At 44.6% G+C, this 70,482-nt stretch overlaps 4 protein-coding genes across 4 annotated transcripts; 2 read left to right on the forward strand and 2 right to left on the reverse strand.

Annotated features, from left to right (window-relative positions):
- The first annotated feature begins 28,976 nt into the window (after nt 1-28,976).
- On the forward strand, nt 28,977-37,338 carry SRSF9 (serine and arginine rich splicing factor 9). The gene is made up of 4 exons (XM_043979432.1): nt 28,977-29,266; nt 34,450-34,601; nt 35,750-35,922; nt 36,832-37,338. Exons 1-4 carry the CDS (start codon nt 29,004-29,006, stop codon nt 36,973-36,975), a joined length of 732 nt encoding a protein of 243 aa, XP_043835367.1. The 5' UTR covers nt 28,977-29,003; the 3' UTR covers nt 36,976-37,338.
- A 698-nt stretch (nt 37,339-38,036) lies between these two features.
- GATC (glutamyl-tRNA amidotransferase subunit C) lies at nt 38,037-40,382 on the reverse strand. The gene is made up of 3 exons (XM_043969842.1): nt 39,958-40,382; nt 39,337-39,440; nt 38,037-38,384 (listed from the first exon to the last, which is right to left on the reverse strand). The coding sequence occupies exons 1-3, from the start codon at nt 40,296-40,298 to the stop codon at nt 38,332-38,334; spliced, it is 498 nt and encodes a 165-aa protein (XP_043825777.1). The 5' UTR covers nt 40,299-40,382; the 3' UTR covers nt 38,037-38,331.
- TRIAP1 (TP53 regulated inhibitor of apoptosis 1) lies at nt 40,310-42,334 on the forward strand. The gene is made up of 2 exons (XM_043969866.1): nt 40,310-40,583; nt 41,441-42,334. The coding sequence occupies exons 1-2, from the start codon at nt 40,437-40,439 to the stop codon at nt 41,522-41,524; spliced, it is 231 nt and encodes a 76-aa protein (XP_043825801.1). The 5' UTR covers nt 40,310-40,436; the 3' UTR covers nt 41,525-42,334.
- Nucleotides 42,335-43,110: 776 nt separating this feature from the next.
- LOC122730649 (cytochrome c oxidase subunit 6A1, mitochondrial) lies at nt 43,111-46,279 on the reverse strand. The gene is given in 5 exon segments (XM_043969853.1): nt 43,111-43,392; nt 45,849-45,927; nt 45,929-45,986; nt 46,157-46,217; nt 46,220-46,279. Coding segments are annotated over 5 exon segments (327 nt in total). The 5' UTR covers nt 46,265-46,279; the 3' UTR covers nt 43,111-43,308.
- Nucleotides 46,280-70,482: the final 24,203 nt, after the last annotated feature.

The raw sequence follows: 70,482 nt of genomic DNA on the forward strand, positions 1-70,482 counted from the left end.
TGGGGAAACATTGGGAGGGGATAACTTGCTTGTGGGAAGGTCATAAGTCCATCAAAAGTCTGGAAATGACAAAGACCTTCAGCCCCAGGCAATTCATTTGTCTGGGAAAGAGGGGACTGGGTGGGGAATCAGTTCTCAGTAAATTTTGTAGTTCTCAACTGCAATACTGTTGTACTATAAGAAATGATGAGCTGGCAGATATCAGAGAAACCTGGAAAGACTTACATGAACTGATGCTGAGTGAAATGAGCAGAAGCAGGAGAACATTGTACACAGTAGCCGCAACATTGTGTGATAATTAGCTGTGATATACTTGGCTTTTCTCAGCAATACGATGATCTAAGACAATGCCAAAAAACTCATGATGGGAAATGCTTTCTACATCCAGAAAAAGAGCTATGGAATGAGAATAAACTATGGAATAAACATACTATTTTCACTTTGTGTGTGTGTGTGTCTTTTTCCTTTCATTCTATGTCTCCTTTCACAACATGACTAATGTGGAATTTTTTTAAAGGAAAAAAAAGAAAAAGGAATTCACTAAGCTCTAACTGAAATAGAGCATTTCTGTCCATTACAAATGTAGGAAACAAAACATGCTAAGAAGAGGTCCATAGGCCTGCAATTTGGCCTGCAAAGTTGCAGGCCATTTAATTTCCATTCTAGCTTCATTTCTACCCTTGATTTTTTTTTTAAATCAAGAGCAACATGGCTTAGCATTTAGCATAAAACCTGGCCCATAGTAGGCATTTTAATAAGTGCTTCTCAACTGACTGACCAGCTGAAATCCTGCCTCTGACACTTACTTACTTATTGGGTGGCAGTAATTAAATCATTTCCCATCTCTGAACCTCAGTTTCCTCATCAGGAAAATGGGAATAATAATACCCATAGTATCTAGACATCTGTGAATAGATAATGTCTGTGAAATGCTTTGCAAATCTTACCACAAACACAGCCAGTTATTATTATTCACAAATGCCTGCTATTATTATTATTATTATTATTATTCATGGTGACTCAGTTTCCAACTAGAAATGTCTCTTTTCAGAAAGCCTCAGCTCCCCCCAGGGTAAAGGAGATCAGGGAACTAGTTATTCCACTTCAGTCAGTGGGAGTAGAAGACTAAGAATCCCATTCTTAGCACTAAAGAGGCTACAAACCTAAGGCTTAAGACTGGATATAAGAATATTGCTTCTCCAAGGAACAGAATTCCAAGGGGGTCAAAAACACTCCCAAGAGATCAACTTCTTAGCAAGGTTGTAATTCTGTACTGTTAAAAGGAGAGGAGTCTGTGTGTGTGTGTGTGTGTGTGTGTGTGTGTGTGTGTGTGTGTGTGTGTGTGTGATGTCCTTGGTTCTAGATCCCATTTTGTATTTTGTATCATACTGAATCCACAATCCCTTTTGGGAAAATAAAATGAAATCGCCAACACAGCCTCCCACTGGCATTTTTAGACTTAATATCTTGGACATTCCAAGATCATAGACATGAATCTAGAAGGAACCTTAGAGGTTGTGAGAAAATGGGTAGTTGTCTCTCAATGGGGATATAACAGTCAGTCATACTCCCCCTGACCTGTTTGTAGGACAAAGGTCTCAGATCCCCTTCTCCCCCTCTGGCTAACAAAATCACATGGTTCAAGGAGTCCAGGTAGAGTCCAGGAGCTAGTTTATCTTAGGTGTGGCACTCAGCCCCTGTGGGCAGCCACTGTTGCTCAAGAGGTATCATTATCAATGTCAATGGGAATTCCAGATCTTCTGACCTTTCGAAATTCAGAAGGTCATCATCTGATCAATGGAGTGAGGAAAAAAGGATAGAGAAACCCAATACACCTCCCCACCTCTCTCCAAGAGCAATTCTCTCTTAAGAGTCTGTGAGAAATGGATAATTGTCTCCTCTCAATGTGGATATAACAGTCAGTCTTACTCCCCTGACCTGTTTGTAGGACAAAGGTCTCAGATCCCCTCCTCCCCCTCAGGTTAGCAAGGTCGCATGGTTCAAGGAGCCCTGGTCTCAATTAGGTCCTCTCCAGAGTTCTGTCCATATAAGGAAGTATAAGGTCCACTCCCGAGTTATGCCCATACAAGGAAGAGGGGTGGGAATACTGCGTTCTGATTAGCTAATTTTTGCACGTAGATTGTAACCCCGACCAGTGATGAAAAAGGGGAAGGTCCATTCGCATTAGGGACTAGGGTATAAAACAGGGCCTACGAGCCCCCTTTCGGGGCACCCACTAGTTGCACACTAGGGTGGCTCCTTCTCATGAGAAGAAAATAAAGCCTTTGTCACCTTGCTGCTGAGTTCCTGGGAATTATTGAGAAGAGGATGGATCTTTCCCTCACAATTGGAGGTTCCACCGAGATGTAAGGAGCTGCAGGGCCCTCCGGGTTCCAGCACTCCCAGCGCCCTTCACCAGTGATGGTCGGAGCCGAAGCCCGGAGGGGGCCACCCCCAACTCCTGAGTTCAAGGAACTCAGCAGAGACATCGCAAACGCAGGGTGGAGCAGGCTCACCAAGGGGGTAAGAATTTATCAAAACAGGGATTGCCGTGGGGAGGAAGGAAAAGCCAGCGCTCTGGTTTGTTAGGCTCATGGTTGGGAGTCACTGCTATAGGTCTTTTGCAGGGGTATTGGGTGAATTTGAAAGCTTACCTCCCAGGATTGTGAGGATAGAGCAAAATGTTATCTGGGTTTAGTATAATGTTTTCTTTGGGCGGGAAAGCCAGGAAAGAGGTCCCTGAATTTCATCTCATAAGAAGAGAGCATGGTATGGAGGCATGGCTAGGTCTGATGGGGTCATCATCTGACTGTAGGGATATCTTGTTGGGGGAGGGCCATCCTCCACTGGTGGTGGCTGAGGGAATTTGGGTGAGGGGCAGCTCCAGATCCCTCAGGTCATCTCACTCCCCCCCCCCCGCCCCCCCCCACCACAGGGACAGCAGCCATACCTTATCTTGTCTTCCCTGGGGGTGGAGGAGACTGGAGTGAAGGGTGGTGGTCCTGGAGTTACTCAGTATCTCTTTGAGAGTGTCCAACCTTTAGTTTGGTTTTGTGGGGAGGGGGTTCTTTTTAATTTGCTCCAGGACACTTCTCCAAACTAGGCCCATTAGAAAAACAAAAGGGTTTGCTTGGGAAAGGTGGGGGAGGCCCTTGGGTCCTTCAAGAGTCTAGGATTAACAGAGACCGGTTAGCCCCAGGCAATTCATTTGCTTGGGAAAGGGGAGTGTGAATTCAGTGCCTTTTCTTAGAAAAGAAAAAGTTAAAAAAAAAAAAGTTTGAGAATTCTACTTTAATATCCTGAGAAAACTGATTCCGTGTTTTAATTGGTAAACTATTGACAGATGAAAATTATGGTAATATTTAGCAGTTGTTGCATGCTATTGTAAATTGGTTTTGTGATTTTGCTAAGAGTTAAATACTGTTTGAGTTTATTGGTTAACTGAAAGCCTTCCCTGAAGCTTTTTAGATATTCATTCTTTCATATTAATTGCCTTTCTTCTGAGTTATCAGATCTGAGCAAACAAGGTACCAACTATCCATGGGGAGAGAGGACTCGGTTTCCCCTACACTGTATTCCATGAGGGTTGCCAACTTCAGTTCTTTTATGGTAACCCCCATGATCATCCCAGGTGGCATGATAAACACAATGTTTAATTTGTCCATGGCAACTGGTATCAATGGTATTAGATTCTTTAATTGTCTTATTAAATTAGAAGGGTAAAGATGATCACTTTATGCACTCCTTTGCAGGTGGCTTGGGGAAGTTTTTAACAGCATGGGGCATTCTTGGCATCTCTCACTGGAACAGCTTTTCACTCCTGATGCAGGATTCTGGGGTTCCTGGATTCTCTTTCTTGGTTTTGAGTGTGCCAAGGTGCCAGGCGGTTAAAGTCCATAGGTACCAGTGTGCCAACCAGTGTGCCAGGTGGTTAAAGTCCGTAGGTGCCAGTTGTGCCAAGGTGCCAGGCAGTTAAAGTCCGCAGGTACCAGTGTGCCAGGCGGTTAAAGTCTGTAGGTGCCAGGTGTGCCAACCAGGCCAAGCAGTGTACCAGGCGATTGGAGTCCATAAGCACCAGGTGTGCCAAGCAATGTACCAGGAGATGCCAAGTAGTGTACCAGGCAGGGGTGGTCCCCAAGAATTCAAAGGGTTCATTAAAGATGAGGAATGCCATGTCTAGTGATACAGAAAAGGAAGAAAGTACACCTCCCTAAAATTCCCAAAGACAGCCCTTTGGGAGACAAATTAGAAATCTGGAATAAGTTTGAGAAGTATAGAGGAAAATGCAAGAAGAGAATGATAAAATATTGTTGCCTAATATGGGCTGGGGTTCCCCTCAAGGGATGTTCAGTCCTTTTGCCTAAATTTGGGTCTAATGAAAATCAGGTATACCAAGCCTTAAATGTATATGTGATCCTTATTTGGGAAGGGAAACAGAGTTCCCAATAATAGAAATGAAAAGCATGTTTCTCAGATATTTCTGGCCTCTCTGCCTCTGTTTCTTTACTCTGACAGAAGGGACTTCTGGCCCAGACTCCTCGAATTTCCAGCTCACCAATTTAAGCCTGGAGACTGGGTATTGATAAGAGCCTGGAAGAGCAACAAGTTGGAGCCTGATTGGGAAGGACCGTTCGTGGTGTTACTTTTCACTGACATTGCAGTGAGGACTGAGGAGCAAAACTGGACTCACTACTCTCAAGTAAAAGGGGCATCTTCTCCAGAAGAAAAACCAGAGTCAAAACATGAGCAGTGGACTGTTAATAAGGAATCCGACTGACCGAGGGTGAAGTTTAAAAAGACTTTAATGTATGATATACTAAGCCTGGTACAAAAAAGGGGAAGGGAGGTAACATTTTGGGGTAGTGGGAGCTGCTCAGGCAAACAAGTAGTGGAGGAACAAAAAGGATTTTGGTATATGGGCATCTGAAGGAAGAACTGATCCCATAGGAAGAATAGGAATATCCTTTGAAAATCTCATGGATCCTACATCCCCCTATCTTTTTAAGACTCCAGAAATAACCTCTCTAAGTCCAGAAGGGAAATTAGGAAACCCAACAGGCCAGTGAAGTTAAGGATGTGAGACAGACAGTGGAGACAGAGACTGGGTTTAGAGATTCAAATGCTCTGATGGAATGGGTTATTGCTTTGGGAAGACCAGCTACCCATACTCTAAGTCCAGATTAGCCTGGAGGGGTTTTGGTGTCTCCTTCAATTATACCAGAATGGGTTGGCAAAGGGTGAGAGTTGCAGGGATTTGGAGCTACTCTTCCCTGTGATAAAAAGGATAGTAGAAAAGATCATACCCACTTTTGTTGGAGTCCCAGGAAACCATCCTGCCTGTCTTTCCAGATGGGTGAGAGGTTTTCTGGTCTTAGGTAATATGAGTTGTGTCCAAATATGGGAAGTAACCTCCCCTGAGCCGACCTATGGTGGTATTGTGGTGGAAGATCAACCTTACCCCCTAACTGGGCTGGGACTTGTGGGTTGGTGTGGCTGGCCACCCTCTTTACCATGGCATCTGAGCATTTCTCCAAATCTTGAGTAGATTTTTCTCTCACAGAGTCCTTCACCATTCTCTTTGCCACCATGAGATTCACCGTGGCTGGAATTTGAGATTCTGAACCAGCTTGCTGGTGCTCAAAACTGCCTGATTCTTTCAGCCAATAACAAGATATTTCCTTAATGGTACTTTCTGCTTTCTCTTTCCTTCCTTCCTTCCTTCTTTTCTTCCTGTGAGGGAAAAATCCATCCTCTTCTCAATAATTCTCAGGAACTCAGCAGCGAGGTGACAAAGGCTTTATTTTCTTCTCATGAGAAGGAGGTATTTTCTTCTCATGAGAAGGAGGCACCCTAGTGTGCAGCTAGTGGGTGCCCCAAAAGGGGGCTCACAGGCCCTGTTTTATACCCTAGTCCTTAACGAGAATGGACCTTCCCCTTTTTCATCACTGGTTGGGGTTACAATCTACGTGCAAAAACTAGCTAATCAGAACGCAGTATTCCCACCCCTCTTCCTTGTATGGGCATAACTCAGGAGTGGACCTAATTGAGACCAGGGCTCCTTGAACCATGTGACCTTGCTAATCTGAGGGGGAGGAGGAGATCTGAGACCTTTGTCCTACAAACAGATCAGGGGGAGTATGACTGACTGTTATATCCACATTGAGAGGAGACAACTACCCATTTCTCACACTTCCTTCCTTCCTTCCTTCCTTCCTTCCTTCCTTCCTTCCTTCCTTCCTCCCTCCCTCCCTTCTTTGTATCTTTCTTTTTCTTCCTTCCATCCATAGGATTACATCATTCCATAGCAAAGGATTACAAAGGAAACCAATTACATTTAATGAGAATTATAATTTTTTTTTAAAGTTCCCAGACCCCAAAATTAAGAACCTCAGATTTTAATGGAATGTAAACCCTGTTAGTGCAAGGACCATTTTTCTTTTATCATTGTACCCCCAGCACCCTACCGAGTACACTACACGATAGACTCTTAGTGAATACCTGGTGAATTGGATCTAACCCAGTGCTTCTATTTTAAAGATGGGGATGCCAAGGTCCTAACTTGGGAAAAGAATTTGCTGGTGTCAAAGAGGTAGTCAGCAGAAAAGTCAGGATTTGTACCTAGGTCTCTAGAACTCAGACAGGTAGTGAAGCCAGGATCTGAACCAGGGCAGGTGTCCAGAAACCAAATCCAGTTGACTTTCTTCTTGGCAGCCCCATGGTTGAATCTGTTATGGGAGAAATTGGTGTACGGGGTTTGGGTTAGGGGTTGGGGTTCTTAGGAATTCCTCTTTAAAGAATTACACCCTCTTGCACACAAAAGCAGTTAGAATAAGATGGTAGTTTATTTAGGGGCAAGGGAAAGGAAGGGGGTGGGGAAGGGAAACCATGAAAGAAATCCTTGGACTTCTCATGGGGAGATAGGTATGGAACAAAGCACATGGCTCTGAGGTACCAATCTCCTCCAGCAGGATACTGGTAGGTACTTTTATAGGGGACTGATGGGGGGGAGGGGTGACCATTTGTTTGGTTTTTTTGTTTTTTGTTTTAGTGAGGCAATTGGGGTTAAGTGACTTGCCCAGGGTCACACAGCTAGTAAGTGTTAAGTGTCTGAGGTCAGATTTGAACTCAGGTACTCCTGACTCCAGGGCCAGTGCTCTATCCACTGCGCCACCTAGCTGCCCGAGGGGTGACCATTTGACTGGAAAGTTCCTTTAGTGAGGGAGGACCATCTCCCACTGGTGGTGGCTAGAGGAATTGAATGAGGATTGGCTAAGGATCTCTCAAACCATCTCTATTTTCAGGACACAAAGGCCTCAGCCACACCCAAATTTATCTCCTGGAGGTAAGGGAGATCAGAATGAAGGGTGGAGGTCTAGAAGCTAGCTCAGTCTGATCTGGTTCTGCTTATCTCTCTAGGCTTATCTGTCCTCTGGTTTAGTTTCTCAAGGACAATGTTCCCTGATGTGCCCCAGAGAACTTCTGGGGGACTTTGGGCCCACAACGAATCCATCTCAATGATTCTCTGGGGGGGTCACAGATCACAGAGTCCAGTTTCTGACCTATCCTTCCTGGCCAAAAGCCTTCATGTTGATTGAGGGTTTGCTTGGAGGGCTGAGGCTGGGGGTCCTGGAAAGGGCTTAACTCTTTAAATACCTGGAGATCTGAGGTGCAAAGGTTGTCCTGGCTTCATTCCTTGAAATCCAGCTGAGGTGGCTGGGATCTCCCATCCTTATCACTTGCCAAAAGAATGTCAACTAGGGGCAGCTAGGTGGCACAGTGGATAGAACACCAGCCCTGGAGTCAGGAGTACCTGAGTTCAAATCCGGCCTCAGACACTTGACACTTACTAGTTGTGTGACCCTGGGCAAGTCACTTAACCCCTGTTGCCCCACAAAAAAAAAAAATATATTAAAAAAAGAATGTCAACTAGGATGACCCCTAGGAAATATTCAGGAGGGACCCTGCATTCAAGGAGCACAGGGCAGACAAATCCAGCGCCATTACTGAGGGTGGCATCAGTGGCTGATAACAATTTTTCTGATTGGTGCATCTTATCTCCACCCTCTAATTTTCACTTTCAGGTTTGGGCACTGTCTTTAGCCCCTTTTTATGGTCTGGTAAGACTAAGAATAAGGCTAATTTGATTGAGCCGATCTTTACCACAGTGCCTGACACATACATACTGTGTCGTTTGAAATATATCAGGGGTGCCTATCCCTGTCCTAAGATATTATTGGGGAACTAGACTGGGGTTTCTCATATATTGCTACTTATAAATTAGAGGCTAGGGGCAGCTAGGTGGCACAGTGGATAGAGCACCGGCCCTGGAGTCAGGAGTACCTGAGTTCAAATCTAGCCTCAGACACTTAACACTTACTAGCTGTGTGACCTTAGGCAAGTCACTTGACTCCAATTGCCTCACTAAAAAAAAAAAATTAGAGGCTATAGCACCAGTCTTTGGCATTAAGCATTTATTAAAGCATATTAAATGTTAGTAAAAAGAGAGCGTGTGGCTCAGAAAGTTCAGAAGCCCTACTTTACCTAGGATAGAGAGGAGATGGGGAAGGACCAGGGGCTGCTCCCTCCAGCATCCTAGGTAAAACTCAACCCCCCTCTCTCAGGTAGAGGCAGGTCACTGCACCTTGACCCAAGCTAATTGGCTGGTAACATTCAAGTCCATTGATTGGCATGACTTGAGCAGTGCCCTGATGCTCAGGGTCAGTGAAAGACAGACCCTCTGAGGGCAAAGCTTTCATCTCTATTGTCTCTATTCAGAGTCTGAGCTCCAACTTTACTGACTCTGGACTGACTTTAAAAGAGGTCAGGCAAGGCTCCATTGAGTGGGGATTCTGGGAAGCCTGGGTCCCCCAGAAACCCATTATTTTCCTGCAACAGTACATGGTTGGGGGAAGCTAGGTGGCGCAGTGGATAGAACACCAACCCTGGAGTCAGGAGTACCTGAGTTCAAATCCGCCTTCAGACACTTAACACTTACTAGCTGTGTGACCCTGGGCAAATCACTTAACCCCAATTGCCTCACTAAAAATCAAAAACAAAAACAAACAAACATGTTGGTTTTTTTTCCAGTTTTTTTTTTTCAGGGCAATGAGGGTTAAGTGACTTGCCCAGGATCACACAGCTATTGTCAAGTGTCTGAGGCTGGATTTAAACTCAGGTCCTCCTGAATCCAGGGCCAATGCTTTATCTACTATACCACCTAGCTGTCCTTTAGTGAATGTGATATGGGGAGAAAGCACATGGGTCCTTAGGATTCCTCTGTAAAGAATTACACTCTCCTGCAAGTCCTAGTTAGGAATAAAATAACAGGTTTTTTTTAAGTATTTTATTATTTTCCAGTTACATATAGTTTTCAACATTTGTTTTCACAGGATTTTTAGTTCCAAATTTTTTTTTTCTCCCACCCTTCCTTCCCTCCCTCCCTCCTCCCCAAGACAGAAAGCAGTCTGATATAGGTTGCATATGTACAATCACATCAAACATATTTCTACATTAGTCATCTTGTGAAAGAAGAATCAGAACATAAGGGAAAAACCTCTAAAAAGAAGGGGGAAAAAACCCAGTCCAAAAGTAGAAACAGTATGGTTCAATCTACATTTATAATTCACAGTTCTTTTTTTTCTGGATGTTGAGAACATTTTCTATCATGAGTTCTTTGAAACTGTTTTGGATCATTGCACTGCTGAGAAGAGCCAGGTCTATCCCCATTCTTCATCAGACAATGTTGCTATTATTGTGTACAATGTTCTCCTGGTTCTGCTCCTCTCAGTCAGCATCAGTTCATGTAAGTCCTTCCAGGTTTCTCTGAACTCCTCCTGCTCATCTTTCCTTTTGTTGTTGTTGCTGTTTTTTTGTTTTTTTTTTAGTGAGGCAATTGGGGTTAAGTGACTTGGCCAGGGTCACACAGCTAGTAAGTGTTAAGTGTTTGAGGCTGGATTTGAACTCAGGTACTCCTGACTCCAGGGCCAGTGCTCTATCCACTATGCCACCTAGCTGCCCCTCATCTTTTCTTACAGCACAATAGTATTCCATTACATTCATATGCCACAACTTGTTTAGTCATTTCCCTAATGATGGGCATTCCCTTGATTTCCAATTCTTTGCCACCACAAAGGGAGCTGCTATAAATATTTTTGTACATGTGGGTCCTTTTCCTTTTTCTATGGTCTCTTTGGGATGCAGCCCTAGCAGTGGTACCACTGGGTCAAAGGGTATGAACAGTCTCATAGCCCTTTGGGCATAATTCCAAATTGCTCTCCAGAATAGTTGGATCAGTTCACAGCTCCACCAACAATGCATTAGTGTTCCAGTAATGTAATATTTTAAAAAATATATAGTGTATGCCAGGGAAAAAAAATCTTTTCTCTGTGACTTAGTGGTATTTATTTTATAGTAGACCATGGGTCAAGTCAAAGAAATTGCAAAGAAATGCAAAAACTGTTCTTGCCCTCAAGGAACTTACATTCTAATTGGGAAGAAAACATGCAAACAACTATGGATAACCAAGATAACTGGATGTTATCTCTGAGGGAAGACACTAGCATGTGGTAAAAATTATTGGAGTTTAGCTGACTCATTTGGGAGGGGCCACACCTAGCCCACTCTGAAGTTACTTATGCTACTGAGGTCAGAAGGAGAAACCTCTCCTTAGGCAATTTTTGAAGGACCTCCCCTTTTGGGGGAGAAAGATTGAATGCTGGGGCAGCTAGGTGGCACAGTGGATAGAGCACTGGCCCTGGAGTCAGGAGTACCTGAGTTCAAATCCAGCCTTAGAGACTTAACACTTACTAGCTATGTGTCCCTGGGCAAGTCACTTAACCCCAATTGCCTCACCGCCTCCCCCCCAAAAGAAATGATGAACAGCTGAAGCTGAAGGAATATAAATGTGGAATTGCACATAATTTCACTAATTCTTACTTAATTGAATAAATATCTTGATGACATCTAGAGGCAACTAAAAAAAGAAAAAGAAAAAAAGAAATGATGAACAGGATGGTTTCAGAAAACCCTGGTAAGACCTACATGAACTGACACAAAGTGAAGTGAGAACATTGTACACAGTAACAGCAATATTGTAACAGTGATCAACTCTGAAAGACTTAGTAACTGTGATCAATACAATAGCCCACAACTGTTTCAAAGAATTAATGATGAAAAATGTCATCTACCTCCAGAGGGAGAACTGATAAACTCTGAGTACAGACTGAAGCATATTTTGTTCTCTTAATTTTTCTTGCCTTTTCCCCCTGTAACATGGCTAATGTAGAATATAGGTATCATATTTCCTGCCTTTTGAATGGGTAAGGGAGGAGCAGAAGAGAGAATTTGGAACAGAAAATCATTTTTTTTAATGTTTTTAAAGAGTACTTTCCAAAGACTAAACTGGATTAAGAGTGTCCTGCCGAGACTTGGGCTCTTGTAGTTGGTTGGTACCTGAATACCCAGAGAGGGGAAGGAAATAGGGTGACTCAAGAAAGCCATTTCAACCAGGATGTCTTAGCAAATGGACAGGGTCCCTACATACTGGACTAATGAGAACACCAGACATATGTTGCTGCCTCTTGGCACTAATGAAAAAGTGATGGCAAAAGGATATTATTCCCAGAAGCCCCACACATGTGTTGGTTGTGGGGGAGAGTGAGAAAAAGCAGACCAGATGGAACTTTTAGCTACTGTGTCTTGCATGTGTTAGTTTTGGGGGATGTGCAGATGCCAAATCTCCTGGCTTCCAGTGAGATGAGAGAGAGAGAGAGTTTGGTTAGGTTGAGGTTGTTTTGAGGGTTTTTGGTTTTTTGGTTCAGTTTTGGTTTTGTTTTTTGTTTTTTTGCATCCAGATGATGTGCCAGAAGCAGTGAAATTGTAATTTCACCAATAAATGACGTGCACAGGTTCATTTTTACTTTCTTAAAAAATAATTTTTGCCTGACTAGATCATCTTACACAAGCCCCTAACCATCTTTGAATCTCTGTGGTCTTTTGGACCCTAAACTGTATTTATAATCATGGTGGCACAAAGTGGGAGAAGCTGGAAAATGTTTTGTTGGAACAATTCAGGATGAGGCTTCAGAAATCCTGTGAGATCTGGAAGGAGACTGAGCGACTTCCCGAGAAGTCTTTTCACTTTGTGTTTTTTGTTATTTGTTTTGATATTTTTTTGCTTCAAATGTTCCATATATTCAGCGTTGTGGTGAGTAAAACTATATGTGGTTGCCTTATTTCTGACCCAAGTGTAGGGAAAATTAGCCGGGGTTTATTGTATATTTGTTACTTAGAAATTAGAGGCTACTGCACCAGTTTGGGGGCGTTAAGCATTTATTAAAGCATATTAAGTATTAGTAAAGAGAGTGCACATGGCTCTGAAAGATAGGAAAGCTTAGCTAGGAAATGGAAGAGAGAGAAGAGAGAAAATGCTGTGTCTACTCTTACCAAGTTCCTAGGTCAAAAAGAGAGTGAGTGGGGGCAGCTAGGTGGTGCAGTGGATAGAACACTGGTCCTGGAGTCAGGAGTACCTGAGTTCAAATCCGGCCTCAGACACTTAAACACTTACTAGCTGTGTGACCCTGGGCAAGTCACTTAACCCCAATTGCCTCACTTAAAAAAAAAAGAGAGAGAGAGAGTGAGTGTCTGTGCAAGCTTGCTATGGGCAGGAACAAAGCCCACCCATACACATTTTTCAAAGCTAATTGACTAGCATCACTCAAATCTATTGGTTCACTGGATTTGAGGGTGATTCAGCACAGTCGTGCTGAGGTCAGAGCCCAGAGAACAGATACTCTGGCAGGAACAAGGCTTTCAGGTAGGCTTGGTTTTGAATGAGTTAACTTCTAGACTCTGGGCTGACCTTATGAAAGGTCTGACCTGGATAGAGCACCGGCCCTGGATTCAGGAGGACCTGAGTTCAAATCTAGCCTCAGACACTTGACACTAGCTGTGTGACCCAGGGCAAGTCACTTAACCCCAATTGCTTCACCAAAAAAAAAAAAGAAAGAAAGGGCTGACCTTAAGAAGGGGCAGGCCTGGCTCTCTCAGTGAGGGCCCCTGGGAGTCCCAAAACCCCTATTATTGATAATTTTCTCACAGCATTAAATAAGACTTCTCCTTTCCTCTCTAGGCCTCAGTTTCTCAAAAAAAAAAAAAAAAAGAAAGATTGGTAGATGACATGAGATTTTTGGCTCTAAATCCTAGGATCTCCAGAGTTCTTATTGATGTTTTTGTTTTTTGTTTTTGTGGGGCAATGAGGGTTAAGTGAGTTGCCCAAGGTCACACAGCTAGTAAGTGTCAAGTGTATGAGGCCAGATTTGAACTCAGGTCCTCCTGAATCTAGGGTCAGTGCTTTATCCACTGCACGACTTAGCCACCCCGAGTTCTTACTGATGTATAGGGAGCTAGATGCCAGAGTGGAGAGAGTACCTGGCCTTAAGTCAGAAAGGCTTGAGTTCGAATCATGCCTCAGGAATTTAATAGCTGTGTGACCCTGAGCAGATCATTTGTATTTTCCTACCCTGTAAGATAGGAATGATAATGAGAACATATATAAAGCACTCTTAAAACCTCAAAGCCTATGTAAATGCTAGCTGTTAAAATTATTTTGTACTTTATTCATTTAATTAAGTTCAATTCAAACAACAAGCATTCATTAGAGGGCAGCTAGGTGGTGCAGTAGATAAAGCACCTGCCCTGGATTCAGGAGGACCTGAGTTCAAATGTGACCTCAGACACTTGATACTTACTAGCTGTGTGACCCTGGGCAAGTCACTTAACCCTCATTGCCCCACAAAAACAAAAAACAGAAAAACAAGAATTCACTCAATATCACTATGTAACAGCTATAGTGGATGGAAGGCTGGACATGGGAGTCAGGAAGGCCTGATCTCAAATCCTGCATCAGATCTCTCTCTGCCTCAGTTTCCATATATGTAAAATGGAGATAATAATACTGCTTGCCTCACAGAGGGTATGTCATTTTGAGTTTAAAATGTCTACAAGTTATCTAGTTTGCTATGTCTAAGAGGAGGCTGATGATATAGCTCAGGAAAGAGGTAAGGACTGGACATAGATTTGAGATTTATATGCATGCAAATGTGAGGAAATGGGGAATGGTCTCCTCAATAAGAATATAATAGTCACCATTCAAATTACACTCCTCTGGACCTGTTTGAGGAAAAAGTTCTCCACCCCCCCCACCCCACCCCCAAACAAAGTCCCATGGTTCTGGGAAGCCCTGAACTGGTCTCAATTAGGTCTGCTCTATGTCCATTTAAAGGAGAACTGAAAAATTGTCCCTGTATCACTTCCCCATTGGCTAAGAACCCAAAGAATAATTATGGAAATTAGGGTTAGGAATACTGTGTTCTGGTTAGCTAGTTTTTGCAAGTAGATTGTAACCGTTGAGTAATTGGACCAGTGATGAAAAAGGGGAGGGTCCATTTGTGTTAGGGACTAAGGTTTAAAATGAGGCCTGCAAGCCCCCATTCTTTGCACCCATCAGCTGTACACTGGGTTGCCCATTCTCGTGAGCATGACAATAAATGAGCCTTTGACACATCATCGCCACTGACTTCCAGAGAATTATTGAGTAGGAGCCATTTTCCTCACATAAATAAAATAGAAATAATATATAATTCTATTATTATATACAATATAGAATGATGTATAATATGTAATAATGATATATCTAACATGTAATAATATTGTATATAATAACAATAATAATATATAAGCTTGCACTTATGCCAAGGCTTGCCAAGTCCTTTACAAATATTATCTAATTTTATCCTCACAACAATCCTGAGAGACAGCTACAATTGTTACCCTCACTTTACAGATAAAGAAACTAAGGCAGACCAAGGTCAAGTGACTTGCTTGCCCAGGGTCACACCCTGAGTTTACCACTTCTTTGTCAGGAGTTGGGGAGCATGTTTCATTATAAAGACCAATATTTATTAAAGCACCCTCTCCTGTGTCCAGGAGAGGGCCAAGTACCAAGGAAGGGGTAACAGGATTAAAAGAAAAAACAAGAGGGGGCAGTTAGGTGGCTCAGTGGATAAAACACAGGCCCCAGCTGGATACAGGAGGATCTGAGTTCAAATCCAGCCTCAGACACTTGACACTTACTAGCTGTGTGACTCTGAGCAAGTCACTTAACCCTCACTGCCCCGCAAAAAAAAAAAATTAATTTTAAAAGATCTAAAAAAAGAAAAAGAAAGAGATGATTCTTCAAGGAGTGATTAGTATCAGGATGTTTAAGAAGAAAGAATTGGGATCTATTTATTTAAAATGATGAAATGTGGGGGAAGCTAGATGGCACAGTGGATAGAGCATCGGCCCTGGATTCAGGAGGACCTGAGTTCAAATCTGGCCTCAGACACTTAACACTTACTAGCTGTGTGACCCTGGGCAAGTCACTTAACCCCCATTGCTCTGCCAAAAAAAAAAAAAAGATGAAATGTGAAGCACCCCCCCCCAAAAAAAATACACATACACACACACACACACACATACACAAGTATCAACAGAAGCCTTTATTGGCAAAATACAGAGGCAAGGAAAAGGAAAGGCCTTTGAGCTGGGACCTGGATCTCCTTCCTTGCCAGTCTTCCCCCACTGCTCTTGCCAGTCTGGACCAATCTCTCTGAAGTGACTCATCTTTCCATTGATACCCCTTCTCCCCATCACATCCCCTTTTGCTTTCTGGCTCCTTCAGGGCTGCGAGGTTGGGAGGAGCCCCCGACCAGCCCTGATTAAAACGAGAACACTTTGGTGGGGAGCCAGTGGGAACTGATGTCACAGGGAAATTGAGGGAACCAGATGGACAGGTTTGCAGTGTTTTTCCCTGGACTTAATTCTTTTATTTTTACTGGGTAGTATCCAAGGGGAGAGATCCGGATGGCAAAGGGATTAGAGAACATGTCATATGAGGACTGATCCAAAGAGCTGAGGTTGGAAAAGAGCAGGCTTGGGAACCGGAGTGGGAACTGCAACTGTCTCTAAGTATTGGTGGGTCCCAGAGGCAGAACCAGGTACCATGGTGGGAAGCTGCACAGCAGATTTTGGCTCCATACATGGAAAAACCTTCTAAGTCCTAGAGTTATCCAAAAGTGAGATGGGCTATTCATGGGGTGAGTGGGATCCCCCTCACTGCGGTGTTCGGTGGGCAGCCACTTCCTATGGATTCCTTGCCTAATAGCTTCTGAGATTCCTTCCAGCTCTGAAATTCTGTAATCAATCTCCCCTCAACTATGCAACAAATTACCTTAGCCCATAACTCCTTTATCCGATAAGTATAATCTGCTTTTCCTAGGATACTATTGAGCCCATTTAAAAATCACTGTTGGTTTTATTCATATCACCAGCCATGTTAGGAATTAGACACATGTAATGAGTCCTCATGGTGTCTTTTTTTTTTTGGTGAGGCAATTGGGGTTAAGTGACTTGCCCAGGGTCACACAGCTAGTAAGTGTCAAGTGTCTGAGGCCGGATTTGAACTCAGGTGCTCCTGACTCCAGGGTTGGTGCTTTACTCACTGCCCCACCTAGCTGCCCCCCTCATGGTGTCTTGATTGTAAAATTCTCAAGGTCAAGGGCCAGGTCTTCTTTATAACCCCTCACAGAGTACTGGACAGCATCTACACACAGCTCACTAAATAATAATGCCGACTTCTCTATCTGAACAGGGCAATGCCCACTCACCCATCAGGGCCTCCTCTGTGACTTGTGTTTTTAGCATTGGAAACCACCCGTTTCCTTCTTTGTGCATTTGCCAATAGCCCAGATCTCTGCCCAAATGGGATTTGGGCTCCTATGAACACTGATGACAAGAACTTGGCAACAATCTAACACAACACACCAGGGGTGCCTCTCCCCAGGGATCTTCCATTAGGGGTTGCCATTGCCAATGTCCTAGGAGGAACTAGCCCCACCATTTTCTGCTCTGATTCGTGTCTTGGTGAGCTGAGAAGCTCTGTAGTCGTCCCTCTCCAATATCTCTGTGTGTGTGTGTGTGTGTGGCAATTAGGGTTAAGTGACTTGCCCAGGGTCACACAGCTAGTAATCATTAAGTGTCTGAGGCCAGATTTGAACTCAGGTCCTCCTGAATCCAGGGCTGGTGCTCTATCCACTGTGCCATCGTGCCATCTAGCTGGCCCCCCTCTCCAATATCTTGACTAAATATTCTAAATCACAGAATCTTAAGAATTGGAAAGGGCATTTATTGACCATCTAGTCCAAGAATTCTTCATGGGCCCTCTGACTTTGTCAGGTGATGCCTATGGACCCTCAGAATCATGCTTCAAAATGCATGCCATAAAATCTACCAAGGAAACCAATGTTATTTAAATATTTATCCAACTGAGGGTCTGCTTACCCCTGACTTTGGTGTCATCCTCAATTCACCCTCCACTTAACTCATATATCCTGTCTTTTCTACCTTCACATCTCTCCTTTACATCCCCTTCTCTGCACTCACATAGCCACAATCCTAGCCTGGATTACTGCAATAATTTCCTAAATTGTCTCCCTGCCTCCAGTATTGTCTCATTCCACACCATCATTCACTCAGAGGGATTTTCCTAATGTACAGATTCTGAACAACATCCTCCCTCTACTCAGTAAACTGCTGTGGCTCCCTATTATCTCTCAGACAAAATATAAAATCCTCAGTTTGGTTATTAAAGGTCTTCCCAAATTAGCCCCTTCCTACCTTTCCAGTCTTCTGACACTTTACTCCTCCTCTCCATGAATTTTGTGGTCCACCCACACTTGCCCCCTTGCTCTTCCTCTCACAGGACACTCCAACTCTCAACTCTGAGCATTTTCTCCTGTTGTCCCCCATGTCTGAATTGCTCTTCTTCCTCATGTCTGTCTTCTGCCTTCTCTGGTTTCCAGACCTAGCTCAGCTCTCACCTCCTATAGAAGGGTCTCCTTCTCCCTCTTACATCTCCTCATTTATAGCCTATAGTGGCTAGAATGTCAGCATTTGGGGAGTGGAGGAGGGAGGGGAGGGAGGGAGAAAAATTGGAAATTGGAAATCTTATATAAGCAAATGTTGAAAACTATCTCTACATGTAACCGGAAAATAATAAAATACTTTTATTTTAAAAAAGAAAACAAATGTTAAAAACTATCTTTACACATAAATGGGAAATAATAAAATTCTTTTATAATTTAAAAATAAAAATAAAAGAATGTCAGCATCTTATTGTCTTCTCCATTGGAATGTGAATTCCTTGGAAGTAGGGTTTATTTGCTGTTTGTGGGGGGGGGGGAGTTTGGTTGTTTGTTTGGGGGGGTTTTTGTCCTTTTTTGTAAGTTAGAAGCCATAGCATGGTACCTGGCCCACCATATCAGACAGACTGATTAAAATGGAGAAAACTTGGGGGGAAATAGAGAAAATTAAACCAATTTTCACAGTGAATACTTCCTGTTGCTAGTAATTTTGATACTTTCTTCCCCTCTTAGACTCGGCTTCTCAAGGGCAGGGACTGGCTTTTGGCTTAGCACAGGGCCTCGCACTCAGTGGGTGCTTTCTTAAATGCTTGTTGACTTGACTTACATCAATTTACACTTAGAGGTGAGACTCCATTGGAATGTGAGCATATAATTCCACATTTACTATTTCAGAAGGGAATATATTGCTGGCATCAACTTCTTACAAAGCTCCTACCCTATAGAACCCGAGAATTCCAGAGAACAGGATTTGGTGTGGGATGATCTGCTGAGCTCTTTTTTGGAGACTGCTAGAACCCTGAAGGAATCTGGGTGGTTCACAGTGAGTCACCTGCGGACTCAGAGCAGCCTCCCATCATTACTGTTCCCACCTCTCCCCTGGCTCCAGGGCAAGTCCGAGACCATCTTCACACAAAGCACGGCACCTCTACGGGGTCCTCCCAGTCTTCAGGGAGGAGAAGGATGCAAACGTGATTCCAGTGGAAACAATAGACTGATGCACTCATCTGTGAATCACAGTTCTTTTACCCGGGGCTATGGCCCTTTTCCTGTCTACCATTCATTCATGCCTCCAAACTGGGGGAGAGAATAGAAAGGGGAGCATGAAACAGGGAGTCCCCAGACCTGGGTCTGAATCCCAGCTTTGACACCCACTTGTTGCATAATTCTTGGGCAGGTCAGCCACCCCTCGATAGCCATGCCTCAGTTTCTTCCTCTGTAAACCCAGAAGACTTCTCGGGCATCTCCCTACCTTCCCCGGGAGGCGGTTGTGAAGATGGGATTTTGAAAACCTTCCAGAGCCAGGAAATGCACAGAGGCCATTGAAATCACTGTTATTGTCATTCATTGGTAACATAAGAATAGTACACATTTATACAACCCTTTAAGGTTTGCAAAAACTATAAACCTGCTCCCCTCCTTCCCCCACTCTCTTCCTCCCACTCCGGCTCCCCAAGCTCATCTACTGAAATCTCTTCACCAGAATGACTGGATATTCCCCACCTCCTCAACTCACCCTGGGCTGCTTCTCCCCTGTGCTCGGAGGGCTCCCAACCTTCCTGGTAATTCCATTTTCCACCAGCAGCTCCCCTTGGCTTCCACTCCACAGAATGACATGCCTCCTCTTGGTCCTGTGGCCCCCACTCCCCTTTTTTAGCTCTGTGTTGTCTTCCCCCTATAGATTGTTTTGCTTTTTAAAATTCTTTTTTAAGTGAGGCAATTGGGGTTAAGTGACTTGCTCAGGATCACACAGCTAGTAAGTGTTAAGTGTCTGAGGCTGGATTTGAACTCAGGTCCTCCTGACTCCAGGGCTGGTGCTCTATCCACTGCACCACCTAGCTGCCCCGCCCCCCTTTAGATTGTAAGTCCCTTGCTGGGCCTGTCTCTTTCTTATTTGCAACCCCAGAGTTTAGCACAGTGTTTGGGTTAATAAATGTTTATTGAATCATACTGTATTAGTCTGTTCCCATTTTACAGATGAGGAAACTGATCCACAGAGAGGTTAAGTAGTTTGTCCAGGGTTGCACAGCCAGTAAGTGTTTGAGGTGAGATTTGAATTCAGCTCTTCCTGACTCCAAAGCCACTCATTTCTCTGCTCTGATGAGGCACATGTAGGAAGAGCCCCGGGCTAGGCCCAGTCATTTAGGAGAATGGCAGCAAGGTATAAAGGAAAGAGGGAAAGAGCCCAAGATTGGGGTTTCTATCTGGATTCCTAAGTCCAAGTGTAGTACTTGGAAAGAATGAGCAAAATCAATTTCAGTTGCAAATTCACGACTACAGACTCCAAAAGTGTAAACTGCACGTAACTGGAGAAATGCGGGTAATATTTTATAACAACTGCTTATGGATACACATGGATCGTAAAGGGCAATTTCACAAAGATTTATACACATGTTGCATCCTTCTAAGAGGCCTTCCCTTAGGGGGACCTTCCATTTCAATCGTGTCTGCTTTGAATGTACAGTTAGTAACTTGCATGTTGCTTTCCTCATTAAAATGGAACCTTCTTGAGAACAAGGCCCAGGCTTTGTGTTTTTGCCTTAAATTGTGTCTCCTTTGCTCAGCACAGTTTCTGGCATGCGTTTGTTGTTATTCAGTCTCATCCAATTCTTCATGACCTCATCTGGGGTTTGCTTGGCAGAGATACTAGAGTGCTCTGCCATTTCCTTTTCTAGCTCATTTGGATGTGGGATGGGATTAATTGATCCAATGGATCCTGAGTTGTCCTGATGTGGGATAGAATTTAGGGTCAAATTGATCGTGAGTTGTCCCAAAAGAATTACAAGACTCAGTAACTCAGTTTCCCAAGCTTTATTGCAATACTGTGAGTGACCACAGAGAGAGAACCAGAAAAGTGGAAAGGTATCTCTCAAAAAGTGAAAGAAAAGAGTTATTTATAGAATGGATAAATTGATTATCAGTCTCATTATAATAGTCTCCACTTTAGGGAGGTACAGGGGAGGGCTTATCCTAATTTGGAGTTCCTGGGGTCCTAAGCCAAGCCCCGAGGTGGGTATCTTTTTCTGTGGAGGTGTGTTTTGGGGGTTTACAGGTCATAAGGTGAGTCTGGGGACAAATTTGGCCTTTTCTGCGCATGTATCTTTCTGATTCCTATGCTTAATTTCAAAACATCTTCATTTATCATTTATTCCTAGTTTGAGTCTCTATAGCCTGTCAATTTTGTCATTGTTATAGTCTTAGGCCTTCATGGCCTAGCTCCCTCTGTTCCAGTTATGGGTACTGATCACTGTGGGTAAGAGAATCTAGCATCCTGACTTGTAAGTTATTCATTAACTGGGGTCTGAATCTCTTAGAGCTCATATGTGAATTAGAGCTTGGGTCTTAGGTTTTTCCATTAACCCTTTTTTGCCTCCTACATCAGTCCCAAAAGAATTATAAGACCTAGTGACTCAGTTTCCCAAATTTTATTGCAATACTGTGAATGATCACAGGGAGAGCACTATGGAGGTGTCTCTCTAATAGGGAAAGGAAAGACAGTTATATTTATAGTATGGATAAATTGATTATCAGTCTCATTATAATAATCTCCACCTTTGGGAAGTACAGAGGAGGGCTTATCCTAATTTGGAGTTCCTGGGGGCTTGAGCCAATCCCTAGGCAGGTACCTTTTTCTGTGGAGGTATGTTTTTTGGGTTTACAGCTCATAAGGTGAATCTGGGGACAAATTTGGCCTTTTCTGCAAGTCACCTTTTCATTCTCATGCCTAGTTTCAAAATATTTTCATTTATCGGTTAGAATTTCTATACCCTAGGGGCAGCTAGGTGGCGTAGTAGATAAAGCACTGGCCCTGGATTCAGGAGGACCTGAGTTCAAATCCGGCCTCAGACACTTGACACTTACTAGCTGTGTGACCCTGGGCAAGTCACTTAACCCCCATTGCCCTGCCAAAAAAAAAAAAAAGAATTTCTATACCCTGTCTGTGTATCACTGTTATAGTTAAGGTCTCTATGACCTGCCTCTTTATGTACTTGTTATGGGTGCTGATTAATGTGGGTAAGGAGAACCTAGGCCCTGACTTGTATTAATGAAGACTCAAGTCTTAAGTTATCCATTAACTGGGGTCTGAATCCCTCTTAGAGCTCAGATCTAAATTAGAGCTTGGGTTTTAGGTTTTTCTATTAACCATTTCTTTGCCTCCTACATCAATTTGACAGATGAGGAAACTGAGGCAAACAGGGATAAGTGACTTGCCTACGGTCATACTGCTAGTAAGTGTCTCAGGCTGGATTTGAACTCAGAAAGATGAGTCTTCCTGACTTATGGTGCAGAGATCTATCCACTGCAGCACCACCAGCTGCTGGTAAGTACTTAACAAATCTTTGTTGACTGACTTTTAGTCAAAAGGTTCTTCTTTTCGGGGCAGCTAGGTGGCGCAGTGGATAGAGCACTGGCCCTGGAGTCAGGAGTACCTGAGTTCAAATCTGGCCTCAGACACTTAACACTTACTAGTTGTGTGACCCTGGGCAAGTCACTTAACCCCAATTGCCTCACTAAAAAAAAAAAAAAAAAGGTTCTTCTTTTGATAAGCATTTTTTTTTAATACATAGTTTTCGTTGTTGTTGTTTTGTGAGGCAATATGGGTTAAGTGACTTGCCCAGGGTCACACAGCTAGTAAGTGTCAAGTGTCTGAGGTTAGATTTGAACTCAGGTCCTCCGGAATCCAGGGCCAGTACTTTATCCACTGTGCCACCTAGCTGCCCCTAAAAAGGTTTTTCTAAAAACAAAATCAATTAATGCTGTTAAGGACTATTAAGGGGTCCCCTGAACTTGTCTTTTTGAGTTGTCATATCACCCAGAAACACTGGACTCAGAGTGTACAGGATGCCCTGACTATACAACTAGACCAACCTCCTTTCAGAAAACACAAAAGTGGGTTGGATGTTTTCTCTTGTATCCCTAAGTTTGTTATTGTTTTATTTTTAAATGAAGAATCAATAAAACTGCTATGTTAGCCAACTTCTGGGGACATGCCTGGGCAGCAAGCTGATCTCAGAGATTCTCTGGACGTTAAATAATTAACTAATATCTTTCCGATGATATTGGGTAAACAAGAAATGGCTTCAAATTGCTTTCTTAAGAGCTTACATCCCATAAAAAAAAATAATTAGGTGTAACTTCTTGGCAGTTGGGTCAACAAGTGGGGCCATGGAGGCTGGAGTTCCAAGCTGCAGGCGAATGACTCTACCCATGATGACAGGGCAATTAACCTTGTACCAGCTTGGAGACATATGCAGGATAAGCACCTTCCTTCCACTTTACCATCTGCATATCTAGCGTTGCCCCCTCTGGGCCTCAGTTTCTTCATCTGTAATAATGGACATTTCTATAGGACTGGGTTTGCGAAACGCCTTTTTATACTGTTTCACATCGAGGCTCAGGTATTACCACCCATTTTACAAGGGAGGAAAATTAGGACTCTGAGGAGCTGGGATGGGTATTGACCATAATCACAAACTTAGTGAATGTTAGGAGAGAGTTAAACTAATGTCTTCCGGGCTTTGGGTCCATCATAATCTGCCAGGGGTTCTTAGCCTGGGGTCAGTGAACTTGTTTAAATATTTTTGATAACTGTAATTTCTCTTTTTTTTTTTTTTAGTGAGGTAATTGGGGTTAAGTGACTTGCCCAGGGTCACACAGCTAGTAAGTATTAAGTGTCTGAGGCCAGATTTGAACTCAGGTACTCCTGACTCCAGGGCCGGTGCTCTATCCACTGCGCCACCTAGCTGCCCCCATAACTGTAATTTCAATATGATGGGTTTCTCTGTAACCCGGTGTATTTTATTTCATGCATTAAAAATATCATTCTGGGGGGCAGCTAGGTGGAACAGTGGATTCAGGAGGACCTGAGTTCGAATCCAACCTTAGACACTTGACACTTAATACCTATGTGACCCTGGGCAAGTCACTTAACTCTCATTGCCCTGCAAAAAAACCCCAAAAAAACCCCCAAAACATCATTCTGACAGAGCAGCTATTGGTGCAGTGATAGAGCGCCAAACCAGAAGTCAGGAGGACCTGAGTTCAAATACAGCTTCAGATAGTTGTGTGAACCTGGGCATGTCACTTCACCTCTATCTGCCTGAGTTTCCTCATCTATGAAATTCAGGATAATAATAGAGCCTATCTCCCAGGGTTGTTGTAGGGATCAGATATTTGTAAAGCTCTTTACGGGCCATAAAGGGCTGTATTGTTTTTTATTGGTTTCAGTTGTACCTGACTCTTCCTGATCCGATTTGGGGTTTTCTTGGCAAGATACTGGAGTGGGTTTGCCATTTCCTTCTCCAGCTCATTTTACAGATGAAGAAACTGAGGCAAACAGGGTGAAGTGACTTGCCCAGGGCCACACAGCTAGTGAGTGTTTGAGGGCATATTTGAATGCAGGTCTTCCTGACTCCAAGCTATATAAATGCTAGCTATAATTAGAAGGGGTCCCTAGGCTAGTGGCACAGTGGAAAGAGCACTGGGTCTGGAATCAGGAAGACTTGTGTTCAAATCCAGCCTTTGATACTTACTGGCTGTGTGACCCTGGGCAAATCATTTCACCTGTTTGCCTTGGTTTCCTTATCTGTAAAATGGGGATAATAATAATGATAGCGCTCACCTTACATGGATGTTGTGAGGATCAAATAAGATATTTGTAAAAGTGCTAAGCACAATTCCTGGGACACAGTAAGTGCTCTATAAATGCTTATTCCCCTCCTTTTCCCTTCCCAAAGAACCACTGCTCTATCTGCTCCACTCTGTTTTCTGTATAGGCTAACATTCCCCCTTCAGCTCTGTATAAGGTAATGCAGGCTCTACCATTAACTAGCTCTGTGTGATCTTAAGCATATGTCTGTTTTCTCATCTGTAAAATGGCATAATGATACCTACCCCCATCTGTCTCTCAGGGTTATTCATGAAGATAGATGAAATAATAGAGGTCTAACATTCTGAAAAAAGTTAAAAGCCAGACCTAATTCTAGGGTGGCATCCCCCCACCCACCACCCCAGGGGGGTTGTTACAAAGGACCAAGTCTTTTTATATGCCTGGACTGGGGCCAAGCAGACAGACTTCAGAAGAACAGGCTTCTAAGAGGAGGAAGAGGAGCCGAGTCTGGGAGCCATGGGGATGAGTGTCAGCAGAGACTGGATGTCCCTAGGGCTGACCTCCCACTCTCCTGATGGGTTACAAACCTGGTCCGCTGGTCTAGTGTGGGCCAAAATGAACAAGGCAGCAGGGAGCAGGTGAAGTTCGGTGTGATGCTGCCTAGGAAAGGAAGCAGGAAGATATCTGGATTTGGAGGAAGATGATAAAAGCTTACATCTCTATTCTAACACTTCATATATCTAGGGCCTGGAGTCAGGAAGACTCATTTTCCTGAGTTCAAGTCTGGCCTCAGACACTTGCTAGCTGTGTGACCCTGGGCAAGTCACTTCACCCCTGTTTGCCTCAGTTTCCTCATCTTTACAATGATTTGGAGAAGGAAACAGCAAACCATTCCAATATCTTTGCCAGGAAAACCCCCAATGGGGTCATAAAGAGTCAGGCATGACTGAGAAATGGCTTAACAACAACAAAGGTAATATATGTTATTAAGAATAAGCTCGGGGCAGCTAGGTGGCTCAGTAGATAGAGCACCGGCCTTGGATTCAGGAGGACCTGAGTTCAAATCCGGCCTCAGACACTTAACACTTACAAGCTGTGTGACCCTGGGCAAGTCACTTAACGCCCATTGCCCTGCAAAAAAAAAAAGAGAATAACCTCTCTGAACATTGTACATTGTATGATGATCAACTGTGATAGACTCAACTCTTCTCAGCTGTGCAATGATCCAAGACAATTCCAAAGGACTCATGATAGAAAATGTTCTCCACGTCCAGAAAAAAGAACTGTGGATTCTGAATGCAGATTGAACCTTACTGTTTCTAATTTTGTTTTGTTTTTTTGTTTTTTGAGGTTTTTCCCATGTGTTCTGATTCTTCTTTCACAACATGACTAATGCAGAAATATATTTAATGTGATTGTATCGTAAGGGGCTAAAATTCTAGCTAGTCTGTCTAAAATATCTAATGAATGGTCGCCAATAAATTATAAGCTTTAACAAGAATTTAGACTTTTAAGCATTTATTAAGGAGAATAAGAATTTGGTGAAGAGAGAGAAAGACGCCTAGATGCCTACATCTATCTAACTCAGGGAGCGGGCATTTTAGTTCCACTCTCCAGTAGAGTCCTCAGGAAAGAGAATGAGCCACACCTCCTTCATCCCACAAGCCTCCTGCAAAACTGGGAACATCCCATCCACTCCAACACACATCTCCAAGCTAATTGGCTGGTAGCCTAGATTGACAGCACCCATGAGCAAACATCACTTTCTGACACCAAGGAAAGCCACATGGCTTGCCCTCGGACACCTTCTCCTCATGGCGGACCTTTCCTACAGTAACTCTCCAGCACGTGGCGTCATTCCAAATCGTTACAGTATATATATAACCTATATCAGATTGCTTTCTGTCTTGGGGAGGGGGAAGGGAAGGAGAAAAATTGGAACTAAAAGTCTTATGAAGACAAATATTGAAAACTATCTTTACATGTAACCGGAAAATAATTAATACTTTTATGATTTAAAAAATATAACCCCAACTGCCTCACCAAAAAAAAAAAAGATTTAAAAAATAAAGAATAACTACTCTGAGCCTCAGTTTCCCTATCTGTAATATGGGGATAATAATGCTTGCACTACCCACCTCAAAGGGTTAACATTTTGGAGGTGTTTTGTAAACATTTTGGCGGAGTTTGGACAGGACCTACAATTCCTTTTTAGAAAATGATTTTATTGATATTTTCTGTTGTCACTTCCCGACATTTCTCAATGTATCCCCCACCCCCATCTGAAACCAGAGAGCCAGCTAGCCCTTCAAAAGAAAGAAACAAAGGAGATGTCTTTAGTAATCTCTGGGGCTGAGGGTCATCCTTCTCATTTTAAGGCCTTCCCTTTCAATTGTTTGGCTGTTGTTTTTCCCATGTAGGAGGTGTGGTCATCCATTATATTGTTTTCCTGGTTCTGCTTTCTCCCCATGGCTCTGTTCCTGTAAGTAGCTCCATGCTTCTCTCATATTCATTTCATACAGCACACTAATTTTCCATTACATTCATGTATCACAACTTTTGTAGCCATCACCCAACAAATGGGCTTTGCTTCCAATTTTTTGCTACCACAAAAAGTGCTGCTACAAATATTTTGAGGCTTCTTGGTCACTGATCCTTTTGGAGTGTATGCCTAGCAGCGGAATCTCTGGGTCAAAGAGTATGGCCATTTTTTTGTCACTTTGTTGGCATAATAATTGCTTTCCAGAATAATCAGATCAATCCTCAGCTCCACCAGCGATGTATTAGCATGTTTGTCTTTCTAACACCCTATCTTTGTTGACTATTTCCATCTTTTGTTATGTCTGCCAGTCTCCTAGGGATCCCTTTCAATTTGCCACACTTTCTTGAAGGGAACCATTGCTGCCTCTGTGTGTGTGTGTGTGTGTGTGTGCGTGCGCGCGCGCGCGCGCGCATACGCCCATGATGGGGGTTGGGGAGAGAGGTGTTGGAATTCAAGGGGAAATGATGAGATTTCTACCAGGCCTGAACTCAGTCTGACACCCCCCCCCCCACACACACACACACTTCACAAGCTAAGGCTGGGCCACCAAACACAAGATCTCACTTGCCTGTCTATCCTGCCCTTCCCAGACCTAGGCTTGCAGGATGCTCCCCTCATTTCTCTGCCTGTTGAGATTTTCCTTTTCCTCCAAGGCCCAGCTCAGTTGTTCCTTTCTCCAGGAGGAAGGACACCTTCAAAGTTCTTTGCAGGTCTTAAGGAGCAGACAGGAGTGCTGGCCAGCTTCTTCCTGACTTTTCCAAGGCAGAACACTCCAGTGAGAAGGGCAGAAGGCACCAGTCTTCCATGACTTTAGTGTGAACAAAAAGGCCTGCTCTCTCAACTTTTCCTTCCCAAGTCTCTCTAATAACAGATAAGAGAGAGGAGAGAACTAAACCCAAAGGGGTAGGGTATTGGGGGAGGGGGGGGGTCCTCTCTGCCTTTGCTACCAAATTTCCCCCCATAAAGCAGCAGAAGGGACATGACACTGCACTAAGGTTTAAAAAAAAAAGGCTAATTGTTCTAGCAGCCTGGCAGCGGTTCTGCCCTCTATGGCTACACCCACTACTACCCACCCAGTAGTGGGTACTTAATAAATGGTTGTTGATTGACCTGCCCGGAGGCTTCACTTTCTCCCCAGCTGGGGAGCCCAATCCCCAAATTCCCATAAGGAAAGTTAAGTCCTTGGGGATCCTCAGAACTAGGGTCTTCAGAGCCCCGGCTGAGTCCCGAGGCTTTGGGTTTCAATGCCAGGTTGGGGCACAGTGCCAGACACGTTAGGTAATCGATTAATGCATGCCGTTAGTGGATCAGGTAAGAGTGAAGTGGTCCTTTCCAGCTCTACAGGCGGTGATCTTTTATTTAAAAATTAATATAAAAGTATTTTTCTCTTCCTCCTACCTCGGTCACTAAAAACAAAAACCCTTGTAACAAGCTTGCAGACTATGAAATTTGCTACAAAGTTGCTCTTTCTTTTTCATCCAGCGGTGGGCGGGAGGAAAAAAAATACATTTTTCTTAATGGGGGGAAGGAAATTTAATTAAAAATATGCATCGTTAAGCAAAACAAATTCTGACATTGGCCTTGACCGTCAGTGACCTTTGACGTCCTGGAGAAGGCTACGTCCCTCACTGCCCCCCAGCGCCCTCCAACGAGGGAGCCCCCGAGGGGTCGGACCCGGGAGCCCCCGCGGCTCCCACGCCGCAGCCCGTAGGGGAAAGCCGCCGCAGGGTGGTGGGGCGGGGCGGGGCGGGGCGGCGGGGCCGGGGGCGCCTCCGCGCAGGCTCAGTGGAGCGCCAAGCGGGGGCGGGGAGAAGAGAGCCTTTCTGGCGACTTCCCCTTTAAGAAACCCTCTTTTAGGACCTCCGACCCACTTCCGCTCCTGGTTCCCACAATGCGCCGCGGTAGAGAGCGGCCCGGGCTGCGGGAAGCGGCTGAGGGGATGTCTGGGATGATGTCGGGGATGTCGGGCTGGGGGGACGAAGAAGACCGGGGCAGTGACAACGACGGGAGAATCTACGTAGGGAACCTCCCGGCGGACGTGAGGGAGAAAGACCTGGAGGACCTGTTCTACAAGTACGGCCGCATCCGGGACATCGAGCTCAAGAACCGCCGGGGCCTGGCGCCTTTCGCCTTCGTGCGCTTCGAGGATCCCAGGTGAGGCCTCGGCTCCCCGGCCCCCCGCCTCCTGCCTGACCTCAGCCTTTTCTTTCTCCTTTCCCCCTACTGCAGCCCGCCCGGGACCTCCCTCGCCCTCTCCGCTAGCTTCTGTCCCCGCCCCTCCCCTTCCCGGTGCGCGCGCGTCGCCGCTTCGGGGCCCCCCTGCTCCGCGCGCGCTCCCCCCCCGTGCGCGTCGCCGCTTCGGGGCCCCCCCTGCTCCGCGCGCGCTCCCCCCCCGTGCGCGTCACCGCTTCGGGGCCCCCCCTGCTGCGCGCGGAGGCGCCCCCGCCTCTGCCTCATTTCGGCCCCGTGGGCTTGCTTCCATCCCCGGGCCTGCGGGCTTGCCGCTCTCCGAGCTCGGGGACCTGGACTTCGGGGTCCCGGCGCGGCGAGGAGCGGGCGCCTCCGGAGCCCGGGCCCGGCCTCTCGGGCGCGAAATCGAAGCGCCTTCGTCCCGGACGCCGAGGAGCCGAGACGGGCTCGGTACGTGGAAGCGGACGCCGGGGTTACGCAGCCGGCTTTTAAAAGCTCGCACGAAATGTCACAGGGGAGTCACCGGACTGCCCCGACCGGCCCCCTTTGTTTTGTTGCTGCTCTTTCACGGTGTCACCTCCCGGGAACGCGCCTCCCTTGTCCCGGGACAACCCCCCCGACACACCCTCCAGCCGGGAACGCCCCCCCCCTCCCCGCCCCGGCGAGGCGAGCCCTGGGGACCCTCCCCGAGGTTCTGAGCACGCCCCGCCCTCCAGAAAATCTAGTGGTCTGGGGCCGGCCTCCCGGCAAGAACCTTCCCGGGTCCATTTGTGCGCCCATAAACTTAGAGCTGGAAGAGACCCCCGAAAACACCTTTTTACAGATGAGGAAACCGAGGTCCAGAGAAGTCTTCAGCCAGGGGGACTTCTTTGGCATCCTTGGAGTCCCGTAACCTGGAAGGAAATATTTCCAGTAGCCAAAGGACATGGAGCGGGTGCTTCTCCTGCGCTGGGGTTTGGCCATCCCTCAGCTCTTGGAGTAGGAGGGAGCATGTGGAAGAAGCGCCCCAAGGAGCCCCTCCTGGCTCCTAGAAAGTGGAAGGGTTCCGAGGGTTTTGGTCCCAAGCCCTAGCGTGTGCTGTGGGAGGACCTCAGAACAGCAGGGCCCTCCAGCTTCCCAAAAAGGCCCTCGGCCCCCAGACTGCTAATGATGCCTGGGCCCGGAGATAACCTTTCTCCGAGGGGTCTTGAGACCCTCCCTAAAAAAGGTGGCAAGTAGAACAAACTTGGTTCTGCCGTGCAGAGACCCCAAAACATCCCTCCTAGGGATTCAAACCTCCCCCCCCACCCCCCCAAGAAGTTTCCAGCAGTGGGGATCTTTGAACCCTCTTCTTGCCCCCAGCCCCCCGGAGATAATGTAGGTATGGTGGGCTACTCCTGGATCTTCCCTTAGAACCCATAATGAGGGTATTAGCCTCAGTGGTGTCTTGAATCTCCTCCATATCCGGGGCCCAGTGGGATCCTGAGCCCTTGTCTTGTCTCCCAAAGGAAAATATTTCCCAGGGCTCCTCTCCACATCCTCCTTGCTAAGTAAGCCTTGTGGCTGAAGACCTCCCCCCCCCCCCCCCCCAGGATTCCTAAAGCATCTCTTATTCTTTGGGTTTTGTCGAAGACCTCAAGATGCCCTCTACCGGTTTTAGTCCATATTACTTCTGCTCATTAAAAAAATAAAATAAAAAGTTTGGTAAAGGAAGAACTGCTTTCATAGTCCAGAAAGGATCTTAAGGCTGCTTTACATTCCAGAAGTGAGAGGTGATGAATGCATCCATGGATGTGTGCCACTAGAATTTTAGGAGTTCTTAATGTGGAGTCCATGAACTTGGTTTTTTTAGCATTCAATTAATTTTATGTCAATATAATTAGTTTTTTAAAAAACATTTTATGCTGATCCAAAGATTTTGCCAGAAAGGGTCCAGGACACACACAAAAAGTTAAGAACCCCAACATTAGATACGATGCCCAAGATTTGCCAAAGGAATGCCCTTGGAATCTGTAGGGAATGTTGGAGGAAACAGAATGACTTGAAAATAGCTATTTACAAATTATCCGAGAAGTATGTGTTGCTAGTAGCTCCATCTTGTGTCATTGAATAGCTTCCTTGTTCTCCAATACAATGTAGAACAGCCCAAGTTACTGATTGGATAACTCACAATAGCCATAGTGAGTTACCCAAAGACACAGCAGAGTGTTTGGGTCTCCAGAAAGGATCCAGATGGGTAGTCCAATCTATCCTGTAACCCCTTTCCTCGAGGAAGCCACACATAATAGTAATTGAAGATTTTATTGCTGACCTCAGTTCTAATGCTGTAATACTTGCAAAAAATATGGAACTTGATAATTTCCTGTAGCTAATCTTAGTAAACTTGGAGACTGAAGAACAATGTCTCAGCGCCTGGTCTATCTTCCACCCTCCCCCCCCCCAGTTTACATTTTTATGGTAGTGATCCTTTCGTCCTATGAGCTGACTCTTTTTTGTGGGGAAGGCATTGAGTGCCAGCCATATATATGCCTGGCATTGTACTGTGTGATTCGTTTGTTACTCCATTGATGGTGGTCTGCACACACATTTTAATCAGGGGCAGCTGCCTCCAGCAAGGTTGCTTCAAAGATTTGGAATCCAGGGAAAGTACCCTGCTTGTGCTCCAAGGCTAATAAACTTATATAGCATCTTTAGTCTTCGTGTGTTCCTGAGGTTTTAGAACTTCCTATGGGGAGGGGGGAATGTTTTGCATTCAGAGTTCATTATTTGATGATCAAATCGAGGACTTTATAATTTGGGGACTTTTTAAACCTTTGTTCAGTCATTTACATTTAAGGAAGTGGTATTCAGCAGTGTTCTTTGGCACCTACAAGAGGATTTTGAGAAACCTTCAGAAAAGCTTTGAGATCTTCTGTTCTCTTGAGTCAAGGGGTCCTTTGTTCTTTTTTCATTTTTTTCTTTATAGTCTTGGATCTAATAAGAGAATATAAAATACAAGGTGACTGAGTCCTGTTATTAAGGTGATAACAAGGGGAAGAAACTGTCAGCCAGATTATGAGGAGCTTTCTAACCCTTCTCTTATTTTAGTCTCTTTCCAGATTGGATTTGTATTCTTACAGATTTTTCAAGTTTGGGCTGTGTTAGTACTAGTCCATTATTCATAGTCATATTTTCATGTATTCAGACCCCTTTATTATCTACAGAGAACTCGGTACATGGTAACATCCAAATTTCAGAACTTTTAAAGTTATCAAGAGATCATATTTTTAGAACTCCAGGAACTTCAGATGCCATCTAGTCCAACTTTATTTCACAGATGAAGAAATTGAGGCCATGGGGGAGAGGTTAAGTGACTAAAAAAATCACAACTAGAAAATGGCAGTGTTGGGATTTGGATCCCATTTCTTTGACCCCAAGTCTAGTCCTCTTTAGTAAGCATCTACCTAATGTGCCAAGTATTGTGCTAGGTCCTGGAGCTAAACATACAGAGAAAGAAACAATCACTTCCCACAAGGAGCTTAACATTCTAATGGCAAAGACAGTAAGTACACATGAAAGTACATGCAAAATAATTGTTAAGAGAATGGGAATAGCCCCATGGCCTTTGATGACCTCAGCAGAGAGCACTCTGTGCAGCTGGCCAGACGACCGGCAGGGTAAGGGTCACTCAGCCAGTATGTATCAGAGGCAGGCTTGGACACCAGCTTTCCATCACCTGTACCAAAGTAAATTAACAGGAGACGTGAAGGGCAGAACAGCGTCGAACAATGGAGTTCGTCTCTTAATCTATAGATAACAAGGTAGCGGCCAGAGTTGATTGCATAGCTGGGTAAGGATGTGGTCAGCGCTGTGCTTAAGGGAAACCCAGCTCCGTTTGGCAGCGATGGGAAGCAGGAGGCCACTGGGGAAGGTGTGAGCTAAGGTCAGCAGATGTGAGACACTGTAGGTGGAAACAGAAATATACGGCAGCTGATTGGCTGCATGGGGGAAGGTGAGTGAGGAGTCCTGGGTAATGCTGAGGTTAAAGACCTGGAAAGATGATAGCGCCTCCATAGAAAAGGCAAAGTGTTGCAGAGCATTCGCTTTAGGAGGAAAGATGGTTTCAGTTTGGAACATGTCGAGTCTTGGGATATCAGTTTGAGATGATTAGTAGGGTCCACATCTGAATTGTTTGTACAAAGATGATAGTTACAGCCAAGAAACCTGATGAAATAACTCGCTGTAGGGAGAGAAGAGGTCCCTATGATAAGACTGAACATGGCGAACATCCATGGTTATATAGGTCATGATATAGATGATAAACTAGAAAGGGGATGAGGAATAGACACAGGAGAACAAGAAGAGATTAGTGCCATAGAAAGTCAAGAGAGCCGATTGTGAAAATCCAGCAGACAGGTGGTGCAGTGGATAGAGCATCAGCCCTGGATTCAGGAGGACCTGAGTTCAAATCTGGCCTCAGACACTTGACACTTACTAGCTGTGTGACCCTGGGCAAGTCACTTAACCCCCATTGCCTCACACACACAAAAAAAGGATGGACTTTGAGAAAAGGCCATCAGATTTGGCAATCAAGAAAGTAATTGGTATAATTAAGAAACACTGATAACTTTGGAGAGCCTATTTTCAGTTGAATAATGGAATTAGAAGCCAAATTGCAAAGGTTTGGGAAGTGGTGAAGTGGAGGCAATGAGTAAAGACACATTTTTTTCCCCACAGAGTTTGATTGAAAAGGGAGGAGAGGGATGAGGCAATAATAGCTTGAGGGATTGGTTGGGTCAAGTGATAGTTTTTAAGCATGGAGGCAGAAGAGAAGGAATCAGGAACTAAGGAGTAGATGAAGACTTGAGAGAAGGGACAATTTAGGGTACAGTTTGCTGGAGAATACAGATAGATGGGATTGAGGGGTTGGCCTTGGCCAAGGAAAAAGGCTGTCTGTCAGAGGAGGGAGTGGGGTACATGCTGAGGGGTTCTGAGATGAAGAGGGAACAAACATTTCATGGCCTCAGTAAAGTAAGAGGTACAGCTTCCTGGGCCTTAAAGCCAAAGCATTAGTTAATCAAGACTGAACATCTTCCATCTTCATACCTGGACACCCCATCGACTCACATCTCATGGAAAGGACAGCATCTGCTGCCTGAACAGCAATAACTACTAGCTCTTATTTGCAGGGATGCAGAAGATGCTATTTATGGAAGGAATGGTTATGATTATGGCCAGTGCCGGCTTCGTGTGGAGTTACCCAGAAATCCTGGGGGTGGAGGGCCCCGTGGGAGGACTGGACCACCTTCAAGAAGATCTGACTATCGAGTTCTTGTCTCAGGTATGTTACTCTCAGCACTTAAGACTATCTAGGCTGAATGTTAACTTTGGATAGCGCTGATCCAATGCACAGCCCTGCCAGGTATGCATGTCTTTCGAAGATGAAATGGTGCTTTTGTTCCAGAAGGGTAATATCCCTTTAGAACATAAAGCAGCTTCCTATAAGAGTTATCTAGCAAGTTGCAAAGATTCTTGGATGATCTTCTCTTCGGAATTCATAGTTAAAAAGTTAGCTAGAAAGGAATCCAAACAGCCATACTTGAACAGCTTGGATTCTGGAAGAAAGTGGTTATGCTGGGATCGTTAAATTGGAGTCTCCTGGACTACTTTTCCAAGTCTTAAAAGAGATATACCAAACACAGCATGTGCTCTGCTAACTGTCATGCCAGATAACCAATTCTAAGGCCAAAGGTCTGTGCATCAGTCAATGCTCTTCAGAAGAATGACAGTAAGAACCCTGGATCTTCTTTGTGTCTCCAGGTATGACTTTGCTGTGACCCTGGACCTAAATAAAATGCATACAAGAGCCTGGTTCCTTTCAAGAGAGGAATTAAACTGAATCACATGAAACCCCAGGGTGGGAAAATGTGGTTGCAATCTAGATTTAGCATTCAGGTCTGTTAGAGAATGAATGTGTCGGTCACCCAAACCACCCTAGAACAATTCACCACCAACCACGACTAAGTTTTTTCATTGGCTGCCCCTGAATTCCTGTCCAAATGCTTTGGGGAAGCAGTGTCGGTGATCTACTCTGAGGGGCAGGTGAGATTGCTAACAAGTAAATCTCAAATCAGGGGAATCAAAGCCACAGGACTATTTTGGAAGGACCTGGAAACATCAGAGAACAAATTATCCGAATTCTCAGGACTTCACAGGACTGGCTTCTTGCTCTAACTGCAGGCCAAGATTAGTCCTCTGCCTTGAAGACTGGCATAGGATTAGCCCTCTGGAATGGCATACATTACATGCCTTGTGGCCGGTGTCTCTGGATCCCCTTTATGACTTACTAAAGTTTTAGGACTTTGGGACTGTCAGTCCTGGAGCAGTGACTGAGCCTGTCCCTGGACTAGATGTGGGGGAGGAGCCCTGGCCCATCGGGAATGTTGAGACCTTTCACACGCTGTCTTGTTTTGTGTTCTCCATGCCTAGGCCTTCCTCCCTCAGGCAGCTGGCAGGATTTGAAGGATCACATGCGAGAAGCTGGGGGTGTGTGTTATGCAGATGTGCAGAAAGATGGCATGGGGGTAGTTGAGTTCCTCCGCAAGGAAGATATGGAATATGCACTTCGTAGACTGGACGACTCCAAATTCCGTTCTCATGAGGTGGGTTCCCACCTTTTGTGGAAGACCTCTAGCACTTGGGCCTGCAGCTGTCCTCTCTGCACAAAAGGCTGATAGATAAGTTGTTAAATGATCTCAGGATAACAGTAAGGAACCTCCTTAAGTGGACAAGCCGGCATCCACCATGCCCAAGTCCTACAGAGCCCTAGCAGGGGTCCTTTATAGTGCTTGGAGAGACTCGGCAAGTAGGTCACCACGAGTAAGCTACCTCTTTCCCACCTGCCATCCCTTCCTGCTAAGGGATGGGCGGTGACCATTTTTGCCAGAGCTTTTGTATATTAGACTTCTAGTGGCTATCTTCAGCTTTCACAAATTCAGTGAGCTGTCATCTCATTGTAGTCACTTTCTTGAAGTGGCTTAAGGATTTTTCGTCCCAAGCCTCTAACAACACAAACTATCTTGACATGGCTACTGTCACCTTATCTGCCTGGTCATTTGTGAGTGAAATTCCTTTCTGTAAGGAATGACTAAGACCACAAGCTGTTGGCTTCCTGATACCTTGGGGATCTAAAGGAGACAACTCTTGGACCTTCCTTCCCATTGGTTGTCCTGATTTCCTTCAACATACAATGGTGCTTTAAAAGTCCGGTGTTCCCAGTGGTTTACCTCACCTGGCAACTGATAACCATTTGTGGCTAGGATGGTTCAACTGTGCCATTGCCCAGACCACCTTACATGTCTAGAGCAAGGTGGCTCCAGCTGTAAATGAACTTGGAATCATGAAGTCTTCTGCTTAAGTTTAGGGTAACACTTGGGACACTTGGAGCGCTTCTTCCATTTAACAGTCCTTTTTATCCACTCAGAATAGGCTGGATATGAGTCCTTGTTCTTCCTTCCCCTACCCCCTTTCTTCATCCCTCACTTTTTTCCTTCCTTTTGTTTGAATTTCAGGGTGAAACTTCCTATATCAGAGTTTATCCAGAAAGAAGCACCAGCTATGGCTACTCCCGGTCCCGGTCAGGGTCAAGGGGCCGTGATTCTCCATACCAAAGCAGGGGCTCCCCATACTACACCTCTCCCTTTGCACCATACTGAAATCGCTTAGGGTTTTTTTTTTGTCGTTCTTTTTTTGTTTTGTTTTGTTTTTTTTTAGTGTGAACTGAGTTGCTCTCTGCTCGGAATCTACATTCCAAATTGACTTAGTGTCTTAGGAATTTTTTTTTAATAACTTTTTTTTAAAGGAAAAACTACATACAGTTTCTACTGGGGCCATATTGGCAGTGAAATATTTTGAACTGCTGAAATTGTGGTTTTGGTTTAGAAGCAAGTTGCATATTTCCCCTGCTTCCCACAATTATGGAGAAAAATCAGTGCCGTGTGATGGTGGTTACTCTGCACAGACACTATATATAGGAATCAGCCCATTCTGTTTAGAAATATATTTCTAAAGTTTAATAATTTACAAGTTGTGGTTATTTTAATTATACAGGCTCATTTTTTCTGTACCAGGCTGATTTAGGATTAAAGGAATAAGAAGTTATATGGACAGGGCAGCCAGGTGGCACAGTGGATAAAGCACCGGCTCTGGATTCAGAAGTACCTGAGTTCAAATCTGGCCTCAGACACTTGACACTTACTAGCTGTGTGACCCTGGGCAAGTCACTTAATCCCCATTGCCCCACAAAAAAAAAAAAAAGCACCTCAAATTGGGGCAGCTAGGTGTCACAGTGGATGGAGCATCAGCCCTGGAGTCAGGAGTACCTGAGTTCGGAAAGGGCCTCAGACACTTAACACTTACTAGCTATGTGACCCTGGGCAAGTCACTTAACCCCAATTGCCTCACTAAAAAAAAAAAAAAGAAGTTATATGGACAAAGCTTCTCAGTAGCTAGAAGGGGCTTGAGTGGAACACATTTTATTATTGGAAAAAAGGAAAAGAAAGTTGAATTGATGATGGTTTGGCCTTAGGTGAAACTCTGTGCTGCCCTTTTCAGCCTGTAATGCTCAGAATGGAGGCTTTATCAGCAGAGGAAATTGTTGATAAAAGAAGACGACACTTTATAAATAGACTAAGAACAGTCAGGAGGAAATAGGAACAATTCAGATTCCATCCAGTCCTGTGATCAGGAAGAAATAAATTCTTGGGCAAAAGTGCACTTTGGTTAGAAACTCACTCTTTAATAGTGTGCAGAAACTCTGAACCAAAGGTGATGGATTGTACAGTTAACCAGGACTCTTCCAATATATGTGACCCAGGGATTAAGTGAATACTTGACCCATTTCCTGGGAACGTCTCTTCCTGGACCTCCTTCACAGAGAGCAGGGGGAGAAGGGGGAAAGGGCCAGGGCCTGGCTAGGTTGACAAAAGTTCCTGGGAGCTTTTTCAGCTTAGTCTTTCCCAAGTGTCCTCCACATTGTTGGCTCTTGTGAGCACTGTTCCCCAAATCAGTGTTTAACTCTGTGTGACTGGATCTTGTTCACTTTGTTTTGGCAGAGTGATGTTACCTGTTTAAAACCAAAAAAGGAGAGTATTACAGCTAAGCCTGATTTTTTTCCTGCTTCAGAAACTAGTTGGTGTCTCATGGAAATAAGTGTAGTCATCACCCTGCTTTCTTAGCTAGGAATACCTGAATTTCTACCAGATTTGCCATAATACATTTGTTAGGAAATTTGCACAAGAGGGAAAGGAGTGCCCACCATCATGGACTTAGTAACACAAGTCAGTTGGGGTTTCTACCTTCACTGGCAAAAGAAGCATCCTCTCAAAAGTAATTACAACTTGAAATACTGAAGATAGGCACCTCGGAGCAGGGGGGCAAATGAAAACTACTTGGCTTTGTTTTTTTGTGAGGGAGGAGGTTATTAATGAATGAATGAATCCATATAGCCATTTGACACATCCCAAGAAGAGGAATTTGAATTCTCGTTCTCCAGAAAAACCAGCTACTTCTTTGTGACCCAAGGGTACCCCCTGTATTCCAGCAACTACTTGGGTAAGATTGTGTAGTTTACAGAACCAGAGGCACCCCAGAGGACCTACATCAAATTGGGATTCCCTGACACAAGAAATCCCTTTCAGCATGTGGGTAATAAGGATAAGGGGAAGGGCTGTGCCCTGCACCAGCGTCCTGGACTAGCAGCTAAGCCGGGCACAAAGCAGCCCATGGGTCCCAACCCATTCAAGTCAGAGAAGGGATGCACAGTATAAACCTCAAAGCGTCCAAAATAGCCAACTACAATTCAAAAATTGGTGTGGTTCAAGTGGGCCGAAAATCTTACATTGCCAGTGTTTACAATGATTTAGCAACAAAGCCCATCCTTTACACTGGAGGGCGGCTGCCATTAGCCAGCCCTCAGATTAAATCATCGATTTATACTCTGAGAATTACCTTAACCTATTTACCCTCCACCCCTCCAATCTCCCCCCCCCACCCCAGTGCCCCAGCGTAGCCTCTACCTGGGGGGGCCACGAAATACTCCTCGACAGTCTGGTGAGAGTTCTGTAGCAGGGCTTCCACACAGTTGCCTTCCACGACATCGTCAGCTCTCAGGTACAGGCACCTACAAGAGACCAGCAGCAGCTCCTCAGGCGAGGGGAGAAGGAAGAACACTGGCCCTGGAGCCCCAGCTCTGCAGTTGGGGGGGGGGGCTTCCTGGGTCTCCAAAACGTGCCTCCCGGCTCTAGGACCAGCTAGAGGACTCTTAAGGGCCCGGAGCCGCGGCTGTGGAGAAAGCTGTGACGTCAGACGCTGGCAGAAGCTGAAAAGAGCAAAACCCTAACAAGGTGGACGAGCCCGCCCACCCTGTGTCCTGTTTTCGCATTTTGTGGGGGGTGGGAAAGAATGATTAAAACGGCACAGGGAGGCCGACACGCCCACCCCGCTCCCTTGGAGGCTAACTGTAGGGGAAATGACGGCCCTAACTGGTGGTGTCGAGGAAGCGTCACGCGTCACGACGCTGGTTTAGCCACGTGCGGCGCTAAGTGCGCCGAGCGACTGGCCAAGTTTGCGGGACGCGAAGCGCATGAGTTCCTTGCCAGGGGCCTCGCTCGGGCGGCAGCCGGGCGGGCCGCGCCTACCGGTCCTCCAGCACCGACTCCATGGGCGCCACGCCGTCCGTGTCCACGGCGCGGAGCTGGCTCGCAAACTCGATGGCCGCCTGCAGCCGCTCCACACCTTCCCGGTTTCGGAAATCCACCAGGGCCAGGCGCTCCAGGTGCTCGATCAGCTCGGCGCTCACTCGGCCGCCTAGACGGGGCTCGGGGGGCGGGGCCGAAGGTTCGCCGCCCTGGGCCCTCCCCGAAACGCTCGCCGCAGATCGGTAACTCCCGACTCGTGCTTCCCGCGCCTGCGCTATCGCTCCTTTCGAGCGGTGATTCAGTCTTGCCCGCAGCGCTGGCCGGAGCGCGCGACTCCACATCCTCGCCGCTCGGCTACCCTTCGGCTCCCTGCGGCTTCTCTCCGAGCCAGGAGCGGGCGCTCCGGTGTGACGTTGGCGGCGCGCCGCGAGTGACGTCAGCAGTGCGCCGTCGCCCCTTCCACTGTGAGGCCGGTCGCCATGAACAGCGTGGGAGAGGCCTGCACCGACATGAAGCGCGAGTACGACCAGTGCTTCAACCGCTGGTTCGCCGAGAAGTTCCTCAAGGGCGACGGCTCCGGGGACCCCTGCACCGACCTCTTCAAGCGCTACCAGCAGTGCGTGCAGGTAAGCTTTGCCCTGAGAGCCGCGGGTTCTGACCGGGCCCTGCGTCACCTTGGGCGGGGGTGGGGGGGGGGCTCCCTTCCCTGGGCCTCAGTTCCGTTCCCCCGGGGGTACGAGGACGGGCCTCGGCCCGGTTCTGCGAAGCTCCTGCGGGTCCGAGGCCCTGCCTTCCGTGCTCTTCCGCCCGCCCTCCCCAGCGGCCCTGGGAGCGGGGTGGGGGAGGGGCCGGTGCCCCGAGGGACTCGCTGCGGGCCCCCCCCCCCCCCGCTTTCCGGGCGCCGTTTCCGCACCCCGAAAGCGGCGCGCGGGGGCGTGCTCGCTTTCCTTCATTTTCATTCCACGGTTTGATGGCACTAGATTCCTGCCTTGTGTTGTACACCCGGGTCTTATCCCCTCGGCAGGGCTGTTAAGCACCTACTGTGAAAGATGGGCATGTTTGGTACGGCAGGAAAAGGTGCCCCAAGTGTATTAGATTAGAACGAGGGGCTGCGGAGCTCTGAGTGAGGACGCTGGTCCCACCCCACTGATTCCCGCCTGTTCGCTGAAGACAAGGACCTTCCCAGTGCCTTCGGCAGAAATTGATTAGTAAATACCTGTTACGTTGAACTCTAGAGATTATTTCTAGTTCGACTTGTTCTTATTCCTAGGAGTAAAGGGAAGTCGAGTGAGGGGCACTGACTTTCTCAACAGAACTAAGCATTGGCAGTATTGGACTGAAATCCAATTAGTCCGATTACCAAGACAGTCATATTTGTGGTTTGGGTTCTTAAGAGACTCCTTTTTCTAGCTTCTTACTTTATAGGTAGCTTTCACAGCAGGAACCTGTGACAGTAACTAAAATGTAACTTCTCAACCCACAGAAAGCAATAAAGGAGAAGGAGATTCCCATAGAAGGGCTGGAGTTCATGGGCCATAGCAAAGAAAAGTCAGGAAGCTCTTCATGACCTTGGCAGCAGCCTTCAGGATGACCTTTTCAACTACAGAAATCAAGAAATCAAAGACTGGTCTCTGAAGAGGACCATGGATTCAAGCTTATTTACAAAATAAGCATGTTTTATCAAGCATGGAATAACAACGTTTCTTCAGATGCTCAGAATGTAACTTGGTCTGCTGCGCTTGGAATACGGTTGGCCTATAAATACAGGAGTCAGGATGGCTAGGCTGTTCTGAACTCTAGATCCCTGCTGCTAAATATTAAATAAACGTTTGGGTTTGGGCTGGGTCCCCCCTGCCCCCCAGCACATCTGATGCTCTGGGGGGGGGTGACTCCAGTATTTAAATGGAACCATTTAAATCGAATAATGGTTAAAGATGTGGAGCTGGCCAAAAAGGGCCTTTTAAGAGACAACTGCCTGCTTTTAAAAAGGATTCAGCTGGAATAAAAACAGGAAGTACTTGAAGGCTTCTAAGAAACCATTTTGAGCTCCCAAAGTTTGGTACTAATACTAAGCACAGAAATTAAGGTGACTTCTAGTTTCCTATAAATCTTGTCAATTTAGCTATGATGGTATTAAAAATGCAGAAATCTGATTTTCCTGATTCATGAGTGGTAATAGTGACTAAAACAAAAAAAAAAGTGATGGAAAAGGCATCTCTCACAGCTGAGCTATATGAGGGAAGAGTTTACAGGACTTGAATACTTGTACGTGGTTGAGATGAAAGGAATAGTTTGCTTTATTTGCCCATCATGTTCTGTAACATTTGAAATCCCAGAAGTGGAATAAATAACTGCTTTTTGGTTTAGTTTCACTTTTTATGGACTCTGTCTCCTTGTTCTCCCAAATCTAATGTTAGAAGCTTATAGGCACATTTTGCTGGAGAGTGTTAGTTTCTACTATTATCTCCACTTATGAGTGACTTGCCCAGGGTCACACATCTGGTAAATGTCTAAAACTAGATTTGAACAAAGGTTTTCCTGCTTCAGCCCTATTCACCATGCTGGTTTGAACTGCCTTATAAAGCTATTTAACTTACTGAATGTCTCTAATGGCTAATCAAAATCGCATTTAAAAAAAAAGTTGTAAGTGACTTGCCCAGGGTCACACAGCTAGTAAGTGGTAAGTGTCTGAGGTTGGATTTGAACTCGGGTACTCCTGACTCCAGGGCCGGTGTTCTATCCACTACGCCATCTAGCTGCCCCCCAAAATCGCTTTTTTTTTTTTTAAGGAAAATTGGGCAGGGAAGTAGGGTGGAGAAAACAAAATAACAGCCTTGAATTTAAAATTTAACATTTCTTTGGAGATCAGACAGTTAAGTCACGTTGGGTATGGGGGATCATGGGCATTCAAAGAAGCCAATATCTCACTGTTCGTCTTGTTACCCTATACTGCCAACCTCCCAGCTGTATCAGAGGTATAGTATAAGGAACAAGACTTCTCACTCCTGACATCCATGTCAAATAGCAGCTCTTTGAGGTTAATATCCTATTGACAATGAATCATATCCTGAAACTTGGCTAAGTCACCTAATTAATGCTCAGAAAAAAACACTGGGTGCTTGTTAAATTAATGAAAACCAGTATTTAAGACAATTCACCATGGTCTAAGGTAAGATTTATTTAAGCCTTCCTCAATCACAAGCAAAATGATAAAAGGTCAGCATATTTGTTACTGTGTGATGGAAGTTAACTTAAGGTCCCATAGAATTTTCTGATCCACATACAGAGGAAAGGATGGTCCATCAGCTGCTGTGGTCCCCCAGTGCTTGATTAGTATGGTCCAAGTTTTCTTTATTCATCCTCATAGCCGGTTGGGAGAGGATTGATATGATGATTATGAAACAGAGTATGGTTTCCATCTCCCCATGGGAAGGGCTGTGAAGAGAAATGCCAGAACATCAGACAATTCCAGTTAACACTTCTAAACTGTGGCCCTGTTAAGGGCCCTTCCACAAAGTCTTCTTTCAGCCCCATATCAGCTCTTGATATAGTCCAACCTTTCCATTAATTCATAGCCTCTCTACTTAGAGGTACCTCCCCCCACACAGACTCACATAACTACTTCTGGTAGTTATCAAACAGTTAAGCCTTTGTATAACCATTCATGCTTTTATAGTACTTTAAAGTCTGCAAAGTGCTTGATGTATACAAATGGATAACAGGTGCTATCAGCCTATCTTACAAAAAAGGAGACTGATGAAGACCCAGGTAAAGTGACTTGCCCAGCCAGGATCACACAAGTTAGTAAGTATCTGATGCTAGATTTAAACTGGGGCCTTCCTGACTCAAGGCCCACTGCTTGCTCTAGGACACCTCAATGCCTAGTCATGCAAGTGTCAAACATGGAACCAGGTTAAAATGTAATTGGGAATTTTGAACAAATATACAATAAACCATAGATAATGTTAATATCTGGCTTTCTGAGACAACATGATCTGGCAGGGCTCATTCTGTATGGTTTAATAGCTCCTGTTTCTGAGTTTGAAACCACTAAGGTGACACGTAGAGGAGGGGAAAGCCTATCAGCATAACCAAAAATAGCATATAAGTCAACTATAGAAACCAGCCTCTTTTTAGTTCCCACCATTAGAGGCAGGTATGATACCTTTTAAGTTTAAGCCAACAATTCTGACTTTAGTCAAAATAATTCACTATCCCAGTACCATTTTCAGGTAACAGATTCAGCATCAAGAGCAATCCCCAGATAGTAAATAAACCAGGGAAAGTCTGAGCCCATGAAGAGTCCCGAAGAGGCCTATCAGACATCAATGGATCATTTATACAGAACTTTCCAATTGGCAAATCGTCTACCTAGTAAGAAAGGTAGTGCAAACAGTAGTTTCCCTTTTACCAAAGGGGAAACAGGCAAATAAGTTATAACACTTTGCTAGGGTGACATGAAAGGTCATAAAAATGTGGTAGGGTAGAACCGGAATAGGTAAGGTTTGGGGTCAAAGTCCATCTCTGCCTTTACCTCTGGAAATACAAATATAAATCATCTGATGCAATTCAATTTAATAAGCATATCTTGTGGGTCCACAATTTACAAGGCTATGTATTTGGGGACATTAAGAGATGGTGGCTAAGTGGTATAGGAGGTGTCAGAATAAGGAAGACTCATCTTCCCATGTTCAAATCTGGCCTCAAGACACTTACTAGCCCTGTGACTGACTCTTCAGTTCCCTCATCTGTAAAGTGAGCTGGAGAAGGCAATGGCAAACTGCTCCAGTATTCTCAGCTGAGAAAACCCCAAATGGGGCCCCGAAGAGTTGGACTGAAAACCACCCCCCCCAAATCCCCAACTATCCTCAAGAAGCTTATACAAGCTTCTAAGGGGGAATAAGGCATGTACACAGCTACACATCATGCAACATACAGGCAGTCTGAGAGAATGGACAGTCAGTTTTCTGGTAGGACAGAAACACTTGGATTCAAATTCTACTCCCTATACTTAAACCCAAAGAGATTATGGATACAAACTACTCAGCAACCTTAAATGCACATGCGACCCAGAAGGCCTGTGACACACATTCAGTGTGATGGAGGCAAAGGAAAAATAAAGTTCTACAGCCAAATTTCATGTCACCACAGCAGAGGGAAGGGTGATGAAAATCTTATTCTCCTTTAGTGGCACAGTGGCCAGGGAATAGCACCTCTTTCCAGGGTTGTTGTGAGGATCAAATGAAACACATAGTAAGCACCTCATAAATGTTGGCTATCATCGTCGTCACCTTTTACTACTCAAGAGGGTTGTTAGTATCGAACGAATTCAACATCAATTGCACTTAAGGGGTTTTGTACCTACAACGGGCAAGCTCTTGTGTCAGCCACAGAAGTGTTTCAAGAAAACAGACCCCTCCATGATGCCCAGTCCCCTGCATTTACTGATCTGCGCTTCAGTCTTTTGCGAGGAGAGTGGGGGAGAAGGGGGAAGATATTCCACGGGAGACTTAAATACAAAACACTCGCTGAATTCCCGGCAGCCTTCCATCCTAAACCATAGTTTCATGATTAGAGCCTGAAGAAGCTCCAGGTCGGCTCTAGCACGACCTCCTCATAGCATAAAGGGCGGGGATCCCGAGACAGTCCCTGCCCTCGGGGAGCTCACACTCTAACGGGGGAGATAACAGGTAAAGGCGGATGCGCAGGATTAACACAGGGAAGGCGCTCGGGGAACGGAGGGGGCCGGACTGCTGCACAAAGCTGTATTGTAGCCGAGACAGGTAGGGGAGGAAAACGGAGGCCCAGAGGGGGTCCCACGAAGCCAGGCACGGCAGCGCTAACAGGGAGCACCTAGAGGGGGGTCCGGGCCCGGCTGCCCAGGGGCTTACCTTGGTCCGGATGCGGAGATGCGGGTAGGGGACGAATTCGGGTCGTTCATGATGTTCCCGCGACTCAGGTAGGCATCCGCATGCTGACTGCCACCCCGGGGCGCGCGACGAAGAAGGTCAGCGACCTCCACAGGCGGCCTGCGGGCAAGGGGCACCATGAGCCGGGGCCACTGCGGGCTGGACCGGCCCCGCCCTGCCCCGCCGCCTACTCCCTCCCCGGACCCAGGTCCTGCGCCCCGGGGACAAGGTCACCAGGTCACGCCCGGCTCGGCCCTCCCCGCGGCCGGAGCCCCGGCGCCTCCACTTACCCGTGCCCTCCTCGCCGTGGACGCCGCTGGACAGCAACCGCCCGGCCGGGGCCGGGGCCCGGACTGGCCCAGCAGCGACAGCAGCCGACCGCTCGCCGTTACAGCCATCTTCCAACAATAGCAGCCGCCGGACCGGAAGAAGGGGCGATATCCGCAGGGCGGGACCCCGACGCCTCCGGCGGCTTTCTATTGGACCGCTCCTTGTCTCCGCCTCTTCCCGCTGAGATGGAAAGAATTTCCTCACTGGGTCCTAGGCATGCGCAGCGCTAGCACAAAGCGGACGACTCGACCTAAATACTCAGAAGCCGCAGTGCAGAAGGACGCGTGCGCCGTTTGCCCCTTCGTTCACCTGCCGGCTTCTTGCTCACGTGATGCATGCTCAGTACCCGGGGAGCTTCGCACCCATCCTTTTACCTAACCGACAGCGCCGTGTTGAGGCGCATGCGCACCAATCAGATCTTGCGGGTGCTGGCCTAAGTTTGCCTTTGCCGCCTGTTTCTCCGCATGCGTTGTAGGGCTCGGGGCTTCCAAAGTTCCGCCTCTCTTTTAAAAAGCAGAAATCTAGGGAAACCACGTATTTTTGGGTCTTTCTCCGGTGACTTAACGTGGACTGAGGGCTTTATCTGGTTCTGCTAAAGGGCAAGGGGACCCTGGTGCCGGACAGTTCTGTGGACCTGGGCGGCGTCAGCCCGGTCATTCAGTCAGTGGATAAACATTTATTAAGCGCCTGCCGTGTAGCTCAGCACTTTTCAAACCTTAAAAGCGCCATATCAATTCAAACTGTCGTGATTAATAAGATTAACTCGTTTCCATGGGGTTTCTACTTAGGACGGTAGCTCTGGGAGCAGAGAGGAAACTGGGGAGTGTTGAGAGTAGGTGACCTGCTGAGAATCGGCTAGTCAGAGTCAGAAAAGAAGGTCCCCATGGATTTTCAGCTGATGTAATGATGCCCTAGGCCACCTGTGGGCTGATGGAGCAACCACTGCGGAGGCTGGTGTACATGAATTGTGGCCCACTAATCACCGCCCCCCCCCCCCCACCGCCTCCAGGAGGGAAACAGAAAATGAAGGGGCTGCTCCCTAAGGCTCCTTCCAGCTCAGGAGTCAATGAGTCCGTCTACACCCAGGGCGTTCTTGTTTCCTTTCGGCTGGCCTTTCCTGCAAACCCACAGGTCTGAAAACTTTAATTCCCTCTGCTTTCTCATCCTTTTGACAACCCTTATTACAGGTTGGGTTTTACAGCGGGCATTCAGGAAACTGAATGAACAAAAAGTCCGGCAAAAGCCGGACAGATGTCAGCAGCAGCTGTGAAAGAAAACTTCACAGTGAAAAAACAAAACATCCCTAAGTCATGGAAAGAAAGCAAAGGACCTCTGGGCATGAATAGACACATTCCCAGGTTATCAGGTTTTATTTCCTTACTGGGTCTGGCAAAGGATTGAGTGACTTTTCACCTGTGTAACCCTTGGGTAAGTCAGGATGTATATATAAGAACTTGGATTTTAGAGTGGTAGGACCTGGGTCCAAATCCCAGCAGTCACTAAACATTTATTTAAGCAACCACTATGTGCTAAACGCTGTGCTAAGTGCTGGGGGATACAAAGATAGACCAAACATAGTCACCATTTTTGAACTTTTAAAAATGTATCAATCGGGGCAGCTAGATGGGCACAGTGGATAGAGCACCGGCCCTGGAGTCAGGAGTACCTGAGTTCAAATGTGACCTCAGACACTTAACACTTACTAGCTGTGTGACCCTGGGCAAGTCACTTAACCCCCAATTGCCTCACTAAAAAAAAAAAATGTATCAATCAATCAAAACAATCAGTTCTGCTGACTCGTTTTTCTTCTCCAAAAATACTGTCCCAGGATGGTTTTCTGGGGGTTGGCGGGGGTGGGAGTTAAGGGGAGGGATACATGGGATGTAATAGTGATGTGAAAAACAAAATCTCAATAAAAACTTATTTTTTTAAAAAAAGGACCATTCCCTGTCCTAAATGAGCTGGACCATTTGCTCACTCTGAAACCTTGGACCCATTCCTTTCCTTGGACCAATTCCTCTCTCTATAAATCGATTAATCAATCAACATTTATTAAGCACCTACTATGTACCAGGCAGTGTTAAAACACTGGGGATACAAAAGACAATAAGTCCTTACCCACAAGGAGGTGACAATGGGAGACAACAAGTAAACAAATATATAGAAAGCAAGCTACTGTGTATACAGGATACAGAGGAAATAATTACCAGAAAGAAGAGGGGATGGGGGAGGCTTCCTGTAGAAGGTAGGGTTTTAGTTGGAACCTAAAGGAAGCCAGGGAGGTCAGCAGGCAAAGCTGAGGACAACATTCTAGGAATGGGAGACAACCGGACAGAATGTCAGAGATGAGAAATGGAGGGTCTTTGTTATGGGTATATAGATGGGGCTAATTCAAAATCCAGCCTCAGACACTTAACACTTACTAGCTGTGTGACCCTGGACAAGTCACTTCACCCCCAATTGCCTCACCAAAAAAAAAAAAGAAAGAAAGAATAACACCCTCTTGCACACAAATCCAATTAGAATAATAAATAATAGTTTATTTAGGTGCTAGGGAAAGGAAACAAAGAGAGAAGTCCTTGGACTTTTTCTCATGGGGAGAAGGCATGGCACAGAGGCATAGCTCTCTGAGATACCTATCTCCTTGAGCAGGAGACAGGCAAATACTTTTTTGTTTTGTTTTATTTTGTTTTGTTTTGTTTTTTTTGTGGAGCAATGAGGGTTAAGTGACTTGCCCAGGGTCACACAGCAAGTAAGTGTCAAGTATCTGAGACCAGATTTGAACTCAGGTCCTCCTGAGGCAAATACTTTTTATAGAAGACACATGGTGGTCTGATGGGTGATCATTCTGACTATGGAAAGTTCCCTTATTGGGGGGAGGACCATCCCTCACTGGTGGTGCTTGCGGGGAAGTTGGGTGAGGAGCAGCTCTTGATCTTTTCTTTCTTTCTTTTTTTTTTTTTTTTAGTGAGGCAATTGGGGTTAAGTGACTTGCCCAGGGTCACACAGCTAGTAAGTGTTAAGTGTCTGAGGCTGGATTTGAACTCAGGTACTCCTCACTCCAGGCCCGGGGCTCTATCCACTTCGCCACCTAGCTGCCCCAGCTCTTGATCTTTCAAGCCATCTCTCTCCTCACACCACAAAGGCAGCAGCCACACCTAATCTTATCTCCCCAGGGGTGGGGGAGACTGGAATAAAGGGTGGTAGTCCTGTAGTTAACTCTGTCCTGATCTGGTGCTGCTTATCTCTTTAGATATGTCAGTCCTTTGGTTTAGTTTCTCAAGGAGAAGGTTCTTTTGATTTACTCCCAGAAAAAGTTCTGGGGTACCCAGGGCCATTCAAATGAGGTGCCCAGTCCCATAACAGTCTTGTTCAATGGAATAGCCAGGACAGTGTCACTGGATGGAAGAGTTCGTGCTGGTACCTGAGGTATAAGAAGTTTGGAAAGTTAGGAGATAGCTAGGTTGGAAGGGATTTGAATGCAAGCAGAGCATTTTGTATTTATTCCTGGAGGTGATAGAGAGACATTGGAATTTGTTGAGTAGGGAAGTGACATGATCCAGTCTGTGCTTTAGGAAAATCTCTTTGGTGTCTTAGTGGAGGATGGCTTGGAGTGGGGAGGGACATGAGGCAGACTGACCCACCAGCAGGCTATTACAACAATCCAGGTGTGAACAAGACTAATGTGAAAATATGTTTAACATGATTATAGTAGATAACATATCAGATTGCTTGCTGGCTTTGGAAGGAGGGAAGGAGAAGAATTTTGGAACTCAAGATTATATGCCCAAAGGAGTGTCCAAAACTGCTCCCATACCATATGAATTTCTGCAAATTGTGCACATGGGTAGGCAAGCAGTTACATATATGCACCCAAATGAACTGCTGGATATTGGTGGAGTAGTTCAACTTTTGTAAAGTATTCTTTGGAGATAAAGCTCTATAGAAATCAATATGTAAATAAATAGATAGTGACTGGAGAAAAACAAACACACCAACAATCCAGATGTGAGGTTGATGAGGACCTATACCAGGGTGATAGCAGTACCAGAGGGGAGAGGGGGCATATTTGAGAAATGCTGAAGAGATGAAATTGGCCAGGATGTTAAAAAGGTGAAATGGACAAGAGATGTTGTGGAAGTGAAACTGACCAGAGTTGTTGCAAAGGAGAAATGGACAAGAGATGCTGCAGAGGTGAAATTGAGCAGAGGTGTTGCAAAGGTAGAAATGGGACAGGAGATGCTTTGGAGATGAAATCTAAAGGTCTTGGTCATAACTTGGATTAAGAGGAAGGGAACTGGGGGTTGGGAGAGATAGTGAGGAATCCAGGATGACTCCTAGGTTGGGAGCCTGAGGGAGCAGGAGGATGGTATAGTAAAAAAGGAAAAAAGTGAGGGGCTTAATACCCAGAAAAGAGCAGAAGAAAGTTCAGAAGGAAGCACAGACAAGCAGGACAGTTTTGAAAGTCATATTTAGAATTCATTACATACTTTTTTTTTTATTTAAAAAGTGAGGGGGCAGCTAGATGGCGCAGTGGATAAAGCACTGGCCTTGGATTCAGGAGGACCTGAGTTCAAATCCAGCCTCAGACACTTGACATGTACTAGCTGTGTGACCCTGGGCAAGTCACTTAACCCCAATTGCCTCACTAAAAAAAAACAAAACACAATAAACAAAAAACAACAACAACAAAAAAGTGACATAAAAGTGAGCAGCTATGAAAGGGAGACTTGGTTTCACATATATACACATATATGCAAATATATATATGTATATATGTATATATATACATACATATACATATATATATGTGTGTGTGTGTGTATATATATATATATATATATATATATATATATACAGTACATACATATTCCTCTTTTTATGTCCTGCTGTGTGTATTGAAATGCTTGCTTTTGGAGGAGTTTAAGCTTAGAATTTTTAAAGTGGGTTTACCATAGAAGGTTCTTTTTTTTTTGCAGGACAATAAGGGTTAAGTGACTGCCCAGGGTCACACAGCTAGTGTCAAGTGTCTAAGACTGAATTTTAACTCAGATCCTCCTGAATCCAGGACTTTTCTTTATCCACTGTGCTGTATAGCTGCCTGAAGGTTCCTTTAAAAAAAAAAAAGTTATCCATTAAATTTAACAAGATAGTAACATTACCCTGTTTGTGCTCGTTCTGAAATCTTTTGGTTTTCTTGTGCATTTTTTTATGTTTTACTGATGCTTTTTTCTTACTAACTTAGCCCCCCACCAGCCATCCAAGCAGAAACTGTCCCTTGTAACAAGTCAACCAAGTTAAACAAATACATTGAAATAGATAATTCCCAAGATCACTTCTAGGTCTAACACTTTGTGTTCTATGTTCTACAAAAAAAAAGAAACTGGGAAGCCTTCGTGTGCAAAGAAACCATTCTTTATTAAGAAAACCAAGGTGGGGTCTGCAGTTTGCCCAGTACATCTGAGATCCAGAGATATAAAATTCACAGTTATTTATAGGTCTCTTAATTCATGTATGGTGGGGGGGAAAAAAGACTTGTTATTGTGCAAATTAGTTCTCTTTTACTCAAGCAGGCTCTCGAGGGTCCTTTTACATGAGAAAGCTCAGAGCAAATTTACTTCATTTTAATATAAAGAGTTAATATATGGGTATGATTATTGTGTTCACATACTTGAGATACACATTTTATAATGATTTAATTACACTTCTAAGGTTAGTTAAACAGGAATTTCCCTGACATCACAGTTTGGTCTATATGCGGTTTTGTGTGTGTGGGTTTTTTTTGTTGTTTTTGTTTTTGCAGGGCAATGGGGGTTAAGTGACTTGCCCAGGGTCACACAGCTAGTAAGTGTCAGTGTCTGAGGCCGGATTTGAACTCAGGTACTCCTGAATCCAGGGCCGGTGTTTTATCCACTGCGCCACCTAGCTGCCCCCCCTGTTTTGTTTTGTTTTTAACTGGGACTATGTTCTAACTATAAATTACACAATTATTTCTTATCCTAATGATTATAACTGATAAAAGATTAGCAAGACAATATAGGGCAAAGCACTCAAGACATTGATTATTGATCCTTTTCCTTTAAGTTCCAAGGTCCCTGCCATTGCTTAACATTCTATGTTCTAGGGAAAGCTAGGTGGCATAGTGGATAAAGCACCGGCCCTGGATCAGGAGTACCTGAGTCAAATCCGGCCTCAGACACTTGGCACTTGCTAGCTGTGTGACCCTGGGCAAGTCACTTAACCTCATTGCCCCCCCCCCCAAAAAAAAAAAAAAACCAACCAACCATTCTGTGTTCTAATGTTTCTTCTTGTTCCTTCATTCTGTGTTTATAGGGTCATAGATCTAAAAATGGAAGGCAGGGGCAGCTAGGTGGTGCAGTGGCCCTGGAGTCAGGAGTACCTGAGTTCAAATCTGGCCTCAGACACTTGACACTTACTAGCTGTGTGACCCTAGGCAAGTCACTTAACCCAATTGCCTCACCAAAAAAACAAAAAAACAAAAATGGAAAGCATCCCAAGGCCCTGGAAGTCAGGAGTACCTGAGTTCAAATCCAGCCTTGGACACTTGACACTTACTAGCTGTGTGACCCTGGGCAAGTCACTTAACCCCAATTGCCTCACTAAAAAAAAAAAAAATTAAAATTAAAACAAGTTAACCAACCCCAGATTAAGGACCCTTATTCTAACATGATCTATATTCTCTTGCAACTTCTCTCATGCTCTGTGTTCTAAGTTCCAAGTTCCCTACCATCTCTAAACATCTTTAGTGTAGTTCTAGACATTCTTACTTCACTAATGCTCTATCTTCTAAGTTTTCCTCTATCTCTAGAATTCTCTGTGTTGGTTCTGAGATTCCTTCCAGCCCAACTGTTTTGTCCTTTGTCCTAAGGTCCCTATCTCTCTACTATCCTCGGTTCTATGTCCCCATTAGATTGTAAACCTCTTGAGGGCAGGGATTATCTTTTGAGTCTTTTTGTATCCTTCAGATTTAGCACACTACCAGGAACATAATAGGCACTTATAAAAGTTCACTGTGTAAAGTTGCTATCTGTAAGGGGCTAAAATTCTAGCCTAAAACTGTCTAAAAAATCTATTGAGTGGGTCACCTTATAATGAAGCTATAAGCTTTAGCAAGAGTTTAGATTTTTAAGTATTTTATTAAGGAGCATTAGAATTTGGAGAGGAGAGAGAAAGAGGCCAAAATTGTTTCATCTATCTATCTCAGGGAGCCAGCATCTCAGCTCCAATCAACTGAGGTCCTGGGTGAAAGAGAGAACCTTGCCCCTTCTTCTTCCCAGAAACCTCTTGTGAAGCAGGAAACAGAGCTGTCCACACCACACATAGCTCTAAGCTAATTGGTTGGCAGCCCTGACTGACAGAACTAACAGGCGGCTCTACAGCCTGCAAGCTGGTCAGCTTCCGGACACTAATGTCACTTGGCTTGTCCTCACATGGCTTCTCCCTCATGGCCAGAGCTTCCCTATAGTAATCTCTCCAGTAGGGGTGTGCAATTCCAATTCTCACAACTGATTGACTAAAGTTCATTCCATTTCTCCCATCCTGTGTTCTGTTGTCCTAAGGTATTATCTATTTCTAAATGTCTGTATCTTCATTCTAGGATTACCCCATTTCAAATCAGCCTGAGCTGAATTGTACTGAAAAAGGCAGAATTTTGCTTCTCTCTTGCTGACCCAGGACTAGGACCCCTCCTCCCACTGTGTGGCATCTGGGGCTTCCCCATGTGGACTAAGTATGGAGAGGTTCTGTTTAGAGGTTTAAAGGCCCCCAGGGGCAGCTGACCTCAAAGTAATCCTCTGCCAGTTTGCTGGGCTTATCTGTCCCTGGAGGCCATACAAGGCCAAGCTGATCTGGGCTAAGGGTTTGACGCCATTCTTTCTGGCAGCTGGAGATGGTTACTCTTCTCCTGTAGTGGCTAAGCCTCCCTCTGATGACTCTTGTCCCAAGGTCAGAGAGCAGGGGAGAGACTGACAGGAGCACAGGCTGCCTAAAGGATCCTACCCTTGGGAGTGTGAGCAGGGCTGTCCTGGATAAGGAGAGAGAACAAAAAGGAAGGATGGTCAAGGTGGCTCCCAAGCAGCTCATTCTGCTCCCCTGCCCCCTTCAGAGAAAAACTCTCCCATTTTTAGAATGTTTTGCCAGGCACTTGAACTCTAATCCCCCATTTTAAAGATGTGAGAAATGAAGTTCAGTAGGGTCCAATGGAAACAGTGCTACTAGATTTGGAATCAAAGAGCTTGGGTTCAATATCCGGGTTTTGCCATTTACTTCCTATGTAAACTGGGCCTCGGTTTCTGAACCTGTTGGATTAGATGGACCTCTAAGGTCCCTTCCTGAGCTTATGCAAAGAGAAGTGACTTACCCACACTCACATCAACAAACATTTATAAAGCAGCTACTACATGACAAGCCCTGTGCTAATGGCTGAGCTCTCACAGAGTCTGGGTTCTGAGGATCACAGAATTTTAGAATTAGAAGAAACTCAGAAAAGAATCTAAAGCAGAGGCTGGTCTCATGAAAACCTGTGGACTTCCCCTCAGAATCAGGTTTTTAACAGCATAAAATAAAATACATAGAATTACAAAGAGATGAATTATATTGGAATACAGTTATCAAAAATTGTTAAAACGGGGCAGTAGGGCAGCTAGGTGGCACAGTGGATAAAGCACTGGCCTTGGATTAGGAGTACCTGAGTTCGAATCCAGCCTCAGACACCTTGACACTTACTAGCTGTGTGACCCGGGGCAAGTCACTTGACCCTCATTTGCGCCTCCAGAACACAAAAAAAAAATGAAAAAAAAAAAAAACGGGGGCAAATAGGTGGCACAGTGGATAAAGCACTGGCCCTGGACTCAGGAGGACCTGGAGTTCAAATCTGGCCTCAGACACTTGAGCTGTGTGACCCTGGGCAAGTCACTTACCCTCATTGCCCTGCCCCCCCCATAGTTAAAAACAAGTTCACAGACCTCACAATCTAGAGCAACTACACTTTTTTTATAAGTGATAAAACTGAGGACACAGAAAGAGAATATGAAGACCCTATCTTTTTTTTAGATGGGGGCAGGAGGAGGGAACAAAACATTTATTAATTCTGAAACAATTGGAATGACGCCGCTGCTGGAGAGTTTCTGTAGGAAAGCTCCGCCATGAGGAGAAGGTATCTGAGTGCAAGCCATGCGGTTTTCCTTGGTGTCAGGAAGTGACATTTGCTCATGGGTACTGTCTATAAAAGTGGCAAGGCTTGCTTTCTTATTTCTGGAGGACTTCAGGGAGGGAGATAGACTGCTGAATCTAGGCCTCTTTCTTGCTCTTCACCAAATTCTTATTCTCCTTTATAAATGCTTAAAAGTCTAAATTCTTAGGGCAGCTATGTGGTGCAGTAGATAGAGCACCGGCCTGGAGTCAGGGGACCTGAGTTCAAATCCAGTCTCAGACCCTTGACACTTACTAGCTGTGTGACCCTGGGCAAGTCACTTAACCCCAATTGCCTCACCAAGAAAAAAATAAAATTAAAAAAAGAAGAAAAGTCTAAACTTTTGCAAAATCTTATAATTTATTGCACCACTCATTAGATTTTTTTTTTTTTTGGTGAGGCAATTGGGGTTAAGTGACTTGCCCAGGGTCACACAGTTAGTGTCAATGTTCTGAAGTCAGATTTGAACTCAGGTACTCCTGACTCCAGGGCCAGTGCTCTATCCACTGTGCCACCTAGCGCCCCCCACTTGTTAGATATTTTAGACAGACTAGCTAGAATTTTAGCCCTTACAATTCTATGCCAGGCACTTTTTTTTTTATACAAATACTCTTATTTGGTCCTCACAACAATCTTGCAAGGTAGGTGCTATGATTATGCCCATTTTACATTTGGGGAAGCTGAGGCAGAAAGACTTGCCCATGGTCACACAACTCATTTGAGGCTATATTTGAACTGAGATATTCTTGACTCCAGGCCCAGAATTCTATTCATTGTACCATCTAACTGCTTAGGAAGAGGTAACAATCTCAGAAAGGAGAAGGTCACATGGGGAATAATTGTAGCAGTACTGGGACACAGTGCCTAGCTCTCCCAAGGCCAGCCTCAGCACTCTTGCCGGCACATCCCACTACTGGCCCGAGAGTGATGAGGGTGACCTTTCCTTAGAGACTGAAGAAAATCGGAGGAGCTCTGAGTTCTGGGTCACTTTTGTTTCCCAGACCTCCAGGATCACAGGTCACAGAATCTCAGAGTGGGAAGGGCCCTGGTTGCCCAACCGGTCCAACTTCTACCCAAAAAAGGATCCCCTTTACCTAAGGGAACGGTCAGCTGGATTGTGGCTGGAGAACCACTGAGAGAGAACCCACTATTTCCCCAGCCAGGTGGTGGGATAACCCTAATTGCCCTCTCTTTTCTTTTCTTTCTTCCTTTCTCTTTTGGTGACGCAATTAGGGTTAAGTGACTTGCCCAGGGTCACACAGCTAAGTAAGTGTCAAGGGTCTGAGGTTGGATTTGAACTCAGGTCCTCCTGAATCAGGGCTGGGTGCTCTATCCACTGTGCCACCTAACTACCCCCAATTGATGAATGTTCTTTTTTTTTTTGTTTATTGGTGAGCAATGGGGGTTAAGTGACTTGCCCAGGGTCACACAAGCTAGTAAGTGTTAAGTGTCTGAGGCCGGATTTGAACTCAGGTACTCCTGACTCCAGGGCAGTGCTCTATCCACTGTGCCACCTAGCTGCCCCAATTGCCTCTTTCAACCTCAGTTTCATCTTTAAAATGGGTATGATAGGGGCAGCTAAGGTGGCACAGTGGATAGAGCACCAGCCCTGGATTCAGGAGGACCTGAGTTCAAATCCGGCCTCCAGACACTTAACACTTACTAGCTGTGTGCCCTGGGCAAGTCACTTAACCCCCATTGCTTCACCAAAAACCAAAAACCAAAACAAATAAATGGTATGATAACAGTGTCTCCATCCCAGAGATTGTTGTGAGGAGCAGATGAGATAACCTAACCTATGTAACGCACCATATTGATAAATGCTAGCTGTTACTGACTCTAAATCTGACTCTGCCACTTCCACCCACAGCTCCTACTTCTGCCCTCAGGGACAAGGACAAGACTAATTAATCCCTTTTCCCTGTGACAATCTTCAGATACATGAAGACATCTATTATTCACACAGTTTTCTCTTCTCCACAAGAATAATTCCTAGCACTGGGGCAGCTAGGTGGTGCAGTGGATAGAGCACCGGCCTGAATTCAGAGAAGGACCTGAGTTCAAATCCAGCCTCAGACACTCTTAACAATTACTAGCTGTGTGACCCTGGGCAAGTCACTTAACCCCCAACTGCCTCACACAACAAACAAACAGAAAACAATAATATCTAGCTCTGATATGGGCCTTAAATTTTACAAAGCGTTTTGCATATGTTATCTGATTGGATTCTCACCAGTCCTCCTGAAAGGTCACTGTTTTTATAATTACAGTTAAGGAAACTGAGAGAGAAAAAAATTACTTTGGCCAAGGTCATACAGGTAGTAAGTGTCTGAGGTGGGATTCCAATTCAAATCTTCCCTGACTTCCAGTATAGTTCCCTAACCACTGAATATCTAGTTAGAACATCCCGGTTCCTTCAGACAACCCCCAATGGCATGGGCTCCACCCTCCTGGTTTCCATTTTCTGGACCCTCTGCAATACACCAAACATGGCGCCAGAGCTTAACACAATATTCCAGATGGAGTCTGATCAGGGCAGAGGATGCTGGGATACCTCCAGAGTCCTTGGATATCTTCTTAATCCAGCCTAAAGTGGAATCACCTTTCTTGGCCACTAGGTGGCTCTGTCTTCCTCAGTTTCTTCAACTGTAAAATGGGGTTAATAATAGCATGTTATCTGATTTGATCCTCACCATGATCAAATAAGACCATATTTGTTAAAGCACTTAGGAAGTGCCTGACACACAGTAGGAGTTCTATAGTGCTTATTTCCTCCCCTTCTGTTTGGTTGCCATATCACACTGTTGACCTACATTAATGGTGTAGCCCAATAAAACCTCCAGATTTTTTTTCAGACAAACTAGTTTCCACCTGTTCCCCCCAAATCTTATACTTCTGAAGTTAGGGTTGTTTTTTTAACTTAAGATTTCTTATTTATCACCATTAAATTTCAGTCCTTCCATTGAACTCTTAAACCTCCCTGAACGCTTCTTTACATGCCATTTTTTAATGTACATACACTTTGTGACACCAACCAAACTGTATGCTTCTGGGGAGGAGGGATTGTTCCTGGTCCCTCCTTTTTATCCTACCCTTTCCCCTCAGCCCCACATCACCACCAATGCACCTGTACACACTCTGGCACCTCACAGGGCTTTGCATATTGTTTTTTTTTGTTGTTGGTTTTGTTGTTTTTTGTTTTGTTTTGTTTTTGCGGGGCAATGGGGATTAAGTGACTTGCCTAGGGTCACTCAGCTAGTAAGTGTCAAGTGTCTGAAGCCAAATTTGAACTCAGGTCCTTCTGAATCTAGGGCCCATTCTTTATCCATTGCGCCACCTAGCTGTTCCCAGCTTTGCATATTGTAAATGGGCTATCGATATTTGTTGAACAAATGCTTTGGCATACTGTGAACATGATCAGCTTTCTTTCTGTCTGTTGACATACTGTAATGATTGGAATGACGCCACCTACTGGAGATTTACTATAGGAAAGCTCCACCATGAGGAGCATGCCTCTGAGGGCAAGGCCATGCGGCTTTTCCTTGGCGTCAGGAAGTGACGTTTGCTCATGGGTGCTGTCTATAAGGCTACCAGCCAATCAACTTGAGGAGCCTCCCATTTTCTGGGAAGAGACAGGAAGGAGGAAGGAGGGCCTGCGCGGAAAACTCTGTCTCTTTTGGTTCCTGACCTCACTGTGGTGGAGGGGAGAGACTCCAGAGGACTTCACAGGAAAATTGAGGAAAAATAGGATTCCCAGGTTGTAGGAATTCTGTTCTCAATCTTTCTCTTTCTTTTACTATCTTTCAATAAACCCTTAAAAACCTGTACTTGTTTATCAGTGATTTTAGTCAGTTTCCCCCCAAAACTGGGGGGACGGATTAGAACCTCCATATAGAAATTTAAATTACACAATACCCAGCCCAGAGTCATCCCTACCCTCATCAAGTATTGCTTATGGAGCCTCCCAGCTCCCAATGCTGGACTAGGGTGACTGTGAGAAGTGAATCAGGGCTGAATTTCCAGCTGGCCTCTGGTCAGAATGGGAGCTGGAACAGCTGGGTTCTCCTCCTGGCTCTGTGTGATTTCAGGCAAGTCTCTTTCCCTTATCTATAAAAGGAACTAGATAATTCCTAAGACTCCTTCCAGCTCAATATATACAATCCCATGATCTAAACTAAAGCAGGCAGGCACTGGGCAGAGGTGAAGGATTCCATGGTCTCATCCTGGAGGCATGCTGAGCTGGTGCCAGCAGCTGGGATTCTGACCCCTTCCAAAGCTTAGAGGGATTGTGGGTCTGGAGGTATAAAATATCTCAGGAGCAGTAGTATTTAATCCCCTCATTGGACAGGCTAATAATCATAACAGCTAACATTTAGATGGTGCCTACTATGTGCCAGGCAGTGTGCCAAGTGAAGATCTGTGAAAATGAAAGGATTGAAATCGGTTGATCTCTGTAGTTTCTCCATGCTCTACCAACTGTTGGTTCTTCAAAAATCCCCCGAAAGAGAAAAGGACCTATCTGTACAAAAATATTTATAGCAGGTGTGTGTGTGTGTGTGTGTGTGTGTGTGTGTGTGTGTGTGGTGGCTAAGAATTGGAAATCAAATGAATGCCCATCAATTGGGGAATGGCTAAACAAGCTGTGGTATATGATGGTGATAGAATATTATTGCACTATAAGAAAAGACAAATAGGATGATTTCAGAAAGGCCTGGGAAGACTTGTTTGAAATGATGTATAGAGAAGTGATCAGAACCAAGAAAACGTTGTGCACAGAGAGAGCAATATTATTTGACGAAGGACTTAACTATTCTCAGCAATATAATGATCCAAGACAATCCCAAAGGACTAATGATGAAGCATACTATCCACCTCCAGAGAAAGAACTGATACTGATTGAACACAGACTAAAGCTTGCTTTTTTCCATGTTCTTTCTTTTTTTTCTTTTATTTGAGTTTTCTTGTATAAAATAACCAACATGGTGATGTTTTACATAATTGTGTATGTATAACCTATATCTGATTGCTTACTGCCTCAGGGAGGGGTGAGGGAAGGGAGGGAAGGAAGGAAGGAAGGATATAATTTGGAACTCAAAACTTTAAATAAAAATGCTTATTATCAGAAAAAGAACGTAAATAAAAGTCATACACATAAAGAACCTGTTGATTCTTTGCCTTTCCTTTTTCTGACCCAAAGGAAGATGTTTGGGGGCAGCTGGGTGGCACAGTGGGTAGAGTACTGGGTCTGGAGTCAGGAAAACATCTTCCTGAGTTCAAATCTGCCTCAGACAGTTACTAGCTGTGTGACCCTGGGCAAGTCATTTCACCCTGTTTCCCTCAGTTTCCTCATCTGTAAAATGAGCTGGAGAAGGAAATGACAAACCACTCTAGTGTCTTTGACAAGAAAACCCCAAACGGGGTCATAAAGAGTGGGACACGACTAAACAGGTTGGCTACCACTGCTTGCAGTACCACGATTGTCCACAAGGTGGCAGGCCCCACCCAGCAGCGCCCAGGCAGCAGCTCGACCTTCAACGTGGCTGTGTGGGTCAGTGGAACCTTAGGGGAGGATGGGGAATCCAGGGAAAGGCGTCTGGAGGCAGTGACTCTCTAGCAGTGTTTGTCCAGGGCCTTTCTCTCTCCAACCTTTATCCATCGCCCTCTTCCTTCCCTCGTTTGGGCAAGCCAAACTGCCCCTTCCCATAGGCAGGGACAATGACTGTTCTGACAGACCCTGGGGCAGATGCTGGGTGGGGGACAGGGCCAGGCGGAAGCAGGGAGACCCAATGCCCTGACACACAGGTTGTGGGCAAGGCAAATGAATGCCCTTGGGAGTAGGCGGGGGGGGGGGGGGGAGAGGAGAGGCAGCAACCAATGACCACGATAAGGGGAGTAGAGAGTGATTGATTGTTGGTAATTGGAAGGAGAGCCCCAAAGGGTTGTCAGGACAGTGCAGGCTTGGGGACAGTGGGATGATGCTTTCTCACTCAGTCCTAATGGACAAAGAATCAGAGAACGTCAGAGCTTAGAGGGACCTTAGAACCAGGGGATGTCAGAGGTGGGAGGGGCCTTAGAACAGGGGATGTCAGAGCTGGGAGGGGCCTTGTCATAAAATGTTAGAGCTGAAAGGAAGGAAAGAAAACCAAGGAAATTACTTCTAAGTCATGGATCTACTAAGTGGCAGTTTTGCTAAAATGAATGGAACCCTGATTGTTGGACTTCTGGTTCAGTGCTCAATCTTTCTCAACTCTGGCTGCCTTCCACAGGCACAAAGAACTAGAAACAAAGTCGATGCTTACAGCTTGGGAAATGATTAAACAAATTGTGGTCCATGAATGTCATGGTTTATCATCTAGGTTGTGAGAAAACAAACTAATGTGATGAATACAGAATACTTCTATATCTGGGAAGAGTTATATGAACTGATACAAAGTAAGCAGAACCAGGAAAACAGAATACCCAATCAATTTAAATTAAAAAAAAAAAAGCCCACCACCAGAAAACAACTAAAATTGAATGTTGCAAAATTTTAAAGAACAGGCTTGGCCCAAAGGAAGATATTAGGAGAAAACTCTCTTCCCTCTCCTTTGCAGAGATGAAGGCTCCATGGATGTGGAACACTGAATATAATAACAGATTTTTGGGGGGATGTGTTGATTGATTTTGCTTATTCCCCCCCCTTCCACCTTTACTTCCTATTTTTTCTTTTTAAAAAATGCATTGTTATAAAGGATGGCTCTCTGAGAGGGGAAGGAGGAGAGATACTTGGGAAACTGGTTGATATAAAAGCAAAATTCATCAATAATATCTACTTGAAAAAGTCATCTAATCCAGATACCAAAAAAAAAAAAAAATTAAGACTCACAGAGGGAACTCAATCAATTGATCATCCAATCAAGAAGCGTTTATCAATTACCAGCTGCTATATGTCCAGGCACCGTGCTACAAAGGGAAGCACACAAAGCAAGACACCAGCAGAAGCATTCCAAGAACCTCAGTCTCCTGGTTCCTGGTTATTAATCCTCTTTTCTGTACCCAAACCCATGACAACTGAAAAGGCCAGGGTTGAAGAGAGACATGGAGCCTGATACGCAGGGTTAAAATATCTATAACCAGGTGCCATCATTCCTTTCATTCTCCTTTGGCCAAATTCATCTCCACTCCATTCCATCTGTTCAAACGCTATCCATCCTTCAAGGCCATCTGTTCTCACCTCCATCTTGAAAACTTCCTTATCTACTCTAGCCTTCATTAATCTTCCACTCATCAGAATTCCTATAACATTCATAATCACAATTTGATATTCTGTTAGTCTTTTACTACATTAGTTACTACTATTTTCATATCTTTTTTTTTTTTTAGTGAGGCAATTGGGGTTAAGTGACTTGCCCAGGGTCACACAGCTAGTAAGTGTTAAGTGTCTGAGGCCAGATTTGAACTCAGGTCCTCCTGACTCCAGGGCTGGTGCTCTATCCACTGCGCCACCTAGCTGCCCCCCCCATATCTTTTAATGTAGTAGAAGAAAAGTTCCTTGAGGGCAGGAACTGTTGGTTTTTTGGTTTTTGGGTGGTTTTTGTGTGTGTGTGTCTTTGTGTTTCTAGCACCTAGCAGAGTGCCTGGCTTGCCATGAGTGTGCTTAATAAAGAAGTTAAATTAAATCATGTTGTTATTGAATATTGTGGATTCAGTCAAGTTTTATCTCCCTATCTGACTGCAAATCTCTGAGGAGAAGGAAAGGGATCTAACTTGTGGTTCCCTCAGTGCTCTACACTGTTTTTTGTTTTTTGTTGTTTTTTTTTAGTGAGGCAATTGGGGTTAAGTGACTTGCCCAGGGTCACACAGCTAGTAAGTGTCAAGGGTCTGAGGTCGGATTTGAACTCAGGTCCTCCTGACTCCAGGGCTGGTGCTCTATCCACTGTGCCACCTAGCTGCCCACTCTACATTATTTTTTGCTGTTGTTGTTATTGCTAGAGTGATGATCATACCAGTGTACCCAGCTGGACTCATAGCACTCTGCACAGGAACAACAGTAAAGCTAGGAAGTTGAATATGCACACACTCTATTGGACAGTGGTCCAGGTGACCACCATGTTCCAGCATCCTAGGTGAGACACTTTGAGGAAAATTCCACTGAAGCCTATGAAAGAGTTAGGAATCTATGATCTAAATCCTAGCTCCTTAAAACTGTGGGTCAGACTCCACATGGGGTCATGTAACTGAATGTAGGGGTCATGAAAAATTTGGCACAGTAAAATGTTATACATGCCTATTTTTTATAACTATATACTTGGGGGTTGCATAAAAATTTCTTGGGCAAAAAGGGTAGCAAGTGGAAACAATTTAAGAAGCTTTTGGTCTAAATGACAAGTATCCTCCATATTTTAGGCTACGTTAGACGTGAGTTTGCTGTATGTTGTTTGCCAAAGAAGTGGGGGTGTTCATAGGGAAGGAGATTGTCTTGGCTTTGATATGTCCAGAACCAGAGAACATCTCTGACATGTTAGCTTTGTTAAGACCAGTGCCCGGTTATTCAGATATATAATAGCCCCTGCCTTGCAGAGTTGTTGTGAGGATCAAATAAGATAATAATTTGTCAAGCATTTTGCAAACTTAAATGGAGATATAAATGCTATCTATTATCCTTGTGTAACCAGTGGCTCAAAAACCATTTGCACAAGAGTGTGCTATTGCAGAAATTGATTATTCGGTTCTCTGTATTGGGGGTGGGGCAGTTGGGATAGGAGAGATCCTGGTCTTCTGGCCTCAGCTTTGAGAGAAGAGACTCGTGTTAACAAATTATCTTAGGGAGAGGTACCTAAAGGGCGAGGAAGACTGCAGGAAAAGCTGACATGAGTGAGATGCTTGCTCATCTGTAGGTTGTTCTTCCCAACGTTGAGCATTGAGTCATGTCTCCACTGTAAGGAGAGCTTATGTAGATGGTTTGAATTCTGGGTTACTCTAATGTACTCTAAGCAGCAGTAACTAAACATTTTGACCATCTCTGTATCTTGTGCAGAAGCATTCAAAAGGAAAGAGGCAAAAGCACTATCAGGGTAGGATTTCTCCAAAGTAGGAACAGATCCAGGGAAATGTTACTATGCTGCCTGAAGAATTAAGGACACAGTAATGGGATCATCATCAGGAAGAAGAAGAAGGTGTTGTACTTTTGAAAGTGAGATGTGCCCCAGGAGCAACTCATAGCATCCGTCCCTAGACCATTAACAGGGAAGATCTCGGAACCCATCTAAGAGAAACTGCCAATTAACAGCATCCTAGAGCTCAGCCAAGCCTGCACACTATCTATAGTCATGAGTCAGCAAAGAGAACTAGGGTGCACCAAGACACCGTGCCAAAGGTTCAAATATACCTTGGGTAGATTGCTAGTTTTTGAATTTGAGGTTTACACAGAGGACAGTGCTTGATCCTAAAGGTAGGAGGAGACAAAGAGAAGATAACTCTCATCTGCCCAGATGGATTTTACTATCTTGGGTAGATGTCTCAAGGCATCTCAGGAGCACCTGCCACCTTTCAGTAACTTATGAACAAAATGGAAGTGTTAGCATGCCCAGATAACCTGGAGGACCTGATTGTCTTTGAAAAGGCCCTAGATGAACACAAGGAAAGACTGATGAAGCATTGGACCAGCTACAGGAAGGTGGTCTGAAGTTGTCAATTAACAAAAGCCAGTTTTGTTTTTTGTTTTTGTTTTTGGTGAGGCAATTGGGGTTAAGTGACTTGCCTAGGGTCACACAGCTAGTAAGTGTCAAGTGTCTGAGGCCGGATTTGAACTCAGGTCCTCCCGACTCCAGGGCCACTGCACCACCTAGCTGCCCCTTTTTTTGTGTTTTGTTTTTTGTTTTTCAAATGCCAGTTTTGAAAAGCCTCTGTCCAGTCAGTGGGTCACACAGCATCTGTGCCAGGAGTGTGTCCTGATCCAGAGAAAAGATTCGCTCTCCTCAACTGGCCATGTCCAAAGAACCATGAGAATAAAGATTTTTTATTTTTTAGGATTCGATAACTGTTTCGCAAATTTGGAAGAATTTTACTGCTAATCTATCTATAGAGAAAGAACTGATGGTATCTGAAAACAGAATGAAGCATAATTTTTTTGATAGTTCCTTAATCTGAAGTTGTGTTTTTGTCTGTTTTCTTTAACAACCTGGCTAATGTTTTTCATGACTGCTCATGTATAACTTATATTGAATTCTTGAGTTCTTGGGGGGTTGGGTGGGGAGGGAAGGAGGGAGGAAGAAAGTTGGAACACAAAAGTTTTTTTTCCTTTTTTTTTTTGGCTGGGCATTGAGGGTTAAGTGACTTGCCCAGGGTCACACAGCTAGTAAGTGTCAAATGTCTGAGGCCAGATTTGAACTCAGTTCCTCCTGAAATCCAGGGCCAGTGTAACACCTAGCTGCCCCCAGAACTCACCCCTCTGACCAAAGTTAGAAACATATTAAAAATAAATGGGGGCAGCTAGGTGGCGCAGTGAATAAAGCACCGGCCCCTGGATTCAGGAGGACCTGAGTTCAAATCCAGCCTCAGACACTTGACACTTACTAGCTGTGGACCTGGGCAAGTCACAATCCCATTGCCCCCCAACAAAAAAATTAAAAAAAATAAATGGATTTGATGAAACAGGATGCTATCAGAAAACCTGGAAAGACCTACACGAACTGATGCAGAGTGAAATGTACTATACACAAAATAACAGCAATAGTGTAAGATGATCTGCTGGTAGCACATAGTATTTTCAGCAATGCAATAACTCTGAAGGACTTATGAAAATTGCAATCCATCTACAGAGAAGGAACTGATGGTATCTGAAAAAAGATTGAAGCATATTTTTTTGACAGTTCCTAATCTGAAGTTTTGTTTTTATCTTTTTTTCTCTCACAACCCCAGCTAATGTAGAGATGTTTTTCATGACTACTCGTGTATAATTTATATTGAGTTGCTTGAATTCTTGGGGGTGGGGGGTGGGAAGGGAGGGAGGAAGAGAAGTTGAAACACAAAGTTTTAAAAATTGATGTCAAAAATTGTTTTTACATGTAATTTGGGGGCAGCTAGGTGGCACAGTGGATAGGGCATCGGCCCTGGATTCAGGAGGACCTGAGTTCAAATCCGACCTCAGACACTTAACAATTACTAGCTGTGTGAACCTGGGGAAGTCACTTAACCCCAATTGCCTCTCTCTCACACACATAAACCAACAACAAAACATGTAATTTGGAAAATAAAATTTTAAACAGAAAAAAATGGATTTATTTTCAATTAACAAGCATTTATTCCCTCCCCTACCTCATTTGGAAAAAAAGAAAAAAGAAAGCCCTCATAAAAAATGCACATAGTCAAGCAAAACAAATTCTTCTAATTGGCTATTTCCAAAATACAGGTTGTCCCAAAAGTTTTAGTGTATTTCAAAGCAACTCCAGTATAAGTGCTATATGATTGTATATGGTGAATGCTATATATAAGTGTATTATATTTCATACTGAACCTGCATCACTATATGAACTATTAGAATGCTTATGTCACCACAGTAGGTGATCAATAAAATGTTTATGATTGATATCTGTATTCTATTTTGAATACCCAGATGATTTGCAAGGACTACAGCCCTTTTAGATATAGATGAAGTATTCCATATCTTGGAAGGGATTCAGAGATTTTGAGTAACTCAATTCCACATAAAAGTCCAGCCAAAACAATGAACTTGCCCCAGAACAGAGACTGCCCCAATATCTTGGTCCCCAGACTCTCATTTGCCTAAGACCTCAACAGGAATCTGGGAACTGCCCCCCCTCCAAACCATGTAAACCTTGCTTTCAGCCTGGCCCCCACAGACAGCATCCAGGGGAACAAATCTGGTGGAGAAGGAGTCCATTAGCCCTGTCCCCCACCCCAATTACAGACCTGATGAGGCAAGCAAGCCAGCTAGCTTAAGCAACAGGCACCCGGAAGAGAGAGAGAGAGGACAGACAGACAGACAGACAGAGAGATTGAGAGACAGAGAGAGACAGAGAGACAGGAGACAGCATAAGCCAAGTTGGTTGAAACACCACCATTATCTTCCCTCCAGCCATGTTGGAAACAGCCCTGGACACTGAGCCCAAGAGTCCTAGGAAAAGCAGTGCCCCCAGACCACCAAGCTTGCCACTGCACCCTGAGGATCATGGGGACTTCCCAATCACACTTGGAGCCGAAATATTCCATATATGTTGTCTCATTCAATTAGAACGGTTGAGAGGTGATAGACAAAAATATAAAGAATGAAACACATTTTTGGACAAGACCCATGTGGGAATGTATTTTGCTTGATTAAGCTTATGTTATGAGGATTTTTATTTTTTTGAGAGGGAAGAAGATGGGGAATTAGAGAAAATAAATGCTTTTTACTTGTAAAAAAAATCATTTTAGGGGCAGCTAAGTGGTATAGTGGATAAGCACCAGCCCTGGATTCAGGAGGACCTGAGTTCAAATGTGGCCTCAGACACTTGACACTAACTAGCTGTGTGACCCTGGGCAAGTCACTTAACCCTCATTGCCATGCATAAAACAAAACAAAACAAAACAAAACAAAACAAAACAAAAACGGGCGGTGGGGGTGGGGCAGCTAGGTGGCACAGTGGATAGAGCACTGGCCCTGGATTCAGGAGGACCTGAGTTCAAATCCAACCTCAGAAACTTGACATTTACTAGCTATGTGACCTTGGGCAAGTCACTTAACCCCAATTGCCTCACCAAAAAAAAAAAAAAAGAAAGAAAAGAAAAAAGAAAGAAAAGAAAAGAAAAAAATCTTTTTTCCATTTCATTTATTTCTTTATTTAGAATTTTCCCCAAGTTATATGTATAAACAAATTTTCACATTGATTTTTATAACTTTGTGTTCCAATTTCTCTTCCTCCCTCCCTCCCCACATTCCCCCCCTTAAGAACTCAAGCAATTCAGTATAAGTTATATAGGTGCAATCATGCAAAACATTTCCACATTAGTCAGGTTGTGAAAGAAAACAAACAAAATAACTTTAGAAAGAGGAATTAACAAAAAATATATACTTCAATCTGTATTCAGATACTATCAGTTCTTTCCCTGTGGATGGATAGCATTCTGCTCATCATTTTGTAAAGCACAATATCTCATCCCACAATTTGTTCAGCCATTCCCCAATCGATGAGCATCACCCCAATTTTGAATTCAACTTTATTTTTATAATCTCTTTTAGGATACCTACCTAGTAGTGGTATTTCTAGGTCAAAGAGTATGCATGGTTTTATAAGCCTTTGGCCATAGTTCCAAATTGCTCTACATGATGTTTGAATCAGTTTACAACTTTACTAAGAGTGTATTAAATGTCTCATTTCCCCCATATCCCTCACAACTTTTGATATTTTCCTCAGCTGTCCAATTATCCAATCCAGTAGGTATGAGGTGGTACCCAGAACTGTTTTGACCTGAATCTCTGATCAATAGTGAATTAGAGGGGGCAGCTAGGTGGTACAGTGGATAGAGCACCAGCCCTGGAGTCAGAGGACTGAGTTCAAATCCAGCCTCAGACACTTGACACTTACTAGCTGTGTGACCTTGAGCAAGTCACTTAACCCTCATTGCCCAACCAAAAAAAAATTTTTTTTTTAAAGTGAGTTAGAGCATTTAAAAATCATTTAAAAAAAAATGTAAACTCCTGGGGCAGCTAGGTAGGTGGTACAGTGGATAAAGCACCAGCCCTGGATTCAGCAGGACCTGAGTTCAAATCTGGCCTCAGACACTTGACACTTATAAGCTGTGTGACCCTGGGCAAGTCACTTAACCCTCATTGCCCCACAAAAAAAAAAGAAAAAGAAAAAATGTAAACTCCTTGAAGGCAGGAACAGTATTGCTTTTGCATTTGTTTGTTCAGAGCTTAACATAGTGCTTTATAAATAGTAAATGCTTAAAAATGGGTTTTCAATTCACTCATTCACTTACTCATTCACCCATTCAATCATTCATTCACTTATTCATTCATCTCCCCCTTGAAGTATTCCCTGTTTCCACTTTCTACTACTTTCTCCCTCTTCAATTACCTTCTGTTTTCTTATCTGTGTACATTTTGCATGCCCCTAAATGCCTATAATTTCCTTGAGGTCAGGGACTATTTGATATTGGGACTTCTCCCTCCCTAGCACCTAACACAGCGCCTGGCCCATAACCTGTACTTATTGAAATGTTTGTTGTTTAACAAACTCTAATGACCATAGCAGAGAAAATTAACTTTAAAATGCATGAATCAGAGCACTGTTTAACCTTCTATTAAGCAGGATAATTATTTGGTACCTAAAGTAAGACTCTGTGCCCTGATTATAGTGGTCTCTTTGTAGAAATGTTGACAAAGCCTATGAAACATAAGTCCTGAAATTCAACTTTATGTATATATATGTGCTTGTGTGTGTGTGTGCGTGAGTGAGTAAACACTAAGGTCTATTTTAAAGTGACTTCAGCCTTCTACAATATGGTTACACCAAGAGTCCAGTCTTGTTGACCAGGGACATAGTGATGTGTCTATGTCACTGTAGCAGGGAAGGTCTAGAAAACCTAGTGTCCCATCAAAGAAAAGATGATACAACAGAGAAGACAATTCCCAGGTAACTCTGGCCAAGATGACTTTACTCAAGAGGCCTGGGCTCTGTTCGAAACCAATTAATCAAACTGACAGTAGAAGTGAATGCAGTCATCTGATTCATAGATTGGATAATGAGAGGATGGGATGTGGGACTATTTGTGCAATGAGCCCTTTTTTTTTCTTTTCTTTTCTTTTTTTCCTTTTGCAGGGCAATGAGGGTTAAGTGACTTGCCCAGGGTCACACAGCTAGTGAGTGTCAAGTGTCTGAGGCCAGATTTGAACTCAGGTCCTCCTGAATCCAGGGCCAGTGCTTTATCCACTGTGCCACCTAGCTGCCCCTGCAATGAGCCTTTAACTGGAAGTTAGGATCAAAATCAGAAGATCTGGATTCTATTGGAACTTCTACTACTGCTGTTTACTGGATACAAAGCCTCAGTTTACTTATCTGCAAAACACCAGGCCTAGAGTCAGGAAGACTT

Source organism: Dromiciops gliroides, chromosome 1 (assembly GCF_019393635.1).
Source record: "Dromiciops gliroides isolate mDroGli1 chromosome 1, mDroGli1.pri, whole genome shotgun sequence".
In the NCBI taxonomy this organism is placed as follows: Eukaryota; Metazoa; Chordata; class Mammalia; order Microbiotheria; family Microbiotheriidae; genus Dromiciops; species Dromiciops gliroides.

What these genes read in the sequence shown, in the direction of transcription:
- GATC (XM_043969842.1), bottom strand. Translation starts at nt 40,298, where the DNA reads ATGTGGAGTCGCGCGCTCCGGCCAGCGCTGCGGGCAAGACTGAATCAC. An exon ending in GAGTCGGTGCTGGAGGACCG is followed by an intron (nt 39,441 to 39,957) that starts GTAGGCGCGGCC and finishes GGTCTCTTGTAG; the next exon opens with GTGCCTGTACCTGAGAGCTG. An exon ending in GTATTTCGTGGCCCCCCCAG is followed by an intron (nt 38,385 to 39,336) that starts GTAGAGGCTACG and finishes GGTTTTAAACAG; the next exon opens with GTAACATCACTCTGCCAAAA.
- SRSF9 (XM_043979432.1), top strand. Translation starts at nt 29,004, where the DNA reads ATGCGCCGCGGTAGAGAGCGGCCCGGGCTGCGGGAAGCGGCTGAGGGG. An exon ending in GTGCGCTTCGAGGATCCCAG is followed by an intron (nt 29,267 to 34,449) that starts GTGAGGCCTCGG and finishes TCTTATTTGCAG; the next exon opens with GGATGCAGAAGATGCTATTT. An exon ending in CTATCGAGTTCTTGTCTCAG is followed by an intron (nt 34,602 to 35,749) that starts GTATGTTACTCT and finishes CTCCATGCCTAG; the next exon opens with GCCTTCCTCCCTCAGGCAGC.
- TRIAP1 (XM_043969866.1), top strand. Translation starts at nt 40,437, where the DNA reads ATGAACAGCGTGGGAGAGGCCTGCACCGACATGAAGCGCGAGTACGAC. An exon ending in GCTACCAGCAGTGCGTGCAG is followed by an intron (nt 40,584 to 41,440) that starts GTAAGCTTTGCC and finishes CTCAACCCACAG; the next exon opens with AAAGCAATAAAGGAGAAGGA.